This window comes from Pristis pectinata, chromosome 16 (assembly GCF_009764475.1).
Source record: "Pristis pectinata isolate sPriPec2 chromosome 16, sPriPec2.1.pri, whole genome shotgun sequence".
NCBI lineage: Eukaryota > Metazoa > Chordata > Chondrichthyes > Rhinopristiformes > Pristidae > Pristis > Pristis pectinata.
In genome coordinates, this window is record NC_067420.1 from 40,624,846 (window position 1) to 40,696,934 (window position 72,089).

At 45.1% G+C, this 72,089-nt stretch overlaps 1 protein-coding gene across 1 annotated transcript; it reads left to right on the top strand.

Moving 5' to 3' along the window:
- The first annotated feature begins 4,064 nt into the window (after positions 1-4,064).
- Positions 4,065-33,890, top strand: rem1 (RAS (RAD and GEM)-like GTP-binding 1). Its single transcript, XM_052031451.1, has 5 exons — positions 4,065-4,273; positions 12,172-12,548; positions 25,512-25,588; positions 27,569-27,773; positions 33,613-33,890. The coding sequence occupies exons 2-5, from the start codon at positions 12,182-12,184 to the stop codon at positions 33,888-33,890; spliced, it is 927 nt and encodes a 308-aa protein (XP_051887411.1). The 5' UTR covers positions 4,065-4,273; positions 12,172-12,181.
- Positions 33,891-72,089: the final 38,199 nt, after the last annotated feature.

Here is a 72,089-nt window from a genome sequence, read left to right on the forward strand (position 1 = left end):
GATTCCACTTTAATTTAGTGCCTTGAATTTAAATTCCACAGCGTCCATGGTGGGATTTGAATTCATGTCTCTGGTTCAGTGGTCCAGACCTTGAGATATTTAACCAGTAGCTTAACCATTAAGCTTCCATGCCCAGATTCAGATTTTCATCCCTGCTGCAAAGATAAGTTGAAGTTTATTTGAAGACTTAATTCACTGTCCTTCTGTTAAGGAAAAGCAGGGTAGCAACAGAAACACCACCAGGCTCAGGGACGGCTTCTCTCCCGCTGTTATAAGACTATTGAACGGTTCCCTGGTACGATAAGATGGATTCATTGTGGCTTGAAAATCATTGTTCCTTCATCGAAACAGAATCTTTACTGTCGAACTCCTGAACAAACCCTGGCCTGCCAGTGTTCAAAGAACAGAACAATCGCTTCTGCAGTGCAAACAGTGAGCAGCAATTTTATCGTTTTTATTTTTTATAGGTTTATTATTGTCACATGTGCCGAGGTACAGTGAAAAACTTTGTTTTGCATGCCATCTGTACAGATTATTTCAACATATCAGCGCATTGAGATTGTACAAGGGAAAACAATAACGGAATGCAGAATAAAATGTTACAGTTACAGAGAAAGTGTAGTACAGGCAGACAATAAGGTGCAAGGGCCATGGCGAGGTAGATTGTTGGGTCAAGAGTCCATCTTATCATACTAAGGGACTGTTCAATAGTCTTATAACAATGGGAGAGAAGCCATCCTTGAGCCTGGTGGTACGTGCTTTCAGGCTTTTGTATCTTCTGCCCATTGGGAGGGGGGAGAAGAGAGAATGTCCAGGGTGGGTGGGGTCTATGATTATGTTGGCTGCTTTACCGAGGCAGCGAGAAGTGTAGACAGAGTCCACGGAGGGGAGGCTGGTTTCCGTGATGTGCTGAGCTGTGTTTACACGCTGACCTCATCAACATCTCCTATATCACAAGATCAAATTTAAAAATATTAGATTTAACAGAAACAATGCAACACTCTTCCTTTTGTATACATTCATTCTAAAGTGAAGCCAAACACATAGTTAATTTAAGCACTGGTAAACATCTCCCTTTAATAATTGATAAACCTTTTAGATAATTTCCATTTAAGATAAAATAAAAGTATTTGAAAGAATAGTTCTATCAGAAAAGCAAGAAATCTTCATGGAAAGGAGTTTGGCAAAATTTGGCATTAAGATTGAGGCAGGTATTGAATGTATTTATACAGACCTCTTCTCCATCTTAAGACTCAAAAGGCAACTTGTAGCCAGTGAACTACTTTCGAATTGTAGTCACTGTTGTAATGTTGAAACCCAGGAGCCAATTTGTGCAGGGAGGTTCCGATAAGCAGCGTTGTGATACTGACTGGAGAAATGGCAATGTTGGCTGGGATAAATATTGAACCAAATGTCAAGGATAATCCCCTTGCATTGTTTCAGTGTACTGCCTGGAGGGAGCTGCTGTGTGAGAGGACAGATGGAACTTATTAAATAGCACATCTGAAAGATGTCATCTCCAACAGTATTGCTCCTGTTTAGCAATGTCACTGGCTTTTGATTCTGGGGTAGGACTTCACCCACAACCTTCTGATGTAGATTGGTGTGTGACCCTTGGAAGGACAATGGACACGATTCTCACAGAAGAACTCATCAGTGCCCCCAGCCCCTGTTACAGTGACTTATGGGATGTTTCTTCCCTGGTGGAGCAGAAAGTGTTGCAGCAAAGCAGATGAGGATAATGAAGATGGTTGGTGGGTTGGGTTCTGTTCCTGTGTCTCACTGGGTGGCAACTTTGGGCAATAGAACACAGAACAGTACAGCACCGGAATAGGCCCTTCGGCCCACCGTGTCTGTGCCGAACATGATACGGAATTAAACTAAATCTCCTCTGCCTGCACACAATCCATATCCCTCCATTCCCTGTGTACTCACGTGTCTCTCTAACAGCCTCTTAAACACCACTATCATATCTGCTTCCACCACCTCCCTTGGCAGCCTGTTCCAGGCACCCACCACTCCCTGTGTCAAAAAACTTGCCCCGCACATCTCCTTTAAACTTTCCCCCTCTCGTCTTAAATGCACGTCCTCTAGTGCTTGACATTTCTGCCTCTATCTCTGCCTCTCATAATTTTATAAACTTCTATCAGGTCTCCCCTCAGCCTCCAATGCTCCGGAGAAAACAACCCAAGTTTGTCCAAACTCTCTTTATAGCTAATATCCACCAATCCAGGCATCATCCTGGTGAACCTCTCCCACACCCTCTCCAAAGCCTCCACATCCTTCCTGGAATGGGGCGACCAGAATTGCACGCAATGTGGGTTCAAGTACCACCCCAGTGTTCTGGATGCGAAACTCTTGGTTGTCACTCCAGTGCAGTACCGAGGGGGTGCCGCACTGTCGGAATTACCATTGGTAATTGGTTTATTATTGGCACCTACCAAGATACAGTGAAAAACTTTGTTTTGCATGCCATCCATACAGATCATTCCAAAACATCAGTACATCGAGGTAGTACAAAGGGGAAAGTGACAACAGAATGCAGAATATAGTGTTACAGTTACCATTACAGAGCAAGTGCAGTTACAAGGTAGATTGAGAGATCAAGAGTCCACCTTTATCCTGCAAGGGGTCTATTCAAGAGTCTTATAACAGCAGGATAGAAGCTGCCTTCAGCCTGGTGGTACGTGTTCTCAAGCTTTAGCACCTTCTGCCAGATGGAAGGAGGGAGAAGAAAGAATGACTGGGTGGGAGGGGTCCTTGATTGTGATGGCTACTTTTCCCAGGTAGTGGGAAGTGTGGACAGAATCCAGGGAGGGGAGGCTAGTTTGGCATCTTTGGGAAGAGACATTAAATATTCGCTCTGGCTGCTCTCCCATACTAGTGAAAGATCCCACCACACAACTCTATAGAAGGGTAAAAAAAAATCAAAATCAAAAAAATACTGCAGACACTGGAAATCTGAAATAAAATAGACGTCATGGCCAAGAAAGCTCACCAGTGCCTCTACTTCCTCAGGACGCTAAAGAAATTTGGCATGTCCCCTTTGACCCTCACCAATTTTTATTGATGCACCATAGAAAGCATCCTATCTGGATGCATCACAGCTTGGTACAGCAACTGCTCTGCCCGGGACTGTAAGAAACTGCAGAGAGTTGTGGACACAGCCCAGTGCATCACGGACACCAGTCTCCCCTCCATGGACTCTGTCTTTACCTCTTGCTGCCTTAGTGAAGCAGCCAGCATAATCGAAGACCCCACCCACCCAGGTCATTCTCTCTTCTCCCCTCTCCCATCAGGCAGAAGATACAGGAGCCTGAGGGCACGTACCACCAGGCTCAAGGACAGCTTCTATCCCACTGTGATAAGACTATTGAACCGTTCTCTTATATGATGAGATAGACTCTTGACCTCACAATCTACCCTGTTATGACCTTGCACCTTATTGTCTACCTGCAATGCACTTCCCTGTAGCTGTGACACTTTACTCTGTATTCTGTTATTGTTTTGACCCTGTATTGCCTCAATGCACTGTGTAATGAATTGATCTGTACGAATGGTATGCAAGACAAGTTTTTCACTGTACCTTGGTACAGGTGACAATAATAAACCAATACCAATACCAAATCCTGGAAAAACTCAGCAGGCCAGGAAGCATGGGTGGGAAGAGAAATAGTCAAAGTTTCAGGTCGAAGACCTTCATGAGAATTGAGGAAGGTGATTAGCACTTTCCTGTTTGTGGGAGCTTGCTGTGCACAGATGAGGCTTTGGTGTTTCCAGCGTTACAAAGATGAGTACTCTTCAAAGGCACGTAATTGGCTGCAAAGCTTTTTGGGACGTCCTGAGCTCGTGAAAGGAGCTATACAAATGCAAGTGTCTTTGGCTCCATCTCATTTACACCTCCCCGTTCATTGCTGAGAGTGTGGCTCCACCTCCGGAGAGATTTGCATCGTTTGCATTGCAAACTAGCATTCCCTGGTCTCTCTGCTGCGTTGCCTGATCAAGTGAACACTTCCTGAACTGGGGAAATCGAGAGAGGGGGACCCTCGTTCTCTGGAGGAGGGGAACGGATGGACGGCTTACAACAAACACACGTGCCGGCCACTGACGTTCAGTCAACCCTGATGTCATGCACCGTACTGAGGGTATAAAACAGGCCAGCTGTGGTTGTGTGTAGAATCAGGATGTTTTGAGGTGTTCAGTGAAACAAGCAGCTTCAATAGTAGAACAAAACTCGTACAGAAACTTTGAAGCAAGTGGATTAACTCGGGCTGTAAGTAGACACACCTTAAGCATTCCTTGCAAAGTGTAAATGTTGTAAAACATTTAATCGCCGCTGTGTGTGGAAAGATTGGCTCTGGTTAGAACTGATCAGAAAACGTTGCTCTCCAGAGTTTTGACCGATTGAGTCATTTTTTCCGTCCTGAAACAAACTTCTGGTGCTGTTTAACATTTGTAGAGAGGAGGGGGCGGTGGATGGTGCGGTAGCTGTGTTGCCTCTGGGGATCAGAATAAAGTTTTTTTTTTAAAAAGCATTGCCTTTTGCACATTTGTCTAAGCACGTCTCGCCGGTAATGCAGTTTGAAAAGTGAGACTCGTTTTATGTTAAAGAAAAAATGTTTATCTTTTAATTTCCACAAAATGCTGGTAGGAGGCTTAACGGTATCTAAAGTAGGGGGGGGGGAGTTCTAAAAGGTTTTACGAGGTGGGGGGTATGGAAAATATTCCCACCCATTCACACAGACCGAAGCCCAAAGGTTTGGAGTTCAAGGTGAAAAGGGAGACCGGTAGGGAGTGGGGGCTCCCGAGTCGCTGGACGTCTCTGCAAACAGGGGAACTTTTTTAAAAAAAAATTGAGGCAAATCCTTCTCGTCATTAAACGCCAGGGTCCGAGCTTTGGCAGGTATCTCAGAATCTGTGAGAAGATCAGTGCTTACTCTAATTAATCTGTAGGGAATGGGGCCAAATTACCAGATAAAAGGGATCAAAGCAATTGGCATTTGACTGTATGAGGTCCTCCTGACTGGCTTTGGTAATATCACACTTGTTAGTGAGGAATGAATTATTAAAAGCTTGTTGCAATGTATTATTTGGTATTTTTTATTTAATAGTTCAGCCATGTGATAACTAATATAAAGACAAGCTCTAACTCTTGATTTAAATGGAACATCAACATTGAGCCATAGATTCATACAATGCTGTCATTGAAAAATTAAAAGGACTGGCCGTGATAAAGGAGTGCGATATATCAGATAATGTGATTTTTACAACCTCTCTCCGAGAGTTTCATTTCTTATGTGGCAGAGAGGGGGATACAACTGGATGATGGTGAGGGGCGAGTCGCCAAATTTAACGTTGACTGGAGATCTGCAGAATTTGTGCGCTGGGCAGCACAGATATATCAAGGTTCCGGCGTAAGAGAGTTTAAGAATGATAAGATATCAAATGGATGGTTGAGGAGGCATACCGCCTGGAAGGGGTACCAGGTGGTGAACGCGTTACTGTTAAGACGTGGCCAATACCCCACAAGATGTACACGTGGCAGGGATTTGTACTAATTCCATTCTATTCCCCCAGTACAGGGTTTCAACCCAAAACATCGACAATTCCTTTCCTCCCACAGATGCTGCTCGACCTGCTGAGTTCCTCCAGCAGATTGCTCCAGGTTTTCCAGCATCTGCAGTCTCCTGTGTCTCCTTATCCTCCCCACATTCCCATCAACTACCACTCACTCGCATGCTAAGGGTAATTTACGGAGGCTGTTTAACCTGCCAACCCGCACATCTTTTGGGATGTGGGAGGAAAACTGGAGGAGACCCACACGGTCACAAGGAGAGCGTGCAAACTCCACACAGACAGCAGCAGTGATCAGGATTGAACCCAGAACACTGGAGCTGTGAGGCAGTTGCTCCACTAATTGTGCTGCTGTCCGTACAGATGCCTTTGAAATGGAAGAGACAGCACTGCCTTTGACAAAATAGATCAGTAAACCTTGGGTGATTCAACAGGCCAGCAAGTACAGTATACTTGGGTTTTCAGTGAAGTTCCATATGCAAGTCTTTCAAAGATCAGAACCCAACCAAATAAATTTGTTGGCACCTGGGAATTGTAACAAGAAAAGTCGTGGTGTATTGGTATGAATAATGTTAAATGGAAGTGGGGATGGGTGAGGTCTTTCTAACCTCCTGTTCATTATCTCCTTGGTGGTTTTAAGAATGTTGCTTCCAATAAGGATTTTCTTTGGAAACACTGATTATTAACGATACTCTAGGATTCAAACCAAATTGGTATATTAGGGCATTGTATAGGCAGAAGGGATTAGTTTAGTTAGGTGTTTAAGTAGTTCAGCACAACATCATGGGCTGAGGAGCCTGTTCCTGTGCTGTATTGTTCTATATTGCCTGAATGGTAAATTAACTTGGTTTGGGCAGGCACAGTAGTGTAGCGATTAGCATAACGCCATTACAGCGCCAGTGACCCAAGTTCAATTCCCGCTGCTGTCTGTAAGGAGTTTGTACATCCTCCCCGTGTCTGCGTGGGTTTCCTCTGGCTGCTCCGGTTTCCTCCCACATTCCAAAGACGTACAGGTTAGGAAGCTGTGGGCATGCTATTTTGGCACTGGAAGTGTGGCGACACTTGCGGGCTGCCCCCAGAACACTCTACGCAAAAGATGCATTTCACTGTGTGTTGCGATGTACATGTGACTAATAAAGGTATCTTGTATTATTGTCACATGTACTGAGGTACATTGAAAAACTTGTCTTGCATGCTGACAACACAGATCATTTCATTATAACAGTGTGTTGAGGTAGTACAAGGGAAACAATAACAATGCAGAATAAAGTGTTATGGTTGCAGAGAAAGTGCAGGCAGACAATAAGATGCAAGGCCATAACGAGGTAGATTGTGAGGTCAAGAATCCATCCTATTGTACTAGGGGACCGTTCAATAGTGCAGCTTCAACAGCACTCTAGTAGTTTGACACCATCCAGGACATAGCAGCCTGCTTGATAGGCACCCCATCCACACCCATTCACTCACTCCCCCACCGACACACAGTAGCAGCAGTGTGTAACATCTACAGGATGCACTGCAGCAACTCACCAAGACTCCTCTGAGAGCACCTTCCAAACCCACCACCTCTACCAGCTAGAAGGACAAGGCAGCAAAAGCACAGGGAACACCACCCCCTGGGAGTTGCCCTCTGAGCCACACAACATCCCAATTTGGAAAGATATCTTCGTTCCTTCACCGTCATTGAGTCACAATCCTGGAACTCCCTCCCTACCAGCACTGTGGGTCCACCCACACCTCAAGGACTGCAGCGGTTGAAGAAGGCAGCTCACCGCCACCTTCTCAAGGGCAACTAGGGATGGGCAATTAAACACTGGCTCAGCCTGCAAAGCCCACATCCCCTGAATGGGGGGAAAAAAAGTCCAGTCCAATTATATTACAGGAGGTCAGATCTGTTTTACTAAGGTGGGAAAGGTTTGTTGATTTAATCACAGGAAGAGTACAATGCAAAAAGAGGTCATTTGGCTCATTATGTCTGTGTTGATTGATAATGAACTACCCAGCTAAAGCTTCTCCCAGCACAGGGTCTGTAGCCCTGTAGGTCCTGGCTCCCCAAATACCCACCCAGGTGCCTTTTAATCAGTTTCTGTCTCCGCTACCTTTTACAGCAGTGAGTTCCACTCCCACACCTTCTGGGTGAGGAAAAATATTTGTCTCATCTCCTTCTACCAACTACTTTAAATCTCTCCCCTCGCTTTTGACCCATTTGCTCGGGGAAATGGGACCTTCAGTGGAAGAGGAAGATATTCTGTTGCCAGTTTAATTCGTATCAAGCTGCCATCAATGTCCATCCATAAGAAGTGCTGCACAAACATGTCTGAAAGTGGTTGAGGAAACGAAGGACTGCGAATGCTGGAATCCAGATGGGAAAAAAACAAGAAGATACTGGAGGAATCTGAAAGTGGTTGTTTGAATCTTTTTAGCCCACTGGTGAGCCAATGTTTAGCATAGAGTGCAGTCTTGAGTACCTTTGTCCTGAATGTGAATGAAGGAAAGCAAGGTTTTTTATTTAAAAAGCAGCTTTCACAACCACAGGATATCCCAGCTTTGATTCAACACGTTGTGCTCTCACCTCTGAAAGTCATGGGTTCAACTCCCAGTCCAGACCTAGTGCAATACTGAGGGAATGCTGTACAGTCAGACATGCTGACTTTAAGGTGAAACATTAACTATTATTCTGATGTACTGAGGTACAGTGAAAAATTTTGTTTTGCATACCATCCATACAGATAATTTCACCATATCAGTGCATTGAGATGGGAAAAGCAGTAACAGAATGTAGTGTTAGTTACAGAGGCAGTGTAGGCAGACAATAAGGTGCAAGGCCATAATGAGGTAGCTTGTGAGGTCAAGAGTCCATCTTAAAAATCCAAAGGTAATATTTTTGAAGGATTGCTGAGAAGTTATTTTTGGAGTATTGGGCCATATTCCTCAATCAATGTCACAAAAACAGATTGGGCATTGAGATGTTGTGTATAAGTTGGTTGCTATGTTTCCTTTGTTATAATCGGTTGGGTGCAATGTGCATTGGGGTATCCTCACAGGTCACGAAGCCTCTGATAGGTGCAAATTTTTGAAGAGTGTTCAAGAAAATTGGCAGGGAAAATCCCAGATTGAGGACTATGGTATCTCAAAGCAGCAGTCCCTGTTGAGAAAACGAAGAACAGACGCAATTCAGCATCTTAGTGATGATGGGAATGGATAATCAACTGGATTATTTTATTTGGACTGTGAGAATAGAATTATGGAATTTTGGCCGGAGTAATCACCTTGCCAACTCGCATTGGCTCCTAGTCCAGCAAAGCACTAATTTTAAAATTCCCACACATTCTCAAGCCTGTTATATCTTTCTTCTCTCTGTGGCCTCTCCCTTCCTGCTCTCATCCACTTGCGGTCTCTTGATCATCATATTGTTCCACCATTGTTGCTTGTGCCCCAGACTCAAACTCCCCCTCTATATCGCACCAACCCCCCCCCCCCCCCCCCGCCCCCCAACCATCCCTCTTGCTCCTCTAAGATTCTCTCTTTACGATCTCTCACTTCCTACCCAAAACTTTTGGTCATCAATCCTAATACCTCCGACAGCTTGGAGTCAAACTTTGATTAATGGCACTCAAATGAGGTGATGGGGCATTTCCAGAATAAGTAAAAAAATTAAGTTATTGAATTACGTTTGAGTGCAGGGAAATAATGCAATGGCTGGTTGTTTATTTTAAAGTAGCTGGTTTGGTTATGTTGTGGAAGAGTGCAGACACATCAGGCCAGCGTTGCATGTTCCGCTTGACTGATAAGAGTTGGTTAACCATGTCCACGGACACTGCTCAGCCCACTGAGTTCCTCCAGCAGTTTTTTTAGCTCCAGTGCTTGTAGCCTTTGTGTCCTCGCTTCTCAACCTCCAGCCTCTGTCTCCACTTTCACCTTCCCCTGTCTGGCTCCATCTGCCTCCCTTTGTTTTTCCCCATGTCTGCTTCCACCCGTCTCCACCTTCAGCCCCCACCCCACCATCATCTTTCACCCCTCCTCAATCCACCAATCACCTACCAGCCCCTGGCTCGCCCTCCCCTCTTTACACTGGCTATCTTCCCTCTCCAATCTCAGTCCTGATGCAGGGTCTCAACCCTAAACATCGACAATTGCTTTCCCTTCCCACAGATGCTGCTCGACCTGCTGAGTTCCTCCAGCAGATTGTTTGTTGCTCCAGGTTCCAGCATCAGCCGCCTCTTGTATCTCCTGGGTAACCCAGCAATGGACCAGGCAGCCTTTTTTTGATGGATGTGATAATTAGCCTTGGGTTTACCTGAAATCTTTTGGTCTGCTACACTACACTGGCACAACACACTAGGTTAACACTCTAGTGCAACAGTGTGGGGGCTGGAGGGAGTGTTACACTCTTGAGGATGCTAATGCTTGAATGCAGATCCACCTGCTCTCAAGTGGATGCAACAGATCCCACTTTGAGCAAGATGAGGAAAGTCCTCCTCCAGAGTCACTGGCAAATTTATCACTCAACCAACATTAACACACCTGCTCCTTTACATCCAGTGTTTTGTGGGGGGGTTTGCTCTGAAAATCATCATACAATAGTAACTGTACTTTTTTGACAGTGAAAAGCCTTGCAGTGTCCTGAGATGATGAAAGGCCAATATTCTTTCTCTCTCTTGTCAAATGTTCTGCTGACCTTAGAGTGTGATACAATAGGGCTGGCCATCTATTAGCTGCCTATTAACAGGATTAAAGCTGCCTATTAACAGGACAGACTGCATGTGTAACAACCATAGCACAGTGCCTGACTTTGGCCAAAGCTCTCCAATAGTTTCCTCATCTCAGATCCGTTAAGTTAATTGGAAGACATTGATTACTGTGATTAATCAATAAGACGATTACAGTTGTAACATGTGACCCTCGTCCAGTGACTTTTTTTTTCTCTTCCCCTGTCAATTCCCTCGAGAGGGAGATGGGATATTTTTACACATCATGGTTCACGGTCTAATTGACAATCCAACCCCTGATTGTCCTTGGGGAAGGTAATGGTGACTCCTTGAACTAGTGAACCAAATGTGTGCTGGGCTGCTCCCAGGGACATTTAAGAGGCAACATTCTGCTGTGTGACAATAGGTTGACCCGGTGAACGACAGCAGATTTCTTCCCTTGACGGGCAGTGGTGATCCAGATGTTTTTATTTAAGACAATCTGGTAGTTTTATTGTTTATTGGTTTGGTTAGCCAAAATGGTGCTGTGGTGGGATTTTCTATGGCAATGGATCATTAACTTGGGTTACCATGCTTTAAACTGAAGACAGAAGCAATAGTCGATAATGTTACAACTGTACAAGATGTTGGTAAGACCACACTTGGCGTATTTATTGTGTGCAGTTCTGGTCGCCCAGCTGTAGGAAGGATGTCATTAAGATGAAAAGGGTGCAGGAAAGATTATCAATGATGATACTGAGATTGAAGGGCTTGAGTTATAAGGAGAGACTGGGTAGGCTGGGGCTTTATTCCCTGGAGTATGGATGACATTAGTTGTGTAACATCATGAGGGGCATAGATAAAGTGACTGCTCAGTCTCCTTTGTCAGGATAAGGGGTTATACAACTAGAGGGCATAGATTTAAGGTGAGATGGGAAAGATTTTTTTTCCACACAGGGTGGTGGGTATATGGAATGAGCTGCCAGAGGAAGTGGTAGAAGGTAGGTACAATTATAATGTTTCAAAGACATTTGGGCAGGTTCATGGATAGGAAAGGTTTAGAGGGACGTGGGCCAATTGCAGGCAAATGGGATTAGCTCTGGGAGGCAAATTGATCAGCATGGATGGGGTGGACCAAATGGCCTGTATCTGTGCTGTACAACTCTGACTCTAAAATACCAGTGGTTGTTGGGGAAGATGCCTTGCTTTAGTGTTCTTTTGTCTGGAACGGTGGAGGCTGAGGGGAGGCCTGATAGAAGCTCATAAGTTGATGAGAGACATAGATGGGGGTAGACCGTCAACATCTTTCTCCCAGGGTAGAAATGTCAAACAGTAGAGGGCAAAGCTTTAAGGTGAAAATTTAAAGGAGATGTGTGGGGCATGTTTTTGTTTATTCAAAGTGGTGGATGCCTGGAACAGGCTGCCAGGGGAGATGGTGGAAGCAGATGCGATAGTGACATTTAAGAGGCTTTTAGACAGGGACTGGAGGGATGTGGATCATGTGCAGGCAGAAGAGTTAGTTTAGTTTGGCACAGACATCATGGGCTGAAGAGCCTGTTGCTGTGCTGTACTGTTCTATGTGGGATCATTGATTCTGTGTGTGGAGGGGTGTTTGTTGTATCTCTAGGGATATTAATTTTCAGTGATTGGTGTACAATACCACTCAGTTTCCTTTGGGCACTAGTTGCGCTGGAGAGAGTGCAGAGGAGACTCACTACAATGTTCTCCATAGACGCTGCCTGACCTGTTGAATTCCTCCAGCGTTTTGTCTGCACTGTTCCAGATTTCCAGTATCTGCAGAATCACCAGGATGTTGCCTGGATTTGGAGGACTTTGGTTATGGGGCGAGGTTGGTTTGGCAGCCTTGTTTCTGGGCAAGCCACTTACTTTCCCCTCCTTCTTTCCGCAGTCTTGCTGAGATGACCCTCAACACCCAGAGAGGCAACGGCCACGCCACGCTGCAGAGACGTGCCAGCTCTCCCGTGCCCTCGGCTCACCAACACGCCCATCCTCGCGCCCACCCTGTCCGCAGCCTGACCACCGAGAGGGAGCTGGCAGCCCGCCCCGCCCAGCCGCGGAGACCCAAGCTCGGCTACTCTGTCTCGTGCCAGCCCGCAGAGGGGGAGTGCGGCGGCTGGTCGTCCGACTCGGCCGAATCTGACGCCTCCAGCGACTCCGGCTCTGGGATCTTCCGGGTGCTGCTCCTCGGCGACTCTGGAGTGGGCAAGTCCAGTCTGGCCAACATCTTTGCTGGGATCCAGGACACTCACGGCGAGCACACCGGAGGCAAGAGTGGGAACCTAGGGACGGAGGAGGCTGTTCAGCCCTTTAACCTGTCCTATCACTCTTCCATTTGGGCCAAGGCTTGTCTCTGTCCACTCAGTTTCCCACTAAGGTTCCAAATTCCTTGATATTCCACCTCAACGAAGATGTATCCATGTCTTCCTTTGGTGTCCAACATCCACACTTTTCCCTGACCCCACCCCCAGCTACTCTAGAAGATAGAACATAGAACAGTCCAGCATGGAACAGGCCATTCAGCCCACAATGTTGTGCCAATCTTACTGTCAATTTATACTAAACGTCCTCCTCCTGTGTATTATCTATATCCTTCCATTCCTTTCTTAACACCCTCTACGTAAAAACTTGCCCCTTGTGTCACCTTTAAACTGCTCCCCTCTAACCTCTAAAGCATGCATTACTCTGTATGAAGACATATTTCACAATCTAGACTCTTGGTCAGTCCAGCTCTATACTTAAGATCCCCTGCCCTTATTCTGATTTGCCCAACCAAGGGAAATAATATTCCTCTATGCATTCTATCAATTTTCCATTTATTTTTTTAACATGTCCTTTCCATAAGAACATAGCAGGAGTTGATTATTCATCCCCCTGCCACCTTTCAGTAAGATCATACTGATCTTCTACCTCATTCCACTTTCCTGCATTAACCCCATTGCCTTTGGTTCCCTTCATATCTTGTTTTAAAAAAAAACCTTAAGTCCCTACCATGAATATAATCCTGCATTGCTCACTTGGGTAAAGAGCTGCAAAGACTCACTCTGATCTGGATGAAGGAATTGCTTCTCATCTCTGTCCCTTTTCTAGTTTGGGATTAATCCCAGGAATCTATCTGATGAGCTATCAATGCACTCCCTTCAGTTGCAAACGTGTCCTTCCTTAGGAATTGGAATTGTTTTTATTTTATTGCCATGTGTACTGAGATTGGGGGGGGGAGACTTCTTGTTTGTGGACCATCTGGGCAGATCATTCCGTACATAATTACTTTGAGGTAGTAAAAAGAAGAACAGAATGTAGGATATTGTGTGGCAGCTACAAAGTGCAAGGGTCACAATGAGGTAGGTTGGAAGTTAAGAACTTATCTTTAGCAATGTGAAAGGTCCATTCAAGAGTCTGATAACATCAAGATAGAAGCTGTCCTTGAGTCTAGTGGTATGTGCTTTCAAGCTCTTGTATCCAGATACAAGAGCTTGAAAGCACGTACCACCAGCTTCGGACAAGGAGAGAGAACGACTGGGGTGGGAAGGGTCGTTGATTATGTTGGCTGCTTTCCCAAGGCAGCAGGAAGTGCAGACAGTCTATGGAGGGGATAGACTGAGCTGTGTTCACAACTCTTCAATTTCTTGCAGTCTTGGGCAGAGCAGTTGCCATACCAAGGTGTGATGGGAAGCTTTCTATGGTGTGTCTGTAAAATTTAAGAGTCAACAGGGTCATGCCAAATTTTTTTGAGCCTTCTGAGGAAGTAGAGGCATCAGTGTGCTTTCTTGGCTGTGATGTCAATGTACAACAATATTATAGACTCAATTTTACCAGGGCCCTCTTAATTGGAGCAAGGCATCTCTACACCTATACACAAATCCTCTTGCAATAAAGGCCAGTATAACATTTCCCTTCCTAATTGTTGCATCTCTAAGGATATTAATTTTCAGTGCAAAGGTGCTTGGGTTCCTTTGGTATGCGGTTGCACTGGAGAGAGTGCGGAGAAGACTCGTCAGGATGATAGAGAGATGGGGGGTTATGTGGGAGGGAAGGGTTAGATAGATCTTAGAGCAGGATAAAATGTTGGCACAACATTGTGGGCTGAAGGGCCTGTACTGTGCTGTAGTGTTGCCTGGAGGACTTTAGTTATGGAGAGAGATTGGATAGGCTGGGCTTGTTTTCCTTGGAGTAAAAGAGGCTGAGGGGTGACCTGATGGAGGTACATAAGATTGAGAGGCATGGATAAGGGTAGTCAAAATCTTTATCCCATAGGAAGGGTATCAAAAACAAGAGGGTGTAGGTTTAAGGTAAGTGGAAGGAGTTTTAAAGGGGATCTGAGGGGTAATTTTTCTTTACACAGATTGGTCGATATCTGGAACATGCCAAAGAAAGGGGTGGAATCAGATAAAACCACTATGCTTGAGAGGCAAGGCAGAGAAGGATATGGTCCAAATGGGATTCATGTAATGGGTGAAAAAGGACTATGGATGTGGTGAGCTGAAGGGCCCATTTCTGTGCTGTACAACTCACTGATGGCTTTCAATCTCTTGCTATTTACTAAACTCTCCCCCTTCTAGGTTATCTACCAATCTCTCACTATTTACTGAATGGTCCCCCTTTCTAGGTTATCTACCAAAGTGGGTTATTTCCATATTATTTCATCTGCTTAGTCCTTGCCTTTTGCTTAACCTGTCTATATACTCTTGAAACCACACCCCCCTCTCCTCCAGCCCACACTGCCACCTAGTGTCATCAGCAATTAAAATTGAGAGGCGTAGACAGGGTAGACAGTCGGTCTTTTTCCCAGCATGGAAGTGCCAAATACCAGAGGGCATAGCTTTAAGGTGAGAGGGAGAAGTTTAAAGGAGATTTATAAGGAAAGTTTCTTTACAGAGGTAGGTGCCTAGAACACACTGCCAGGGGTGGTGGTGGAAGCAGATCCAACAGCAACGTTAAGAGACATTAGACAGACACATGAACAGGCAGGGAACGGAGGGATGTGGATGGCGTGTAGGCAGATGGGATAAGTTAGGTTGGCATCATGGTCAGCACAGATATGGTGGTCTGAAGGGCCTGTTCCTATGCTGTACTGTTCTATGTTCTAGTTCACTTGATTCCCTCATCGAAATCCTTGCTGGGGTTTGTGACCAGCTGGGGCTCCAGCACTGATCTGTGGCACCCCCGCTGGTCACGGCTTTCCTAGCTGAAAATTACCCATTCACTCCAACTCCATTTTCTGTTCATTATTCAATCCTCAATTCACGTTGGTATTCCATGTACAGTACTTGGTCATTATAGAAGTCATTGGTGAGGCTGCACTTGGAGTACAGTGTATAGTTTTGGTCACCCTGTCATAGGAAAGATGTGGTTAAACTGGACAGAGTGCAGAGAAGATTTATGAGGATGTTGCCAGGACTCAAGGGCCTGAGTTATAGGGAGAGGTTGGCCAGGCTAGGGCTTTATTCCTTGGATTGTAGGAGAATGAGGGGTGACCTTATAGAAGTATTTAAATTATGAGAGGCATAGATAAGGTGGACGGTAACAGTCTTTTCCCCAGGGTAGGGGAGTCCAAAACTAGGGGGCAGATGTTTATTGTGAGGGGGAAGGATTTAAAAGGGACCTGAGGGACAACTTTTTCCACACAGCAGGTGATGAGTATATGGAACGAGCTCCCAGAGGAAGTGGTTGAGATGGGTACAATGGTATCATTCAAGAAGCACTTGGATAGGTACAGTAGTAAGGATGTGTATAGAAACACATATTCTGTTATGCTCCTGACTTGTGCTTTGTAGATGACAGGAAGGCCTTGGGATGTCATCCACTGCAGGATATCCTGCCTCACAGCTGCTCCTGTAGCCGTTGTAGTTGAATTCCTGGTCATTGGTGACTCCCAAAATATTGCTGGTGGGGGACTCAGTAACGGGATGTCAAGGGTAGGTCTTGTTGGAGATGATGGATGCCTGGCACTTTTGGGGTATGTTTCTGACTTTCCACTTAAATACTATTGAGAGCAGGAGACACAAAGCACCGTAGATGCTGGAATCTAGAACAACAAACAATCTGCTGAACGAACTCAGCAGGTTGAGCAGCATCTGTTTGGGGGGGGGGGGGGGGGGGGGGGGGGGGGGGGGGGGGGGGAAGCTGGAGGAGGGAGGGAGGAGGAATTGTCGACACTTTGGGTCAAAGCCCTGCATCAGGATTGGGCGTTTCACCAGGATGTTGCCTGATTATTGAGAACAACTGGGAACAAAATGTCTGGGATGTTAAAGGAAACCAGGGAATTTTACAATAGGAGGGAGAATCGGGTGGAATGGAAAAGCAAGAAACAAAGATGGTAAAACAAAGTTGTGAAGGATAAGGGTGGGGATGATGAAGTTTGCAGGGGTTTAAACAGCACTGGGTGGTGCTCAGCTGTTGGGGACTTTTCTGGACACAACATTTTCAGGAAAATGTAAGGTCCTCTGAAGTGATTGACCGGGATGCTCCCAGGAATGTGTCCAGTTTGTGTGGTGTGTATTGTGTACAGTTCTGGTCGCCCCATCACTGGAAGGATGTGGAGGCTTTGGAGAGGGTGCAGAAGAGGTTCACCAGGATGTTGCCTAGAGTGCAGGGTATTGGGTGTAAAGAGGTTGGACAAACTTGGATTGTTTTCTCTGGAGCATCAGAGGCTGAGGGGAGACCTGATAGTCAGAATCTTTTTCCTAAGATGGGAATGTCAGATACTAGAGGGCATAGGTTTATGGTGAGAGGGGGAAATAAAGGAGATTTGAGGCACTGTTTTCACAGAGTGGTAGGTGCCTGGAGCACACTGTTGGGGATGGTGGTAAAATTGGTTTATTATTGTTGCATGTACTGAGGTACAGTGAAAAACTGTTTTACATGCCATCCCTACAGATCACTTCATCACATCAGTACATTGAGGTAGTACAAGGGAAAACAATAACAGAATGTAGTGTTACAGTTACAGAGAAAGTGCAGTGCAGGCAGACAATAAGGTGCAAGGCCATAACAAGGTAGATTGTGAGGTCAAGAGCCCATCTTATTATAATGGGGGACCATTCGATAGTCTTATAACAGTGGGATAGAAACTGTCCTTGAGCCTGGTGGTACATGCTTTCAGGCTTTTGTATCTTCTGCCGGATGGGAGGGGGAGAAGAGAGAATGTCTGGAGTGGGCGGGGTCTTTGATCATGTTCACTGCTTTACCAAGGCAGCGAGAAGTTTAGTGAGTCCATGGAGGGCTCTGTAGGTGCAATAGCAACATTTATGCAGCACTTGGGCATACATGTGAACGATGGAAGGTCATGTGCAGGCAGGTGGGATTAGTTTAATTTGGCATCATGGTCAGCACAACACTGTGGGCCGAAGGGCCTGTGCTGTACTGTTCTGTGCTCGATGAATGAGGGACTTCAGCTATGAAGAAAGCTTGGAAGTTAGGAATAGTTTCACAAAAACAAAGGATTAAGAGGAGACTGACTTTAAGCTGAAAAGAAACTTTTAAAGTGTAAGGCTAGTTCTTCTGGGAAGAGGTGGCAACAGATGTGGTTGACCTTTAACTGTTTCGGGGGCAATTAGGGATGGACAATAAATGCTAGCATTGCCGCAAAGTCCACATTGGAAAAATATTAAAACAAAGTGCTGGAAGAACTCAGCCACTCAAGCAGCATCAATGGAAAGAGAAACCAGTCAATGTTTTGTGGTCAGGAATCCTCCTCGGGACTTGTCCCTGACCCAAACCATTGACTGGTTTCTCTTTCCACTGATGCTGCTTGACTGGTTGAGTTCTCCAGCACTTTGTTTTTGCTCCCAATTCCAGCATCTGCAGTTTTATTTCTTTTCCAAGTTTTTTTTTTAAAAAAAACAAAAGATAATCATCAATACACCAAGTCAGGAGACAGTTAATTACCCTGAGGGTGGCCAGAATGTGGAACCATGTGGACAAGTGGCCAAAGAGTATGACACTGGTTCTTTCCAAGGGGTCACTAGATGAACACAAGGGAAAGAAATAGAAGGGTATTCAGCAGGGATAGGCTGGTGTGGACCAAAGCCACTGACTCGGATCTGTTTCTATTGATGAAACTCCAGTCACATTACAAAAAAGGTTTGCAATTTCACTGGAAGATCACAGAAAGGCAACAGGATAGTGGAGGGAATGGCTAGACAGACAGAAATAGGGGCATCTAAACAAGCTGGAGATATGTATGCATGGTTTCTATAAATATATTGTGCTGATACAGCTGATGGCTGTGCAGGGTGCAGGACTGAAGAATTCAACCTTCAACATTCCTGGGGATAGGTTATAAATACGTAGACCCACTGCACAGGCCAAGATGCTTGTTGCAGGAGGGGAATCACAGCTGGGGTTGACCCTGGTCTGTCTAATCCCCAAGTGTGTATACATCAAGAATAAATGCACTGATCAGACTCTGTGATGACTCCTGTGGTCTGACAGCCCTATAGAAGTAGAACATGTACCAGGTAACCACATAAAAATGGAATACAGGAGTTGGGATGTCATGTTATAGCTGTACAAGACATTGGTGAGAGCACACTTGGAGTACTGTGTGCCTAGCTGTAGGAAGGATGTCATTAAGCTTGAAAGGGTGCAGGAAAGATTTAACAGCATGTTGCTGGGACTGGAGGGCTTGAGTTATAAGGAGAGACTGGATAGGCTGGGGTTTTTTCTCTGGAGTGTAGGAAGCTGAGAGGGGTCCTTGTAGAGGAAAATAAGATCATGAGGGGCATAGATAAGGTGGATGATCATGATCTTCTCCCCCAGAGCAGAAGAGTCTAAAAGAGGGGAAAGGGGACCTGAGGGGCAACTTTTTCCATGCAGAGGGTGGTACATACATGGAACAAGAGGAAGTGATAGTGGGTACAATTACAATGTTTATAAGACATTTGGACAGGTACATGGCTAGGAAGGGTTTTGAGGGATATGGGCCAAACACAGGCAAATGGGACTAGCTCAGGTAGTTAGGCTGAAGGGCCTGTTTCTGTGCTGTGTCATTCTATGAATGTATGATTAAGCCATTCTGTCCACTGAGCCTGCTCAATAAGCTTGTGGCTGATGTTGGACTTGTTCACTTTCAGCCTGATACCCATAACTCTCCACACACAAAAACATGTCAGTCTCGGCCTTGACTAACCTTCATGACTGACTCCGGGAGAATTCTAGAAATTCATGAGGAGGCTTTTCTGTTCATCGCAATAGCTGACCTCCTGCGACGGTGCCTGCTTGCTCTGGACTCTGGCAGGAAGGAACCCCTCTCCCCGCAGCCCCCCCCCTCCCCCCCCTGGCATCCACCCCACTAGCTGCATCACTGGCAATGGTGAGAGAAATGTCAAGGATTGTACACAGAACAGCACAGGAACAGGCCCTTTGGCCCACCATGTCTGTGCCAACTATGATGTCAGTCCAAACTAATCCCACCTTCTCACTCGTGGTCTATATCCCTGCCTGTTTGTGTGTCTGTCTAAATGCCTCTTAAATGTTGCCCTTGTATCTGCTTCTACCACCTCCCCGGCAGAATGTTCCAGACACCTACCACTTTTAGCATGTTTTATTCCTCATTAAACTTCTTTAAACTTTCTCCCCTCACCTTAAACCTATGCCCTCTAGTATTTGACAGTTCCACCCCAGGGAAATGACTCTGACCTTCCATACTATCTATGCCTCTCATAATTTGGGACACTCTTATCAAGTCTGCCCACAGCCTCTGCTGCTGGTGTGTAGATGAGTGGTAGAATCTGGGGCAGTTGATGGGAATGTAGAGTTTTTTTTAAAAAAAGGATTAGTGTAAAAGAGTGGTTGATGATCAGTGTGGACTCAGTGGGCCAAAGGGACTGTTTCTGTGGTGTCTCTCTTGGACTTCAAATTGACTAGAAGTTCAACAATAATAAGAGTACAGCACAGGAACAGGCTCTTTTGGCCCACGATGTTGTGCTGAAATAATTAAACATAATTAAAAGCCAACTAAATTCGTCCCTAGATAAGATATCTTTATTAGTCACACGTACATCAAAACACAGTGAAATGCATCTTTGCGTAGAGTGTTCTGGGGGGCAGCCTGCAAGTGTCGCCACGCTTCTGGTGCCAACCTAGCACACCCACAACTTCCTAACCCGCACATCTTTTGGAATGTGGGAGGAAACTGGAGCACCCGGAGGAAACCCACTCAGACATAGGGCAAACGTACAACCTCCTTACAGACAGTGGCTGGAATTGAGCCTGGGTCGCTGGTGCTGTAATAGTGTTACACCAACTGCTACACTACTGTGACTGCCCATTCTGCCTACACAATGGCCATATCCCCTGCACACACCCCCCCCCCCCCCCCCCCCCCCCAGTCTCTGCACATTCATCTGCCTATCTAAGAGCCTCTTAAACACCTCTATCGTATCTGCCTCCACCAACACCCCTGGCAGCACATTCCAGGCACCCACCACTGAGTGTGTGCATCCCTCACATCTCCTCTGAACTTGCTCCTTCTCACCTTAAATGCATGCCATCTGGTATTGGACATTCAAACCCCAGGGAAAAAGATACTGGCTGTCTACTCATATGCCTCTCAATCTTTTAAACTTCTATCGGGTCTCCCCTTGAGCATCCACTTGAGGATCAATTCTTCTATTATTATCATTATTAAAAAAACAGTAATCTCACTTGAGAGTGATGTCACCTTTGATACACCATGGAATTTTTTTTTAAACTTTAAAGAATGGACAGTGGATCCAGGAAAGAGTGAGCAAAAGCTTGAAGGGTTTTGGGGAGGGTCTTGTGGGGAAAGAAGTTGAGAGACATCAAGTGGAAGGAATGATAGAGTAGACTACCAATTCTGGGGCAAAGAAAGATGAAGAGTTTTTCTTTGTATTGTGAAGAAATCTGGGAGAATTAGAAGCATTTTGTTCAACTGCATTCTTTGTGAAGTCTGCTGTTATGCTTCAGTGAACAAAAGGTCAGGGTTTGCTTTAGTCTCAAGGCTACAGGAAACTGGGGTCTACAAGGCAATTAATAACTGCTGGGGCCTTCTCCAGCCTCGTTTCAGACTGTCGCTATGGAAAATGCTTAAATGTGTTAGCTTAACTTTTGATGGAGAGTGTATTCCAAATTAACGAGCTTTTCTACTGTACAGTCCACAGGGAAATCTAGAATTCTAGCAATGTGCCTCTTTGTGTTAACCACAAATAATTCCGCTGTTTGCAAAGTAAATTCTTTGGAGATTTGATTCCTGACGAGCCAAATAAAAATAGCTCCCTGCAGATATTGGAGATGTTTCCTTTCCACTCAATAAATTTTAAAAACCTGTAGCAGATTCCTGCTTTGAGTACTCTAAAGTCAGAGATGGAAGATTGGAAAAGCCAGCTCAAATAAGTCCTAAATTTTGAAGTTCTCTCCCTAAATTTCTCTGATCTTCTCATGGTCTTCTTTCTCCCCCCTTTTTAAGAACTTCAAACCATCCTCTTTAAACAAGCTTTTAGTCATGTGTCCAGTATATCTCCTTAGGGCCTGAAGTAAAGCTTTTTGATAATCATTCTTGTGAAATTTCTTGTGGTGTTTTACTATGGTAAACGGGCCATGCATTATAGCACATGATGGGACCATTCAGACCATTGCATTCCTACCACTTCTCTGAAAGCAATCTAATCAGTCTTATTCCCAGTTCTTTTCTGTTATTTTGTTTTCTCATTCAAGTTCCAATCAATTTTCCATTTGAATCTGCTTCTGGGAAGTGAATTCCTACTCTCGTGTGAAAAGGTGTCCCTCACATTACATTAAGTTTACTTCCTCTGTCTTGTCTCTTTTCCACCAATGGAGGCAGTTCCCCTTTATCTTTGTTGACTGGACCCTTGAAGATTTTGAACTCCACAGAATGCTTATAAACATCTGGAACAGAGAACATAGAACACTACAGCACAGTACAGGCCCTTCTGCCCACAATGTTGTGCCAACATTTTATCCTGCTCATATCTATCTAATCCTTCCCTCCCAAATGTTAACCCTTCCCTCCATTTCTCTATCATTCATGTGGCTATCTAACAGTCTCTTAAATGTCCCTAATGTATCTGCCCCCACAACCTCGGCTGGCAGTGCATTCCACACACTCACCACTGTGTGTATATTTTTTTAAAAAAAACTTACCTCTGACATCCCCCTTATCTTCCTCCAAGCACCTTAAAATTATGCCCCTTGTGTTAGCCATTTTCACCCTGGGGAGAAGGGTCTCTGACTGTCCACTCGATCTATGCCTCGTATCATCTTGTACCCCTCTATCAAGTCACCTTTCATCCTCCTTTGCTCCAAACAGAAAAGCCCTAACTCGCTCAACCTATTCTCATAAGACATGCTCCCCAATCCAGGCAGCATCCTGGTAAATCTCCTCTGCACCCTCTCCAAAGCTTCCACATCCTTCCTATAATGAGGTGACCAGAACGGAACACAATTCTCCAAGTACTCAATCTAAATGTAAGTTGTTGTTTAGCTTAGAATCCATGAGTCCTTGTCCACAGTTCAAAACCAGCCTGGATTCTCAAGTTCCTTCAGGGAGGCCACTGGTGTCCCTGGAATGGAGAGCCACATGGAAGATCTATCTCTGGAAACAGAATGCAGGGAGCCCTATCAGACCTGAGATAGCTCACAGTGGGTGCCAAAAATAGAAAACAAAATTCCATCCACAGCACTAGCACGGGCCCAGATGATGAGTTAAGAAGTATTTATAACAGAGCTAAAGATACCCTGAGGTTATCCCAGCCACCAGCCATGTTAAGCTTCGACTCACAGCCCAAGGCATGCAACTGAGTCATTTGTTGAAATTAAACCCGGGTTCAAGGCCAATTTAGCAGCAGCCTCCCCCACTGTTGCATCAGCAGTTGGCTTGGCCGTGGACGGTTTGAGCAATGCTCTCAAGTGCTGGTGGCTCAGCAACATTTGATTCGTGGCCCGCCGGCTTCAGCAGATCGAGATTCCTTGGCTATGGAGTTCCCAGGAGCAGGTCTCTCCTCAAACAGCAACGTCCTACGGTCAACTCTTGCCTTTCACACATAAAACAATGTTTCCCAGCAACAACACCAAGCAGAATTAAAATCTGAACCACTTTACGAGGTGTCTGGATAGGTTGCTCACATTCACATGTTTTAGACACAAATGTCTAAATCTAGAGGTCTTAAGTTTAAGGTCAGGGGGTAAGAGGTTTCCAGGGAATCTGAGGAAGAATTCTTTTCACCCGGAGTCTATTAGAACCTTTAATGTTCTTATAATACAGCAGAGAAAAGTCAAAGTCGAGTTGAGTTTATTGCCATGTGCACAAGTACATGTGTGCACAGGTGCAATGAAAAACTTCCTTGCAGCAGCATCACAGGCACATAGCATTAGAGACACAACTTTCATAAGAAAAACAAATTAAACAGGAAAACTGTGCTGGAGTGGCAGTCTAGATCTTTGCAGTTGAGCCTCTGGAGTGGGACTTGAACCTGCAACCTCCTGCCTCAGAGGCACAATTACTCCCCACTGAGCCAAGGCCAATTCTCTGACCCCCCCAGCACTGGAACAACCAGTGAACCAAACCATTAGGTTGAAATATGTTTTGGAGGTTTTGTTACCTGATGTGCTAAGTTTCCCACCCCTAACACCTCACATGGGACATCCCAAATTCCCTACCCACTTCCATGAGGAAAGAATTCCCAGTCATCATGCATTCACTGCTACCAGTGCCCATAGAATCATACAGCATGGAAACAGGGCCTTTGGCCCAACTGGTCCATGCCAACCAAGTTACCCATCCAAGCTAGTCCCATTTGCCTGCATATGGCCCATATCCCTCTAAACCTTTCCAATCCATCTACCTATCCAAGTATATTTTAAAAGTTGTTATTGTACCTGCCTCTACCACTTCCTCTGGCAGCTCGTTCCATATACTGGCCACCCTCTGTGTAAAATAAAAAGTTACCCCTCAAGTTCCTATTAAATCTCTCCCCTCTCACCTTAAACCTATGCCCTCTAGTTCTTGATTCCCCAATCCTGGGAAAAGACTGAGTGCATTCGCCCTATCTATGCCCCTCATGATTTTATACACCTCTAAAAAATCACCTCTCAGTCCCCTACACTCCAAGGAAAAAAGTCCCAGCCTATCCAACCTCTCCCTATAACTCAATCCCTCAAGTCCTGGCAACATCCTTATAAATCTTTTCTGCATTCTTTCTAGTTTAGTTGTATCTTTCCTATAGCGGGGGAACAAAACTGAACACCGTACGCCAAGTGTGGCCTCACCAGTGTCCTGTACAACTGCAACATAACCTCCCAACTTCTTTTCTCAATGCCCTGACTGATGAAGGCCAGAATGCCAAAAGCCTTCTTCACCACCCTGTCTACCTGTAACTCCAATTTCAGGGAACTATGTACTTGTATTCCAAGGTCCCTCTGTTCTACAACACTCCCCAGAGCGTTATCATTCACTGTGAAAATCCTACCTTGATTTGACTTTCCAAAATGCAACACCTTGCCTTTATCTGAATTAAACACCATAATACAGCCCATCCTTGGCTAAACCCTAGTTTCCTTGACCAAGTGGGTATGGATCCAAGATGTTGAGTGATGCACGCTACACAGAAAGGGAAAAAAGAGACTTGTATTTCATAACCTCTGTCCCAACTTTGTACGGCCATTGAAGTACATTTAATGTATGGTCACTGTTCCAATGTAGGCAGCCATTTTATATGCACAGCAAGCTCCCACAAACAATCATGTGATCATGGCCAATAATCTGTTTCAGAGATCTTTGTTGAGGAATATTGGTTACGGACAAGGGGGAGGAGGGGGTGGGGACTGAAATAAAACTAGAAAATGTCAGAAAAACTCAGCAGGTCAGATGGTGTCTGCGGAAGGAGAAACAGTTAACATTTCAAGTCTGTGACCCTTCATCAGAACAGAGAAAGAGGAAAACAAGTTGGTCAGGGTAACCGAGAAGGTGGGGAGGGCAAAGTAGAACAAAGGGAATTTCTGACTGGGTTAACAGAGGACCCCCTTGTTCTTTTTCAAGACAATACAACAGAACCATTTCAGCCCTCCCGAGACATTGGAGCCCTACTTTAATGCCGTATCCAAAAGACAGCAGTTAGGACAGTGCTCCCGAGGTCTTGTACTCAGTTTTACACGCAGGTCTCTGGAGCGGGATTTGAACTCGCAGCTGTCTGACTCTCCGGTCCCTCTTGCTGGATTTCACCTTGACTATTCTGTGTTGCTCCTTTCTTTCAGAAGACACATATGAACGAACTCTAACAGTTGATGGAGAGGACACAACGTTAATAGTGATGGATACATGGGGAACTGAGGTAACCATTTCATTATTTAATTCATTCAAGGAATATAGTCCTCACTGGCAAACATAGAACAGTACAGCACAGAACAGGCCCTTCGGCCACAATGTTGTGCCGACATAGCTAATCCCTCCTACCTACAGAGATGCCCATATCCCTCTATTTTCCTCTCATTCATGTGCCCATCCAAGCCCCTCTTAAAAGCCCCCAAAGAACTTGCCTCCACCACCCTATCAGGCAACGCATTCCAGGCATCCACCACTCTCTGAGTAAAAAAACGTACCCTCGTGTTTGTTCTGAACCTACCCCCTCTCACCTTAAATGCATGCCCTCTGGTATTGGATCACTCAATAATGGGCAAGACTAGCATTTATTGCCCTAATTGCCCTTATGAAGGTAATGGAGATTCACTTTCTTGAATTGTTGCAGTCTTTCTAATTAGGATGTTCCCAGGTACAATTGAGTGGGGAGTTCCAGGATTTATACCCAGTGGTGATGAAGGAACAATGATATATTTCCAAGTTAAGATTGTGTGTGACTTGGAGGGGAATCTGTGGGAATTGGTGTTCCCATGCACCCTGTCCTCCCTGGTGATCGTGGCCACACATTTATGAAGTGCTGACGGAGCAGCCTGGGTCAGTAACAGAGGTGTATTTTGTAGTTGGATAAGATAAGGTTTCTTTATTAGTCACACGTACATCGAAACACACAGTGAAATGCATCTTTTGCATAGAGTGTTCTGGGGGCAGCCCGCAAATGTCGCCATGCTTCTGGCGCCAACATAGCATGCCCATAATTTCCTAACCTGTACGTCTTTGGAATGTGGGAGGAAACTGGAGCACCCGGAGGAAACCCACGCAGACAGGGGGAGAACGTACAAACTCCTTAAGACAGCGGCCGGATTTGAACCCGGGTCGCTGGCGCTGTAAAGCGTTACACTAATCGCTACACTACCATGGTGCACACTGAAGCTGCCCCATGCCAGTGGTGGAGGGAATGAATGTTTAAGATGGGGTCCCAGTCAAGTGACCTGGCATGTCCTGAGTGTAAAACTTCCTGAGAGTTGTTAGAGCTGCATTCGTTCGGGCAAATGGAGATTATTCCATCACACTCCCGATCTGACGTAAGTCAGCTGGATTTTTCTCAACCTTGGGCTGCTCCTTTCTCATATCTCCAGTTTCCTCCATACCTTAGCTGCTACCTAAGAGGGGAGTCTTTCAAAGCTCTTTATCAAAGCCATTGAGACCTGTGGGCAGTTTTTGTTCAACAGGATGAGCCACGTTGAGTCACCCACACATTTTGCCCTTCACCTACCTGGCAAGCATGTTCCACCTCCCCTTGCACTTTCCACCAGTGTCCCAACTGAGGTCAGAACCTCCTGCTGTTACAAGCCTCTTGAATAGACCTCTTGTACAATAAAGATGCACTCTTGATCTCCCAGTCTACTTTGTCATGGCCCTTGCACCTCATTGTCTAGCTGCACTGCACTCTCTCTGTAACTGTAGCTATAGAGTCATGGAGCAATACAGCACAGATACAGGCCCTTTGGCCCAACCAGTCCATGCCGACCACAGTGCCCACCCAGCTAGTCCCAATTTCCTGCATTCAGCCCTGCCCCTCCATGTACCTATCCAAGTGCTTCTTAAATGATACTATTGTACCTGCCTCACCCACTTACCCTAGCAGCTCGTTCCATTTACTCACCACCCTCTGCGTGGAAAAAGTTGCCCCTCAGGTCCCTTTTAAACCTTTCCCCTCTCACCCTACACCTATGCCTCCTAGTTTTGGACTCCCCTGCCCTGGGGAAAAGACTGTTACCATCCACCTTATCTAGATATTCTGCATTCTGTTTTTTTCCCTTTGTACTGCCTCAGTGTACTTGCTAATGGAATGATCTGTCTAGAAGACATGCGAACAAAGCTTTTCCCTATATCTTGGTACATGTGACAATAATGAACCAACTACCAACTGCCAGGTGATCTCTTCCCTCTCCAGGGCGACGAGCCATGGGTTCAGGAGTACTGTATGCAAGTGGGCAATGCCTACATTATTGTCTACTCCATCACCGACCGTACCAGTTTCGAGAGCGCATCTGAGCTCCGCATTCAGCTGCGGAGGCTGAGGCAGGCAGAAAACATCCCGATCATCCTGGTGGGAAACAAGAGTGACCTGGTTCGGTGCCGTGATGTCTCAGTGGAAGGTCAGTTGCACGTTGATCTGTGTGTGTCCGGAAACAGTGATCACCAGAACGGAACGAACCCGTCCACCGTCTCCTATCCTAACCGTTTGAAATCTAAACACCTCTAGGATAACTCGAATGTGACTGGATTATTGCATTTACAGAGTTCCTTTCCCAATGAACATCAGTGAACTGGATGGGTTTTTGATGGCAATCTGAACATAGAACATAGAACAGTACAGCACAATACAGGCTCTTCGGCCCACAGTGTTGTGCCGACCTTTAAACATCGCCTAAGACTATCTAACCCCTTCCTCCCACATATCCCTCTATTTTAAATTCCTCTATTTTAAATTCCTCCAAATGCCCATCTAGTAATTTCTTGAATTTGACCAATGTACCTGCCTCCACCACCGCCTCAGGCAGTGCATTCCATGCCCCAACCACTCTCTGGGTAAAAAAGACCTTCCTCTGATATCTCCCTTGAACTTCCCCACCCATTACTTTAAAGCCATGCCCTCTTGTATTGAGCATTGGTACCCTGGGAAAGAGGCGCTGGCTGTCCACTTAATATTTTGTATATCTCTATATCATGTCTCCTCTCATCCTCCTCCTCTCCAAAGAGTAAAGCCCCAGCTCCCTTAGTCTCTCCTCATAATGCACACTCTCTAAACCAGGCAACATCCTGGTAAATCTCCTCTGCACCCTTTCCGATGCTTCCACATCCTTCCTATAATGAGGCGACCTGAACTAGACACAGTACTCTAAGTGTGGTCCAACCAGAATCTGACCATTACTGACACCAGCTTTTTATTCCAGGTTTACTTAATTTACTGAGTTTAAATTCCATAGATGTCGTGGTGGGATTTGAACTCACTTCTTTCAATTTTTTAGTCCAATAACCGTTAAGTTACTGTATACTGCAATATAGAATTTGATGAGCTGAACCTTCACTTTAAGGTGAGAGGGGAAAGATTTAAAGGGGGCCTGAGGGGCAAGTTTTTTCCACACAGAGGGTGGTAGGGAATATGGAATGAGCTGCCAGAGGAAGTGGTAGAGGCGAGTACAGTTGTAACGTTTAAAAGACATTTTGACAGGTCCGTAGATAGGAAAGGTTTCAGGGGATATGGACCAAATGCAGGCAATGGCAATAGCTCAGGAGGCACCTTGGTGGGCATGGACGAGTTGGGCCGAAAGGCTGTTTCTGTGCTGTATTGCTCTACGACTCGATCTAAACACTTCCTGTGAGTGGCATAGCTAATGGAGCCCTTCCCTCTCAGCTCCAGTGACCCCAGGTTCAATGGTGACCTCAGGAGCTGTCTGTGTGGAGTTTGCACGTTCTCCCTGTGACTCCGTGGGTTTCCTCCAGGTGCTCCGGTTTCCTCCCACATCCCAAAGATGTGCGGGTTGGTAGGTTAATTGGGCCGCTGTAAATTGCCCCTAGTGCGTAGGTGAATGGTGGACTCTGGCAGGAGTTGATGGGAATTAAATGGGTTAGAGTAGGATTAGTGTAGAAATGGGTCATCAATGGTCATCATGGACTTGTTGGGCTGAAGGGCCTGTTTCCATGCTATATCTCTCTGTCCCTAATCACACCCAATCCATTAAATCGAAGCAAACAGATTCTTATTGACCACCACAATTTGCATTTACATCCAATACAGTAAAACAACCCAAAGCACTTCACACAGCAGAAATAAAAATAGAAAATGCTGGAAACACTCAGCGGGTCAGTCAGCATCTGTGGAGAGAGAAACAGTTAATGTTTCAGGTCAAAGGGTCTGATGAAGGGTCTTCAACCTGCAATGTTAACTGCATCTCTTTTCACAGACGCTGCCTGACCTGCTGAGCTTTTCCAGAATTCTTTGTTTTTATTTCAGAATTCCAGCATCTGCAAATCTTTTTTGAACTTCACGCAGCAACATTGTCAGTTACAACTTAACCTCAAACCATGCCAAGAGATAATAGGACAGCTTGGTCCAAAGATAGATTTTCAGGAGCATCTTAAACGTAATCAGAGCTTGTGAACCGGGCTACAGAACGCCAAGATCAGGTGACCACATCCCACTGGATTGGTTTCCCAGAGGTTCCAACACTTCCATAAGTTACTTCCTTTATTTCGAATTTAAGGAGTAGAGGTATAATGACAGTGTGATCCAACCCACATACAGAGAACCAACCCTTAGATCCTAATATGAGTGTGTGGGCATTTGAATTCAGTCTTTAGGAAACTGGTTTTAGTAAACTGGACCATGAAACTGCTGGATTGTCCCAAAGACCCAGCAGGTTCACAAACATCATTTCAGTGAGGAAACTAGTCCAAGCGTCATTAACTCTTAGCTACGACTTGAAGTGGCCATCAAGGCTGTTGATTGGAGGGATGTCCAGCACATCCACAGCAAAACATGGGACTACCAATGAATGTTGACCTTGGCCGTGAAGCCAACATTCATTGGACTTGGTCTCCATCTCAACTTGTAGAACCCCAGTTGCCTGTCCATTGCCTATCACACAAATTATTCCTAATTAGGCACATAAATTACTCTGTTGCAGTCAACCAGACTGCATCCTTTAACATCACTGACATCTCAATGGCTGCATCACTGAGTAAGTGGATCAGAGTGAAAAGATTTGGAATTTTTTTTTTATCCCTCTTTAGTTTATAAGTCACTTGGTCCAAACCAAGCATTATTTGACAAGCTGATCTTCAGTTTGTAAATCTTTCTTCATAGCCTTTTCTCACGCTACCCAAGATCATATAGCTACATGTACATGGTCAGGCAGAAGTTCTATGGCACTAATTAAACCTCCAGAGTCTTGAACCTTTCCATTTATTGGTAACTTGGAAGCTTGCTGACAGATAAAAATAGTCTGATTCTCACTGGGAGGTTTCAGACTCTTGGCTGGAAACAAGCGTTTGCTCATCTATTGACATCATGAGCCAGGAATCTAAACAACAAACTTTAAGCTCAACTCTTGCTCAAAAGGGTTGGACATCTTGCAAACAATGACTACTGAACAAGGAAAATTTATCACCAGCATTGCATGGGATATGAACTTATGCAGACCAGTTTGCAAAATATTGCTGTTACTGGATATCTGAAACGAAACAAAGTTTTATTGTGTTAAATTCTGCCTGCCCCATTACAGGAAGGACGTGGAGGCTTTGGAAAGGGTGCAGAAGGGGTTTATCAGGATGCTGCTTGGATTAGAGGGTATGAGCTATCAGGAGAGGTCAGACAAACTTGGGTTGTTTTCTCTAGAGTGTCGGAGGTTGAAGGGAGACCTGATAGAAGTTCAGAAAGTTATGAGAGGCACAGATAGCGTAGACAGTCAGAATTTTTTTTCCCCCAAGGTCGAAATGGGAAGTACTGGAGGACATGCATTTAAGGTGAGAGGGGGGGTAAGTTTAAAGCAGGTGTGTGGGACAAGTTTTTTTACACAGAAAGTGGTAGATGCTTGGAATGCGTTGCCAGTTGTGGTGTTGGGAGCAGATATAATAGTGGCTGTTAGATAGACACATGAATACGCAGGGAATGGAGAGATATGGATCATGTACATGCAGAAGAGATTTAGTTTAATTCGGCATCGTGTTCAGCACAGACATTGTGGGCCGAAGGGCCTATTCCTGTGCTGTACTGTTCGATGTTCTGGAAATGTTCAGCAGGTCAGGCAGATTCTGTGGCAAGAGAAACAGGTAAAGCTTCAAATCCAATCTTAGCTCTGAACCCAGAACTCTGCATGGGAGGCCATTTGTTCACTTAATGAAGAAATGAATGTTCTATACCTCCATGTCTCAGATTTCTCTGATCCCCAATTCGGAGGCTGTCGGGAAACATCAGTACATTGAACTGAAGTAACTAATGACCACTTCCAAACCTCCAACGGAGGGTAACTCTACTCCCACGCTGCTCCCTACCTTTTTATCCTGGCTCTCCTGATTCAGAGGGTAGCTTCTTATTCGGACCCAGCAGATTGTGGGTTCAACTCCAGAAGCCTTGAGTGCCAGACCCTAGGTTGGACTTACCATGAAATGCCAAAGAAGTGCTGCACTGTTGAAGATGTCATCTTTTAAGGAAAGTGTGAAATACCTTGCATTTAACAAGCTTGTCTCTGTTATATGCATGCACTTGGAGGTAATTTTAAAATAAAACTAATGAATTTAAGGGAAGTAAACACTTAGAAGAGATGTATGGTTATCTGCCAATTTTCTGTACCTCTTTAACTAGCTCACAGCATCAGTTTGGCTTCCATTAAATGGTAGAGATGACTTTAACTTGGAGATTTCTGATTTTTTCAAAATGCTTTGATTTTATCACAGATTTAAATTTCTGGAATATGACATATAATTTAAAATAAGAATGTGATTTTGAGTGAAGCCTTCTTTCATATGGACCCACTTTCACAATTCCCAACAAGTTGGATTAAGGTATTATCATTAACACTGTAAAACATCCCAGAGTGCTTCATAGGAACCAACCTTTGAGTCAAGAGGCTCTGACCTCAAGTATCACTCCAGAGACTTGACCACAAGAATCAAAGCAGACCCTCCACTACAGTACCGAGGGAGTACGCCAGCGTCAGGTGGGACAATAAAGCACAGCTGTGTCTGTCTTCCCTTCTAGACAGAAAGAAGACAGGAAAATAGGAGCAGGAGTAGGCCACTCAGCCCCTCAAACCTGCCCTGCCATTCAATGTCATCATGGCTGACTGACCCAGGACTCCCTGCCTCTTCTATACCTGTTCCCCAATCGCCGGATCTTTCAAATTTTATCTCCCTCTTCTTTAGCTCCCTTGGCATTATTTTGTAAAAGAGCATCCCCGATATCCTGCATCACTAAGGACCCTCACCATGCCCTCTTCTCATTACTGGCATCAGGGAGGAGGTACAGATAAGAGAAGAGATCTTTATTAGTCACATGTACATCGAAACACACAGTGAAATGCACCTTTTGCGTAGAGTGTTCTGGGGGCAGCCCGCAAGCGTCACCACGCTTCCGGCGCCAACGTAGCATTGCACAACTTCCTAACCCGTACGTCTTTGGAATGTGGGAGGAAACCGGAGCACCCGGAGGAAACCCACACAAACATGGGGAGAACGTACAAACTCCTTACAGACAGCGGCCAGAATTGAACCCGGGTTGCTGGCGCTGTAATAGCGTTACGCTAACCGCTACACTACCGTGCCTGCCCTGGAGGGTATAGGAGCCTGAAGACCCACACTCAGCAATTCAGGAACAGTGTCTTCCCCTCCGCCATCAGATTTCCCAACGGTCCATGAACACCACCTTATTTTTCCTTTTTTATTGCACTATGTATTTATTTTTGTAATTTATAATTATTTTTTTAATTTAAATTTTTTAAATTTTATTTACAGCGTGGTAACAGGCCCTTTCAGCCCAACGAGTCCGCGCCGCCCATTTTAAACCCCCAAATTAACCTACCCGTACGTCTTTCGAATGTGGGAGGAAACCAGAGCACCCGGAGGAGACCCACGCAGACATGGGGAGAACGTACAAACTCCTTACAGACAGCGACGGGAATCGAACCCCGATCACTAGTGCTGTAATAGCATTATGCTAACCGCTACGCTACCATGTCTTACACGATACTGCTGCTGCAAAACAACAAATTTCACATCATATGTCAGTGATAATAACTCTGCTCCTGATCCTGACCAATACTTCCAACTTTTCCAAAAGCAATTCCTAGTCATTATCATGTTGCTGTTTGTGGGGCCTTCCACACTGCAACAAGGCAAACAATCCATTGACTGCAAAACACTTTGAGCCGTGCTGGAAGGGGTATGAAAGTCACCACAGGAATTCAATTCTCTCTCCCTCCCTGTTTCCTACTGCAGAGGGCCGTGCGTGTGCCGTGGTCTTTGACTGCAAGTTCATCGAGACCTCCGCCACCCTGCACCACAACGTGACCGAGCTCTTCGAAGGCATCGTGCGGCAGATCCGCCTTCGCAAGGACAGCAAGGAGGCCAACGAGCGGAGGATGGCCAACCACAAGAGGAGGGAAAGCATCACAAAAAAAGCCCGGCGGTTTCTGGACAAGTTTGTGGCAAAGAACAACAAAAAGATGGCCTTAAAAGTCCGGTCGAAGTCTTGTCACGACCTGTCGGTATTGTAACTGCACAGAAGTCCCAGCAAACCAGTCACCAGTGGGGAACAGTAACCACAGCCAGCAAGTTCAGTCAGGGCCAAGATCCATTCACTTGTATTCCTTTCCTGATAAGTCTCGTTGGTGGTTGTGGCCCCGTGACCAGGTGGTTGCTTAATCCCGTTCGAGAAAACTTGACTTGGTGAAGACGGGAGTCAACAAGATGGGATTCTACAGCATCTTTATGAAGCCCCTCCATATTCAAAAGGGGAAGAACTGACCAAAGTCTCACATGCAATGCATGAACCAAGCAAAAACGCTATAAGGTTGTGGAGAAAACACTGCTGGTTGGCACTTGGGCAGACGAGGCTTTTCTTTCTTCCGCTCTCCTCTGTGGAAGATACTTCCTTCAGCGGAGTAACCCCACCAGCTTCTGCTTAAGTCCCTTGCATCTCGGTACGTGTCCGAGTCCTGCAAGTAACCAAGACCCAAAGCCCACCTCCCACATAAGGTGACAGAGGTCCTTGCACTGACACTCAGTTCGAAAACCAAAGCTTGATACATGTCCACTACAGAGTTTACAGGAGGTCAGGTCTTTGAACTTTTCAAGAAGAGGCGGGGTTGGAGATGTTACACTGTCCATAATTTAGTTTCATCAGTATATCCAGTTTGGATAATACTTTAGGAGGTTACTTTTCGAATTTTGTTTCAGTTTAAACTAATGAAAGATCATGTTGAAGTAGATACCCAATAATTGGGTCTCAAATATTTTGCCTCACCACATGCAGGACTATAATCAAACACCGAATCCACTGTTAGAGTCATACAGCACGGAAACAGACCCTTCAGCCCAACTCATCCATGCCGACCAAGATGTTTATCTGAGCTAGCCCCATTTGTCTGCGTTTGGCCCATGTCCCTATAAACCTTTCCTATCCATGTACCTATTTAACTGTACCCACCTCTACCACTTCCTCTGGCAGCTCGTTCCATATACCCACCACCCTCTCTGTGGAAAAAGTTGCCCCTTGGGTACCATTTAAATCTTTCCCCTCTCACCTTAAACCTACGCCTTCCAGTTTTAGACTCCCCTACCCTGGGGGAAAAAAACTGTGACCATCCACTTTATTTAACCCCCTCATGATTTTATAAGGTCACCCCTCAGCCTCTGACACTCCAGGGAAAACAGTCCCAGCCTATCCAGCCTCGCCTTATAACTCAAGCCCTCCAGTCCTGGCAGCATCCTCATGAATTTTCCCTGCACCCCCTCCAGCTTAATGACTTCATGTTGTGACCACCTGAATGTCCCGTTGTTGCTGTGATTGATACCTCAGTGTCAATTCATCAGATGGAGCTTCGTTTGTATCTGCAGAACCCTGCCAGTGGTGCGGCCAGTGACGAAAGAAGGATTAGATCAATTGCCTCTCTCAATGAAGCCTCTGTTAATATGATCCCACCCATCTCTTCCTCCCCCCCACCCCCCAGCCCAATTGCTCCTGATACCCCCATCCATGCCTTTCTTTCCTTTAGACCTGATGCACCTCCTCACTCTTTCTACCGTCTGTGTTGGTTTATTCCTGTCACGTGTACCGAGATACAGTGAAAAGCTTCTGTTTTGCGTGCCATCCAGACAGATCATCCCGTACATAATTACATCAAGGTAGTAAAAAGATAAACAGAATGCAGAATATAGTGTTGCAGTCACGGAGAAAGTGCAGTGCAGTTAGAGAAATAAAGTGCAAGGGCCACGACGAGGTAGATTGGGAGATCAAGAGTTCATCTTTTAGCATAGGTCCATTCAAGAGTCTGATAACACTGGGATAGAAGCTGTCCTTGAGCCTGGTGGTACATGTTCTCAAGCTTTTGTATCTTCTTCCCAATGGGAGAGGGAAGAAGAGAGAATTTCCGGGGTGGGAGGGGTCATTGATTATGTTGGCTGCTTTCCTGAGACAGCGGGAAGCGTAGACAGAGTCCATGGAGGGGAGGCTGGTTTTCATGATGGACTGGGCTGTGTTCACAACTCCCTGCAATTCCTTGCAGTCTTAGGCAGAGCAGTTGCTGTGATGCATGTGTCTGTAAACCAGAGGCTCTTTGTTCTCTGCTTCCTCCTTCAAGATGCTGTTTGAAACGATCTCCTTGACCAGGTCACCTGTCCCAATATCTCGTGGTTCGATCTCAGATTTGGTCTGACAACACTTGTGCGAAACATCTTGAAACACTTATGGCTAAGGGGGCTACTTAATGCAAGTTGCTGTTATTTAGGAGAGAAAGAATGGTTGGAGGCTTGTTCCTTTAGCTTCCTTGACATGGTATGGTGATGTGCTGGTGGGATAAGTATCAGTGGAGATGGAGCTGGAGCTGGCCAAATTCAGCAAAGACATCTCAGCTGCAGATCAGTTACATGAATCTTACTTTTTGTTTTAAACATCCAGATACTGTAAAGGTAAATTGGTTTATTATTGTCACCTGCATCAAGGTGCAATGAAAAAAACTTGTTTCACATGCCATCCATACAGATCATTTCATTACACAGTGCATTGAGGTAGTACAACGGAAAACAATAACAGAATGCAGAATAAAGTGTTACAGTTACAGAAAAAGTGCAATAAGGCAGACAATAAGGTGCGAGGCCATAACAAGGTAGACTGCGAGGGCAAGACTCCATCTTATTGTACTAGGGGACCGTTCAATAGTCTTATAACAGCGGGATAGATGCTGTCCTTGAGCCCAGTGGTACGTGCTTTCAGGCTTTTGTATCTTCTGCCCAATGGGATAGAAGAGTGGTGGAGTTACTGGACTAGGATCGCAAAGCCTAGACCTTCATCAGGAGCCTTGAATTCATGTCCCTCCCACTCCAGCAGAGAATTTACAGTGCATTAAATGCAATAAATGATTGTCATAGCTCACCAGATTCACTTACTGTATGTCCTTTTGGGAAGGGTATCTGCTATCTGTGCCTGGTCTGGCCTGTATGTGATGCCAGGACCCTAAGATTGTGGGTGACTCTTAACTCTTCTCTGCTGAAGAAGCAATTAGGGATGGCCATAAACGCTGGCCTCATCAGCAATGCTCACATTCTGTGAATAGACGTGAAAGTGAGTGACGTAACCCCAATAGCACACTGCCGACACTGCACTGCCCCTTTAAGAGGCAAGTCATGGAGTCATAGTTAGAGTCATACAGCACAGAAATAGACCCTTCGGCCCAACTGGTTCATGCCATCCAAGCTAGTCCCACTTTCCAGTGTTTGGCCCATTACATAGAACATCGAGCACAGGAACAGGCCCTTCGGCCCACAATGTTGTGCCGAACCAATTACATTAGTAATAAAATGCCCAACTAAACTGATCCCTTCTGCCTACACAATGTCCATATCCTACCATTTCCCTCACGTCCATGTGCCTATCTAAGAGCCTCTTGAACACCTCTATCGTATCTGCCTCCACCACCACCCCTGGCAGCGCATTCCAGGCACCCACCGCTGTGTGTAAAAAAAAACTTGCCCCACACATCTCCTTTGAACTTGCCCCCAATCACCTTAAATGCATGCCCTCTGATATTAGACATCTCAACCCTGGGGGAAAGATACCAGCTGTCTACTCTATCTATGCCTCTCTTAATTTTATAAACCCCTATCAGATCTCCCCTCAGCCTCTGCCGCTCCAGAGAGAACAACTGAAGTTTGTCCAGCCTCTCCTCATAGCACATGTCCTCTAATCCAGGCAGCATCTTGCCTTCTATACCTTACCTATCCATGTACCTGTCCAAGTATCTTTTAAAGGTTGTTATTGTACCTGATTCAACCACTTCCTCTGGCAGCTCATTCCATATATGTACCTCCCTTTGTGTAAAGAAAGTTGCCCCTTCCAGTTCCTATTAAATCAGGGTTTAAGTTTCTATTTAGTCACCAGGATTAGTGTTTTTTTTCTTAAAAAGATACTAATTGTACCAAATAGAAAAATGTTTAACAGCTGTGTTTTCTGTCTCCAGTATTAACCAGACTCCGTAACAGTATGATTCAGTTTGGGCCAAAGAATGTCATACCATTCCAATGACAACTCTGTCCCTTACATTTATAGAATCATTGTCTGATACAGTACATTAAAGTGGCTGGCATATAGGTAGATCTCTCCAAATGTACTTTAAATTAAAACCCCCTGCTCTTTCCCCATACCCTTGCAAGTGTTTTTCCTTTATGTATTTATCTAGCCTTCTTGACAATGTTAACATTAAATCTGTCATTAGAACATAAGAAATAGGAGCAGGAGGAGGCCATCTGGCCCGTCGACCCTGCTCCGCCATTCAATAAGATCATGGCTGATCTGGCCATGGACTCAGACCCACCTACCTGCCTTTTCCTCACAACCCTTAATTCCACTACTCTGCAAAAATCTCTCTAACTGTGTCTTCAATATATTCAATGAGGTATCCTCTACTGCTTCCCTAGGCAGAGAATTCCACAGATTCACTACTTTCTGGGAAAAGCAGTTTCTCCTCATCTTCATCCTAAATCTATTCCCCTGAATCTTGAGGCTATGTCCCCTAGTTCTAGTCTCACCTACCAGTGGAAACAACCTTCCTGCCTCTATCTTGTCTACCCCTTTCATAATTTTATATGCTTCTATAAGATCCCCTCTCATTCTTCTGAATTCCAGCGAGTATAGTCCCAGGTGACTTAATCTCTCTGCATAGGCTAACCCCTCTGTCTCTGCCCTGTTTTCACGCAGCAGATTCTGGATCGCAGCAACTCCTGGTCCACAAGAACACAAGGAAATAGGAGCAGGAGTAGGCCATTCAGCCCCATCAAGTCTGTCCCACTGTTCAGTATGATCATGGCTGATCCGCACTAGCCTCAACTCCTCTTCTGTGCCACTTCCCTATCACCTCCAACTCCTCAATCATTCCAATATTTATCCATCTCCACATTAAATATATCTAGTGATCTGGCTCCACCACCCTCGGGCAGGGAAGTCCACTACCCTCTGAGAGAAGAAATTCCTACACAGCTCGGTTTTAAGTAACCGGCCACTTACTTTGTAACTTTGTCCCTTTGTTGGAGACTCTCCCACTTGTGAACAACATCTCAACTTCTACCCTGTCAAGCCCCCTTCACATATGATTGAATAAGGTCACCCCTTATTCTAAATTCCAAGGACTACAGACCAAAACTGTCCAGACTTTCTTGGTAGGACAACCCTCTCATTCCTGGAGTTGCCCTGGTGACTGCCTCCAATGCTACCATGTCCTTTATTTAGGTAAGGGGACCAAAACTGTGCAATACTCCAGGCCTCACCTGGAGGTCGCTGGTTCCCTTCCTGCCCACTTCTATATGGCCTCGGTTTACTGCCCCTTCTTTGCATTTATGTAGCATCGTACATTATCTTAGACTTTTACCAAAACATATTGTAGTTGAGGTTCTTTTTGATTGTTTAAAAAAAAAGGAAAGTTCTTTCTGTACACAGAGATTTGCTGTGCTCTGTCACAATGTTGTCTATAAGGGGGACAGAAGCTAATTAGATTGTTATTGGCAAAAGGAAATTTGACAAATAATTGAAGAGGGGAAATATTCCAGGGCTTTGGAAAAAGATATGCAGCCAGAAAACATTTTTATCCCAATTTTAAGTAGCTCCATCACTGTCAGCCCTGCCTTCAGATGCCAGGTCTTTGAGCTCTGGAATTCCCCACCCAAGCCTCTGAGCCTTTCCTTCCTCCATTAATACATTCTTTATAATTCTTTATAATTGCTTCTTTGACCAAACTTTTCTCATCTGCACTGAAACTGCCTTTCGTGGCTCAGTATCACATTTTTTCTACTCTGCTTCCTCTGAAATGTCCTGGGATGTTTTGGGTTGGGCCAGGGATTGGAAAGTGATCGGCTCAAGTTGGCCTTCGACCTGTGAACCAGGTTACCACACACAGCCTTCGTTTCACAACAGCTGAGCTGATTCCTTTACATGTCTTAAAGAGGAGGTAACAAAGTTTCACTGGCTTGATTTTGGGCTGAGAGGGCTATCCGCACAGAGGAATTGACTACCACGTGCCCACATTCTCTGATGTTTTGACGAACAGGAAGTGAACTAGCTGAACAGGCAGTAGGGTGTTGAGCTACTTCCTTGCAGCGCCAGAGACCTGGTTTCAATCCCAACCTCGGGCGCTGTCTGCGTGGAGTTTGCGCGTTCTCCCTGTGACCATGTTGGGTTTCTTCAGGGTGCTCCGGTTTCCCCCAACTCCCCAATGTCGTGTGGGTTGTAGGCTAATTGGCTGCTGTAAATTGCCCCTAGTGTATGGGTGAATGGTAGAATCTGGGGGAGTTGATGAGAATGTGAGGAGAATGTAAAAAAAATGAGATTAATGTAGGATTAGTGTAAATGGGTAATTCTTGGTCAGCATAGACTCAATGGGCCAAAGGGCCTGTTTCTGTGCTGTATCTCACTATGACTATGAAACATACAGCTTTTTAGAGGGTTTGGCAGAATCACTATTGCAAACGATCTGGAACTGGACAAGGAATCCTCGGGATACGTGAGTGGCCATTTAGGAGAGAGTTCACTGAGAGGGTGGTGAGGCCCTCACTACTGGCTACCCCCTTTCATGGATGTTGGGCCACAAGTTGCCCGATGTCCAACCATTGCTTCTTCTCAGCACAAGTCAGCCTCAGTTGGATCCTGGGCCTTGAACAAGTTCAGAAGATGTCCTTCCCTAATACAACAACATGCATTTATGTAGCTCCTTTATCAAAGTAAACGTTCCCAAGATGCTTTACAGCAGCATTCTCAAACCACATTTGGTACCAGGTCACATAAGGAGATAGGAGCAGTAGTGAAGGTCACTAAAAGAATGCCTTAAAGGAGGAGACTTGGGGTTGTGACCCAGGTGACCATAAAGTTCAAGGATTAGAATCATTCTGAATAAATCTCCACTTTGTGGTTTGATGATTTTATTTTAATATTGCACCACCTGCTAGTGGCCATTTCTCTTAGTTCAGTGCTAATCGACCTGACGGGATATTGAGCTGTGATCTAGGACATTGTATGAGGTTCTTTAGAATAGTGAATTGCAGAGAGCAATTCATAACAATTAAAACAATTCCCAGGGTGTGACATAACAATTCCATCCCCGACCGATGACTCAAGCCCACCTCCGCACCGTGTATGTACAACCCGTAATCTGTCTGTTTTCCCGTCACCTATTTCATTAGTTATTAAATCCATTAGTAGTGTCAACAGCAATCTCTGGTATCCCATTCCATAAAATGATTCCTATTCACATCTGAGCTTTGCCAGCTCTGGATTCCAAGAGGATTCATCACAAGACCAGCCCTCAATATCCTGCCATTGGTCTTCCAATGTATCCATCATCGTGGTATGCCTCGACTGATTGGAGAATGAGCAAGAGTCTTGCATTTCTAATTGGATGATGATTGTCAATGGAATGGACTACCTTTTCCCATCTGTGATAGGTTAGCAACGGATAAAGAAAAACATTCAAATAAAGTAAAATGGACACAATTGTGTTTAAGGATCTTGAGTAATCCATCCAAGTAGTGCTTAAAGATCAATCTCTACTTCCGAGAGACTCCAAGGCAAAATTGAATCTTATTTCTATACCTAACTTCCTATTATTTTTATATCTAAATCTCCAACTGTTTAAGGGTTCTTCTTATCATGGATTCACAAGAATGCTGCATGTATTCTGATAACAAGTGATGAGTCTATGTCAGGCTTAACATTGCCGTTCGCTGTGGACTGACTATATAATGTACAGCATTTTCTACCCGCTTTCTACATTGACTTTTGCAGGCAAATTTTGAACCTATTTCTGTAATATAGCACTTCGTGTATTGTAGACTTAACTTTTGCAATAAAAACGGTCTTTGTTTTCTAAACCAAACATAACTTCATTTGAATGGCACCAGGTCATTTTGTTACTCGAGACACACGAGACTGCAGATACTGGAATCTGGAGCAACAAACAAACTGCTGGAGGAACTCAGCGGCTCGTGCAGCATCTGCGGGAGGGGAGAGAAACTGTCGACATTTCAGGTCGAGACCCTACGTCAGTCCAACACTCACACTTGATTGTACTGAGCATGAGCTGTATTGTTGGAAGAACTATCTTTTAAGATGAGCTGCAGAACAAGATGCTGCCTGCTGTCTCAGCTGGGTTATCTGGAAGAAGAGTTATCTGGGCCAATACTTATCCCTCAATTAACATCACTATGACATCACTAGAATCCTCAGCACCAACTTTCTCTTCCCACTGTCTGATCTGATGAGTACCACTTTCCTCCCTCATATATCTATATTTATCGTCACATTGCTGTTCATGGGAGCTTGCTGTGTGCATACTTACAACCACGTTTCCTGCATTACCACTTGCTTTGTTTCCAAAGAGCTCGATTGGGTTATATTGAAAAATAAGCTCAGTATAAACTTGTTTGCTGAAAAGCACAATATAAATTTAAATTTTAATGCTTTCTCCCAGGATTTGAAATGAAACACATTTGTCACCACTGAACTAATTTTGTACCAAAGAATAAGCAAATAAAACTTAAAACATCAACAGAAGTATTTTTAGAAACTCCCTTTGCTACTGCAGGATTTGGGTCAGTGAGATGTAGTTATTCCATCTCTTTTGCTTGTTTGTTCTGTTGATTGAATCAGTACTTTGGATATACTCAGTAGCTACTCAGTTTAACTTAGCACCAGCTATAAGCAAATACCTCAGTGACCCTTCGAGTCATAGAGCAATACAGCACAGACCAACCAGTCCATGCCGACCACAGTGCCCACCCAACTAGTACCAATTTCCTGCGTTCGGCCCATATCCCTCTAAGCCCTGCCCCTCCATGTACCTATCCAAGTGCTTCTTAAATGACACTATTGTACCTGCCTCAACCACTTCCTCTGGCAGCTTGTTCCATATACTCAACACCCTCTGTGAGGAAAAGATGCCCCTTGGGTCCCTTTTAAATCTTTCCCCTCTCACCCTAGACCTATGCCCCCTAGTTTTGGACTCCCCAACCCTGGGAAAAAGACTGTTACCGTCCACCTTGTCTATGACTCTCATAATTTTAAACACTCCTAAAGAATGCTGAGGTCCAATGAATGGTCACCTCTTTGAAGCACATAGGTAACAGAGCTGAAGCCAAGGTGCTCTGGGTAAAGGGGGTGTCCTGACCGATTTGATGTCTCAGCAGCCAATCTCCATCAACCAGCTCCAGTCATTTGGGATCACGGCCAACAGAGGAAACGTTTCCTGATGTCCTTCACAGATGTCCTTCCAGCAGCACAGGGTCTGCTTCTGTACTGTTTGTTCTAGAGATGTGCAGGGTAAGTTTTTTTACACAGAGAGTGGTGGGTGCCTGGAACAGTCTGCCAGGGGAGTTGATAGATCAGACACAATTGTGGAATTTAAGAGGCATTTAAGTAAGCACATGAACCTACAGAGAATGGAGGGATATAGACCACGTGCAGGCAAGTGGGATTAATTTAATTTGCCATCAAGGATCGGCACAGACATTGTGGGCCGAAGGGCCTGTTCCTGTGCTGTACTGTTCTATGTTCCATGTTCTAAACACTGAAGCTGATGGAAATCTGAAATCAAAGTTGTGATTCCAACTGAAAAGCCTGGTTATCTGAACTCAGTGAAGAGTCCTGAGGCTGTACGGTGCATCTGGACTGATCCTCAGCTTCCGGGTCCCCTTCACTGTAATTCCCCATCCCATTCCCACTCTGACCTCTCTGCCTTTTGCACTGTTCCAACAAAGCCCAAAGGAAGTCCGAGGAAGGCAAGGAAGTGTTCACCTTCCACTGTCTCCCAACTCCACTCCTGCTCCCCTCCCCTACCTGACACCACCTGCCTGTCATCTTACACCCCTCCTCAGTCCACCAATCACCTCGGACTCCTTTCTCACCACTCCCCCTCTCCTCTTTATACCAGCCATCTCCCCTCTCCACTCTCAGTCCTGATGCGGGGTTTCAACCCGAAATGCCGACAATTCCTTTCCCCCCCCCACAGATGCTGCTCGACCCGCTGAGTTCCTCCAGCAGATTGTTTGTTGCTGCAGATTCCAGCATCTGCAGCCTCTTGAGTCTCCGAGGCAACTAAGTAAATGGATAAAGGCAGAGCAGTAGACATGGTTAACTTGGACCTTGGCAAGGCTTTTGACAAGGTCCCGCGTGGTAGGCTGTCTAGAAGGCATAAGGAATCGGAGGCATGTTGGCAAACTAGATCCAAAATTGGCTCAGTGATAGAAGGAAGAGGGTGGTGAGTGTTTTGCTGACTGGAAATCTCTAACAAGTGGTGTCCTGCAGGGATGGGGCTGGGACCCCTGTTGTTTGTCATGACTTTCATGAGAATGTAGGTGGACTGATTGGTAAGTTTTCAGACAACACAAAAATTGGTGAAGTCATGCAGAGTTTCGAAGGTTGTCTAAGGATCCAGCGGGACATGGACCAGCTGGAGCATTGAGTGAAGCAATGGAATTTAATCCAGACAAGTTCAGGGTAATGTACTTCGGGAGTGCAACTTCTGGTAGGATATATAGAGGAAATGGCAGGGACCTTAGGAGTGTTGGTGTACTGAGAGACATTGGAATGCAAGTCCACAGGTGGATAGGGTAGCAAAGAAGGCATTTGGTATGCTTGCCTTCATAGACTTGAGTACAAGAGATGGAATGTCATATCGCAGTTGTACAAAATATTTGTTGATGACCGCATTTGGAGTATTGTGCAGACTTCTGGTCGCCACACTACAGGAAGGATGTGGTAGCACTAGAGAGAGTGCAGAAGAGATTCACCAGGCTGTTGCCTGGAATGGAGGGATGTAGTTACAAGGAGAGATTGGGTAGACTGGGTTTATTCTCACTGGAGCATAGGATACAGAGGGATGACCTTATAAAGGTTTATAAAATTTTGAGGGGCATAGTTAGGACAGATAACCAGAATCTTTTTCCCAGGACAGGGGAGCCTAGAACTAGAGGGCACAGGGTTAATGTGAGAAGGGAGAAACTTAAAGGAGATCTGAGGGGTAAGCTTTTCACACAGAGGGTGGTGAATATCTGGAACGAGCTGCCAAGGGAGGTGGTGGAGGCAGATACAATCGCAATGTTTAAAAGGCGGTTGGACTGGTATTTGGAAAGGAAAGGAGTCGAGGGATACAGGCCTAATGCAGGTAAGTGGGCTTAGCATAAATAGGCATCAAGGACGGCATGGGTGAGGTGGGTTGAAAGGGCCCGTTTCTGTGCTGTCATTGTCGTCATGGCTAACCCTCGAGGTCGAGGATGATGGTCTTCATTCCATTGATCTATTTATGGGCTCTCAAGTGGCTTATGAGTCCAATCTTAGAGTAGCCCACAGAGCGAAGACATCGGTGCGTGTATTTGTTTAACGTGTACTTGATGTTGCACTACAAAAAGCACACAACACTTCACAAATCAACCAGCTAATTCCAATGGCATGGAAGCCACGACAATTGGAGCTGATGGATTTGTTGCAGCCTTCATCTGTGCTGTATGATTCTATGACTCCATGAAGACCACCTCACTTGTGACAAAGAGGAAGAAGAGAGTTCCAGCAACAGATGGGTCACACGTGAGGCCCAATAACTACCAGGCTTCTGCCATCACAACACAGACGCCTCATGAGGAAATTCTCTGAAGATACTGTTAACATGAATGCACTTAGAGAGATAAATCCTTTAGAATCCAGGCCACTTTACTGCAACGTTGTTCTTGGGCATTAGGACTTCAAGAGAACTCTGCAGAAAAAAAAACGACAAATAAAACCAACCATTGTCAATGCCATTCCGATATTTTCTGTGCATGGTGGTTGTCCTAAAAATGCTCTGAGCATTATCGGTGTTTATTTTTAGATGCAAGGACATGAAACACATGAGGAGAACCTGAAGAGATCCTGAAGGGCAAGCAACTAAAAATACCCCATGGCAACACATGTGACCAGGTGCCAGTGATACCGCACACCATTGCCACCTTCCCCTGACAGGCTGCATCAATCATGCTTCTTAAAGGGCTGTTCTACCTTAATCACCCGTCTTTCAGATAAGATATTAAACCAAGTCCTGGTCAATACCCATCACTCAACCATCAACTCAAACAATGACGGCAGTTCAGATGTACTTCAGGTGTGTTTTCCCCCTTTCCTCACTCCCCCCATCTCCTCATGATCCTCCTCCTGTCCTCCCATTTTTGTCCCCTTTCCCAGCACCCACGTCCTGTCGCCAATCACCCATCTTTGCCCCATCTCCCCCTCCCCCCCTGGTTCCATCCACCCACTACACAGTTCACACACAGGCTGCCCCCTTCAATATCTCATCCTGGTTCCACCTGCCGTACACCTCTCCCCTAATGGTTCCCATTCTCACCTCCTTTCCTATCACATTCCAACACTGGCTGCCCGTTGTGTTCCTGCTTATCTCCCTCCAGCAGCCGTCTCCAACCTTCACCCTCCCTTCCCCCCATCTCGCTCCATCTGCCTCTCTCCAGTTTTTTTGTCTACCTCCATCTATCATTCACCCACCTCTGTCTCCATACACCACCCCCTCCCCTTCCCTACCTGCCCATCATACTTCACCCCTCCTCAGTCCACCAATCAACTCTGGCCCCCATCTCAACACCTCCCCTCTCTTCTTTATACCGGCCACTTCCCCTCTCCGCTCTCAGTCCTGATGCAAGATTTCGACCCGAAATGTCGACAATTCCTTTCTTCCCACAGATGCTGCTCAACCTGCTAATTTCCTCCAGCAGATTGTTTGTTGCTCGCCGATTGTAAAGTGTTTTAGGCGTTTGTAAGATTGGAGCATGGGGTCTCAATCACCATTCCTCTCCCAACCAAAAGCCAAGGGGCATCATTCTCCTCACCGTGGTTCCCTCAGGATCAGAATCACTGACTTATATGACGTGAAATTTGTTGTTTTGCAGCAGCAGTACAGTGCAAAGATATGCAATTAAAATAAATTACAAAATAAGTAAATAACGCAAAAAAAAGGAATAACGAGGTAGTGTTCATGGGTTCATGGACCATTCAGAAATCTGATGGCGGAGGGGAGGAAGCTGTTCCTGAATCGTTAAGTATGAGTCTTCAGGCTCCTGTACCTCCTCCCCGATGGTAGTAACAAGAAAAGGTCATGTCCCAGATGGTGAGGGTCCTTAGTGATGGATGCCACCTTCTTGAGGCACCAACTCTTGAAGATGTCCTCGATGGTGGGGAGGGCTGTGCCCGTGATGGAGCTGGCTGAGCCTCTTGCAATCCTGTGCATTGGAGCCTCCATACCAGGCTGTGATGCAACCAGTTGGAATGCTGTCCACCATAAATCTATAGAATTCTGTAAGGGTCTTTGGTGATGTACCGAATCTCCTCAAACTCCTAATGAAGTAGGATCACTGGCGTGCATTCTTCATGATTGCATCAATGTGTTGGGCCCGGGATAGATACGCCAAGATGTTGATGCCCAGGAACTTGAAGCTGCTCACCCTTTTCACCGTTGATCCCTCAATGAGGACTGGTGTGTGTTCTCCCAACTTCCCCCTCCTGAAATCCACAATTAATTCCTCGGTCTTGCCGACGTTGAGTGTGAGGTTGTTGTTGCAACACCGCTCAACCAGTGAATTCAATTCAAGTGAAAGAGTTATTTTGTTATCAATCCAGATAGTACGGTCTCAACACTTTTCAGAATGTGCGCATTTGAATGAGATTACCCTCATTCTCCTAAACTGCAGTAAGTAAAAGCCCATCTGAGTCTGACAGGAATTTTCAGTACGTGAGTAAAGGTCTATTTGAGAATTTTCAGAGTAAAAAAATTGTTTTTTGTTTCAAAATTAGAAACCTAATTTATCCATTGAGTCATAATCAGTAGGTTTCCAAAATGTGTCACTGAGGGTTAGATCATCAGCTAACTGTGGCTTCCAACTCGTACTGGACTAAGCAATAAAGATTGTGTGCAATTCTGGTCACCTCCATTACATGAAGGATCTGGAAGCTTTGGAGAGGGTGCAGAAGAGGCTCACCAAGGTGCTGCCTGGATTAGAGGGTATGAGCTATAAGGAGAGTTTGGACAAACTTGGGTTGTTTCCTCTGGAGTGTCAGAGGCTGCAGGGAGATCTGATAGAAGTTTACAGAATTATGAGAGGTGTAGATAGGGTAGGCAGTCAGAATTTTTTTTCCCTAAGGTAGAAATGTAAACTACTGCAGGACATGCATTTAAGATGATACAGGGAAAGTTTAAGGGAGATGTGTGGTGCGAGTTTTTTTACACAGAGAGTAGTGGGTGCCTGGAACAGGCAGCCAGGGATGGTGGTGGAAGCAGATACAGTGGTAGCATTTAAGAGGCTTTTGCATAGACATGAATATTCAGGAATGGAGGGATATGGATCATGTGCAGGCAGAAGGGATTTAGTTTGATTTTATATCGTGTTTGGTGCAGACATCGTGTTCCGCAGGGCTTGTTCCTGTGCTGCACTGTTGTATGTTTCAGCATGGCTTCCAACCCTTGCTTTAATAAAGCATTAAAGATGTGGGCCAGCTCAAGGTGTCAGATACGAGTGAGGCTAACGGTCTCAAATGATGCAAATACAAAAGCAAGAGTAGCCATTCCCCTTCTGTCTGCATTCAAACTCCTGAACACCAAGAGGCACACTACCGCGCACTGTATCTCTCTTTCTCTCTCTCAACTCACACTAGTATCGTCATGTTTATTTTGTCATGTAAGTTATGTACAATTTATGTTAACTTAAGTTGATGTTAACTGATGTTTGTAATGTACTGTGCTGTTGTTGCAAAAAGTTAATATTCATGGCTTTTATACCCTGGGAATGTATACCCATGACAATAAACTTGAACTTGAAGTTATGAGAAGAAAATAACCCAGGTGTGGTGTATGTAATATTGGTTAAAAATTGCAGCAAGTGACCAATTTGTTTCAGCGATGTTTCAGTCAGAATTTCCAGAGACTGCCTGTCTCTGTAACAAATGCTGCTTTGCACCATGTAAGCTCTTCTATAAAGTACCCCGTTTGTTAGCTTCAATTATCAGCTATCCACCGTTATCTTATTAGGGAAGTGAGTGAAGAAGAGACCGAGTTGGGAAGGAAGGGAGGGAGGGAAGGAGGAAGGGAGGGAGGGAGGGGGGTGAGGGAGGAAGGAGCACTCAATAGCACCTCTCTAAACTTCAGCATGTCCCAAACCACTTTACAGAAATGGAGTATTTCTTTGAAACAGGACAATTTGTGCAGGGGAAGCTCCACAAAGAGTATTGCAAAAGATGACCAGATTAACTTTATCGGGTTTTGCATTAATTTTAAGCATTCGCAGCAAACCGAGGAGAACATTACTTCTTTGATGAACACTGTCAGATACTCAAAGCCTACCTGAGAGGGCAGATCTGAAAACAGGAGTTGTCATTTCACTTGCACAGCTGGAGAGTGCCTTCTGATCGTGCTGACCTTCCACCAGAAATGATGGTAAATAGCATGAAATGAGCCTGCCCTCACTCACATTATCAGCTTGACAAGCACAGCTAATATGTACCAAAAAACATTTTTCAGTGTAGAACCTCCTGGTCAAAGCTCTTGTGAAACATACAGCTTAATTAAGAGTATTGACTATGTAATCCACAAATTAACTCATTAGATGTGAAGTTCTTAACTCCTCCTCGCCATCTGTCTTACTGTAAACTGCAATACTCCTGGTCTCCAATTTATACTTTAATTATGAGGGCAAATCAACTTGTGACTCAGTGTGACCAGTTCAGACAAAGAGTCTTCAACCTGAAACATCAGCTGTGTTTCTCTTCCCACAGATACTGAGTAGTTCCTGCATTTACTGCTTTAATCTTGCAATGCAATCCCTTTAGCTTTGTTGGTTGTAAATTATGGAAAAGGTGCGAGACTAAAAAGAGAGGTAAACATTACAGCACAGTACAGGCCCTTCAGCCCACAATGTTGTGCCAACATTTTATCCTGCTCTAAGATCCATCTAACCCTTCCCTCCCACATAATCCTCCATTTCTCTATCATTCATGTGTCTATCTAAGAGTCTCTTAAATATCCCTAATGTATCTGCCCCACAACCTCTGCTGGCAGTGCGTTCCACGCACCCACCACTCTCTGTGTAAAAAACTTACCCCTGACATCCCCCTTATATCTTCCCCCTTATAATTATGCCCCCTCGTGTTAGCCATTTTCGCCCTGGGAAAAAGTCTCTGACTGTCCACTCGATCTATGCCTCTTATCATCTTGTACACCTCTATCAAGTCACCTCTCATTCTCCTTCTCTCCAAAGAGAAAAGCCCGAGCTCACTCACCCTATAGGGAAGGGAGGGAAGGGAGGGAAGGAATTATTCTTTTATTAATTATTCTTTTTTGAGATGTGGATGTTGTTGGTAAGGCTGCCACTTATAGTCCATCCATATTTGCCCCCACTGAACCAATTGTTTTCCGAGACTATTTCAGAGAGCCATTGTGGGTCGTGGGTTCACATGTAGACCAAGGTTGGTACGTGACACAGGTTTCCTTCACTGTAGGCCACCGGTGAACCAAACGGCTTTTCTTCAACAGTCCGGTGGTCACATGGTCACTCTTGCTTCCTATTCTGGAATTATTTAATTATTTGGACTTCCGTTCACTGGTTGCTGTGTCGGGATTTAATTCAGGATTTTGGATGAATATCACCTTCCAGCAAATCACCTTCCATGGAAAACCAAGTTTTGTGACATTGGTAATAACTCAATTATTGCCCTGATTGGAAAAAAAGACTTGAATTTCTATCACATCCTTCATAGCTTCTGGAGTGCCTCAAAATGATTCATTTTGTCTATGAAGTATGTTTAAGAACATAAGAAATGGAGTAGGCTATCTGGCCCTTCATGCTGCTCCACCATTCATCAAGATAGAGTCATGGAGTTATACAGCATGGAAGCAGGCCCTTTGGCCCAACTTGTCCATGCTGACCAAGGTACCTAGCAGAGCTAGCCCCATTTGCCTGTGTTTGGCCCATATCCCTCTAAACCTTTCCTATCCATGAACCTGTCCAAGTGACTTTTAAACCTCAGATGGTCTCTTCAGGTAGAAGATGTGTCATCGTCACCTCAGTACCATTTACCTGCCCTATCTCCATATCCCTTGATTACATGAATATCGATCAATCTCTATCAATGACTGAGCTTCCGCTGCCACCTGTGGGAGAGAGCGACAGAGGATCACAGCCCTCTAAATGATGAAATTTCTCCTCCTCATCAGTCCTAAATGACCTATCCCTTATCCTCAATTGTGCCCCATGGCCCTGGATTCCGTAGAGGCAACGTCCTTCCTGTATCCAGCCTGTGCATCTCCTTGAAGGCTGTTGTGAGAATGAAGTGCAGTTACTACTGTGGGTGTCATGGCACCAATCTACAGACAGAGCATTTCCTATGTTAACCACTGGGAAGAGCTCGGGCAGTGGAAACTGGGGAACACTCCCACCAGAAGGCTCCATCCCAAGTGACACATCATGCTGACTGGGAAATATACCCCTTCTCTTTCATTGTCATTGGGTCTAAACTCTGGAGCTTATCCACCCCGTGAGAACCATGGGGACGCCTTCTCCAATGTGAACTGCAGCAGTTCGAGAAGTTGTCTGACATCACTCTGAGGGGCAATTAGAGATGGAGAATAAATGTGTGTTTTGTCAGCAATCTTCACCTCTTACAAATTAATAAGAAGGCAAGGTATTAGCTGAAATGTCAACTGTCCATTTCCCTCCGTAGATGCTGCCTGACCCGCTGAGTTCCTCCAGCATTTTGTGTGTTGCTCCAGATTCCAGCATCTACAGTCTCTTGTGTCTCCTGGCTTTTAGCTGCCATGTTCTGCTTGAGGAGTAAAAGAAAAACTTGCATTTTTATAGCACTTTTCATGACCTAAGCACACTCCAAAGCAGTATACATCCAATGAACTGTAGACATGGTTATATGGTAGCCAATTTGTGCATAGCAAGCTCCCAGAGACTCAAACCCATCAGATAATCAGTGCTATTGATGTTAATTTTGGGATGACTATTGGCCAGGATACCTGGAAAATGCCCCAACTTCCACAAAATAGAATTCCATGGGATCTGTAATGTCAGCTAATGATGGAAGATGAAGCCTTGGTTTAATGGGGACACTAGAGACTGCAGATGCTGGAATCTGGAGCAATGGCCAATCTGCTGGAGGAACTCAGCGGGTTGTGTGACATCTGGGGGAGGAAAGGAATCGTCAACATTTCAGGTCGCAAACCTGATGCAGGGTTTCAGCCCGAAACGTCGACAAATCCTTTACCCCTACAGATGCTGCTCGACCCGCTGAGTCCCACTGGCAGATAGTTTGTTGGTTTAGTACTTCACCCGAAAGGCAGCTTCCCTGAAAATTCAGAAACTAGTGAATTATCAAATTAATATTTTCCTTGTGAGGGAGGGAAGAAGCTTCCTTACACACTTGTTGGAGCATGGAATGTATTGACACAGGCAACTGCTGAGATGGAGCACACTACCATATCAGACTGTTAATCAGGTTTGGCTCTTGACACAAGGAGGGGTGGCAATGAATATCTTCAGGATTAAGAAAGAAGTACAGACATAGAGGAGACGTTTCCACTTGGAGACCAGAACCTGGGAACATAGATATGAGGTGGTAACTAATAAATCTAGCTGGGCACTCAGGGATAGCCTCTTCATCTGGAGAATGATAAGAAGATAGAATTGGCTATCACATAGGGGCCAAATACATTGATTCATACAAAGGCAAATGAGGGAGAAAGGACCAGGTAAGCGTGGGAGGATGCTGGGGTACAGCATAGCATAGAGTAGTTGGGCAGAATGGCCATACTGAGATCTTGAAATAATTCATAATAATTTAATAGAATTTTATAAGTTATAAGATGAATAGATAGCGTAGACAGTCAGAATCCTTTTCCCGGGGTAGAAATGTTAAGTACCAGAAGACATGCATTTAAGGTGAGAGGGGGAGAGCTTAAAGGGAGTGTGCGGGGCAAGATTTTTACACAGAGAGTGGTGGGTGCACTCGGTCTCCTCGTCCAAGTCGTTAATGTATATCGTGAACAGTTGTGGGCCCAGCACCGACCCCTGCAGCACCCACTCACCACTGATTGCCACCAGAGAAACACCCATTTATCCCAACTCTCTGCCTTCTATTGGTTAACCAATCCTCTATCCATGTTAATACATTACCCCCAACTCCATGCATCCTTATCTTATGGATAAGTCTTTCATGCAGCACCTTATCAAATGCCTTCTAGAAATCCAAGTATACAACATCCACCCGTTCCCCTCAATCCACTGTGATCCACAGACAGGAGTTCGAATCTCACCATGGCAACTCAGGAATGAAAATCGAAGCAACGTTATCGAACTGGAATTTGAATATAAAGGCAGTCTCAATAAAAGTAACCTTGAAGGTACTGAATTGTGATTAAAAACTGATTTGGTTTACCATTGTTGTTCAGGGAAGGAAATTCGGATAGCACAGGGGCATGGTTAGTGAAGTTAAGTGTCCTACAGCTCCAGTGACCCCAGGTTTCGGTCTCGATGCTGTCTGTGTGGAGTTTGCACGTTCTCCCTGCGAATGGATGGATATCCCCCCAGGTGCTCCGGTTTCCTCCCACAACCCAGAGACGTGCGGGTTGGTAGGTTAATTGGCCGCTGTATGTTGCTCCTACTGTGTGGGTGAATGGTAGAATCTAGGGGATGGGGGGAGTTGATTAGACTGTGGGGAGAAACAGGGGAAGTTAATGGGGGAATAGGATAGCTCTGAGAGTTGGCATAGGCTTGATGGGCCAAATGGCCTCTTTCTATGTCATAAGAAAATTTGAAAAATATGGAAATCTGCCATCCTTACCTGGTCAAGCCTCTACCTGACTCCGGACATACCAGTATGTTTGACCATTAAATGCCCATCAAGGATCCAATGATGGATGGACAGACACATACAAATCCCATCAATGAAAAAACAGTTGGTCTTCAAGTGAACATGGTACAAACAATGTGATACAGCCTCCTAAGGTAGTAACAATCCACCAACCTAAAGATGGCACTTCACACACTCACAGAGATGAACTTTTGGTAAGAGCAGAATTTCTTATCACTCTGAGATATTCCTGCAAGTTACAGCTTCCTGATTAAGATGGTGTGAACATCTCCATATTTCCCACCCAGTGAAATGATAACAGGGATGGTAAAGTTATTTAAGACATATTGTACAAATTAATCCATTCTCACTTGAACTTCAGTTACAGTGATCTGTTCACGTGATCTTGATCAGTTAGGGAACGGGGTCGATAAGATAAGATTTCTTTATCAGCCACATGTACATCGAAACACACAGTGAAAGGCATCTTTTGCGTAGGGTGTTCTGGGGGCAGCCCGCAAGTGTCACCACGCTTCCGGCACCAACATAGCATGCCCACAACTTCCTAACCCGTACGCCTTTGGGAATGTGGGAGGAAACCGGAGCACCCAGAGGAAACCCATGCAGACATGGGGAGAACATACAAACTCCTTACAGACAGCGGCCAGAATTGAACCTGGTCGCTTGCGCTGTAACAGATAAATGGCGACTGATGCATTTTGGAAAGTCAAACCAGCATAGAACTTCCACTATGAATGGTAGGGTACTTACGGAGTATAATAGAACAGAGGGACCTAGCAATACAAGTGCAATGTTTGTTGAAAATGGTGTCACAGGTAGACAGGGTGGTGAAAAAAGCATTTAGTATACTAGCCTCATCTGTCAAGGCATTGAGTATAGGTGTTGGGACATTATACTGCAGTTGTATAAGTCGCTGGTGAGGCCACACTTGGAGAACTGTGTATGGTTTTGGTCACACTCTTATAGGAAAGATGCTATTAAACTGGAAAGAGTGCAGAGAACATTTACGAGGACGTTGCCAGGATTCACTGGCCTGAGTTATAGGGAGAGGTTGGCCAGGCTAGGTCTTTATTCCTTGGAACGTAAGAGAATGAGGAGCAACCTTATAAAAGTGCTTTAAATTGTGAGAGGCATAGATAAGGTGGACAGTAACAGTCTTTTCCCCAAGGTAGGGGAGTCCAAAACTTAGGGCCATAGATTTAGGATGAGAGGGGAAAGATTTAAAAGGGACCTGAGGGGCAACTTTTTCACACTGAGGGTGGTGAGTGTATGGAACGAGCTGCCAGAGGGAGTGGGTGAGGCAGGTACAACAGTATCATTTAAGAAGCACTTGGATAGGTACATGGAGGGGCAGGGCTTGGAGGGATATGGGCCGAATGCAAGAAATTGGGACTAGCTGGGTGGGCACCGTGGTCAGCATGGACTGGTTGGGCTGAAGGGCCTATATCTGTGCTGTATTGCTCTATGACTCTATGACATGGAACTGATTCTCATTCCCCTACCTAGTTTTATATTGCTATATTGATACCACAACTGTCAATACATTTCCAAGATTATCCCTTCTTATATATAAAAAAATCCATGAGAAGACCAGAGTTAGCCCAGGAATATTCTCACTCTCACTCTCATTCAGTTAAACAACACTTTATCTGCCTGGGATACACTCCATGCAGCCAAGCTGTCAATCATAAACATTGACTCAATCGGCAGTAGAGGGGAGCGTTCCTGAACAAGGTATGGTCTAGGGTCAGGATGAGAATCCTTTTCCCCCTGGGAGCTTTTGTGATCTGAAATTTGCTGCAAACTTATGTGCAAACACACACAGATGTTCAAACGAACATATACACACATGTAATCTCACATATGTGCATACACATGCAAAAAATTCATATGTGCAAATGCACACAGTCCACACACATGTACAAATTCTCACACACAAACATATACAATCTCTCTCCCTCTCTCTCTCTCCCTCCCTCCCTCTCTCCCCCCTCTCTCTATCTCTCTCACTCACTCACTCACTCACTCACTCACTCACTCACTCACTCACAGGCTGACTATGAGCTTTTACTGTTAGTCCTGAACCTTCTTCATTTAAGACACCCAGTACATCAGTCATGATTTTGTGATTCATGCATTGAATGTGAGTGTCACGGGCAAAGTTAGTTTTCATTCGGCATTCTCAGTGCCCGGTGAACTGAGTGGCTTGCTGAGCATTTTCACAGGTAACTAAAAGTTATATAATCAAACTTATGAGAACTCTGGGGCCACATACAGACCAAACTGGACAAAGGTAGTATTCCCGTCCCCACAGGAGAATTAGTGAACCATCTGGTGAAACTACCCAGTAATTACATGCTATTACTGACACAAGCTTCTTCTTCCAGAATTGAAATTAATTTACGATTTCAGCTGCCAGTTTGGGATTTGAATTCACGTCCCCAGGTCAATATTACAGGTTTGCAGGATTACAGTCCCTTGACAAAACTACTTTGCAAATTGTTAACATTTGACTACATTTATCTTTATTTACAACTCCACACGATGACATTTAACTAAGCTCTAGAAAGTTAGATTGATATCAAAGACAAATTGGCACCCAGCTCTGTGTCTGGAGTTGCCTTCTTCCCGTAATGTGCAGACACCCAAGAGATACAAAGTCACTCCTGCAGTCCTAAAGGTTTTCCATCCCCACATTACAACATTTACATAGAACATAGAACACTACAGCACAGTACAGGCCCTTCGGCCCACGATGTTGTGCCGACATTTTATCCTGCTCTAATATCTATCTAACCCTTCCCTCCCACATAGCCCTCCATTTCTCTATCATTCATGTGGCTATCTAAGAGTCTCTTAAATGTCCCTAATGTATCTGCCTCCACAACCTCTGCCGGCAGCGCGTTCCACGCACCCACCACTCTCTGTGTAAAAACTTACCTCTGACGTCCCCCTTATACCTTCCTCCAATCACCTTAAAATTATGCCCCCTCATGTTAGTCATTTTCACCCTGGGAAAAAGTCTCTGACTGTCCACTCGATCTATGCCTCTTATCATCTTGTACACCTCTATCAAGTCACCTCTCATCCTCCTCCTCTCCAAAGAGAAAAGCCCTAGCTCACTCAACCTATCCTCATAAGACATGCTCTCCAATCCAGGCAGCATCCTGGTAAATCTCCTCTGCACCCTCTCTAAAGCTTCCACATCCTTCCTACAATGAGGTGACTAGAACTGAACACAATACTCCAAGTGTTGTCTAACCAGAGTTCAAAAGACATCTGGACAAGAATGTGGACAGGAAAGGTTTAGAAGGATATGGGCCAAATGAAGGTAAATGGGACTAGCTCAGGAAGACATCCGAGTCGATATGGACAAGTTGGGAGAAAGGTCCTGATTCCATGTTGTATAAATCTATGACTTTATGACTACACTGTGGGAAAGGCCTCAAAGACTTTGAGTCATAGAGTCATACAGCATAGAAACAGGCCCTTTGGCTCAACTCATACAGGCCGACCAAGATGCCCATCCAAGCTAGTCCCATTTGGCCCATATCCCTCTAAACCTTTCCTATCCATGTTCCTGTCCAAGTGTCTTTTAAATGTTGTCATTGTAGCTGCCTCAACCACTTCCTCTGGCAGCTCATTCTATATATGGACCACCCTCTGTATGAAGAAATTGCCCCTCAGGTCTCTTTTAAATCTTTCCCCCCTCACCTTAAACCTGTGCCTCTAGTTTTTGATTCCCTTTCCCTGGGAAAAAGACTGTGTGCATTCACCTTATCTATGCCCCTTATGATTTTGCACTTAGCAAGCCATTTGGAAAAATCATTCTGGGCCTCAAATGTTGTGATCCAATTGTGTGAGATAGCAGTTAATGGTAATTAAATCTTTGTACTGGGCTGGGCCTCTTTCAGCTAACTTAAAGCCAAACAATTTATATCCCTGTGATGTTTATAAATGTTCCAACTAAAGTTTAATGCTTTTACAATAGCCACAGAAATATTACTTGTCTGGTTTCAATATTCTTTAAAGGCTGCAGAAGCAATAAGATGGGGTTGGTAAGATTTTGAAAGGATAAGTATTTCTAGAACCAGAGGTCAAAAATATAGTCACCAATAAATCCAGTGGGGAATGTGAGAAACTCCTTCTCCCAGAGGGTGGTTAGACATGGAATACACGACAACGAATTCCACAGACTCGCCACCCTCTGGCTGAAGAAATTCCTCCTCATCTCTGTTCTAAAGGGACGTCCCTTTATTCTGAGGCTGTGCCCTCGGATCTTAGACTCTCACACTGATGGAAACATCCTCTCCACATCCACTCTATCCAGGCCTTTCAGTATCCGATAGGTTTCAATGAGATATCCCCCTCATCCTTCTTAACTCCACTGAGTACAGGCCTAGAGACATCAAATGCTCCTCATATGTTAAAGCTTTTCATTCCCGGGATCATTCTTGTGAACCTCCTCTGGACCCTCTCCAATGCCAGTACATTCTTCCTTAGATACGGGGCCCAAAACTGCTCACAATATTCCAGATGCGGTCTGACCAATGCCTTATAAAGCCTCAGCATTACATCCTTGCTTTTGTATTCTAGCAGTCTTAAGACGAATGCTAACATTACATTTGCCTTCCTTACTACCAACTCAACCTGCAAGTTAACCTTGAGGGAATCCTGTACTAGGACTCCCAAGTCCCTCTGCACCTCCGATTTCTGAATTCTCTCTCCATTTATAAAATAGTCTATACCTTTATTCATCCTACCAAAGTGCATCACCCCACACTTCCCTACACTGTATTCCATCTGACACTTCTTTGCCCACTCTCTTGACCTGTCCAAGTCCTCCTGCAGACTCCCTGCCTCTGTGACACTACCTGTCCCTCCACCTGTCTTGGTACCATCTGCAAGGGGAATCCAGGTATGTTACTGAAGGAGAGAGGAAGAGGCGGATACAGTGATCCAGTTAAATAGAAAAGAAGGGAAGATGGTTTGTGTTACAGCACCATCTTGCTGGGCAGAATAGCCTGTTCTTGTGCTGTAAAAGCTTTGTAAGATGGGGAGTGGGAAACATGTTAATGAATTGTAGGAGATTCACAGCAAGGTTACTAGTGAGAGTCAGGAGTGTGACGGAATACTCCCCAGGATAAGTGGAACACTCAGGAAGCTTGCCTCCAGCCAGGACAAATCAACCTGCTTGACTGGCACCTCATTTACCCCTCTAAACATTCATTCCCTCCATCGCCAGCACACAGTGACTACCACAGCCTATTTACTCACCCAGGCTACTCCAACAGCAAATCCCAAACCTGTGACGTCTACCGCCAAGGACAAGGGCAGCAGATGCTGGGGAGCACCACCACCTGCAGATTCCCCTCCAAGTCCCACACCACCTTAACTTGGAAATCTATCACCAGTCCTTCGTCCTCACTGGATCTAAATGCTGGAACTCCCTCCTGTGGGAGCACCTTCAACAGAAGGACTGCAGTGGGTCAAGAAAGGAGCTCACCAGCACCTTCTAAGGGCAGCGAGAGATGGGTGTTAAACGCTGACCATGCCAGCTATGCCCAGATCCCATGGAGAGTAATGAATTCCTGCAATTCTTCCGCTACTTCAGAAGTACTTTACTGGTTCAAGAACAGCTACTTCCCTTCAACCATTCGGTTCTTGAACCAACTGGCAAAACCCTAATCACTACAGTTCAGCAACACTGTGACCACTTTGATCACTTTGCACTAAAATGGACTTTGTTTTTTTTTGTTTTTAATTGTGTTCTTTCTTGTAAAAATTGTGTATAATTTATATTTAATTTATATTCTTCTTGTGAATGCTGCTTATCTGATGCTCTGTGTCTGTGATGCTGCTGCAAGTAAGTTTTTCATTGCACCTGTGCACACATGGACTTGTGCATAAGACAATAAACTCTACTTTGACTTTGACTTTGACTATTGCATGTAAGGTAGATCAGGATATCCAGAGTTAGTCAAAAGCACAACAGAAATATGTGTTATTTTTATATATAATTAGTACAAATATTTATTACGATTTATCATTTGTTAATCTTGATTGGGCTCTTCAACTCTGAGGGTGTGCTCAGCCTTGTGAACTTACTGAGCTTCCAAAAAACTTTTAATTAAATTTCACTAAGGACTTTTCACCCTACACTGTGCTTATCAAGTCCTTGGTGATGTAGAGGAGGCTGCTCATGTCTTTGAATCAAAAATAAAACCCTGGAGTCACTTAAGGAAGAGTCGTTTTTTATAGAGGAGGGCTCATTGGGATCTCTCTGGACAGAACAACAAAGGTGAACTGAATGGCTTTCACCATTAACAATTCAAAATCAAAATGGAGTTTACCGTCAAATGCACAAGTCCATGTGTGCACAGGTGCAATGAAAAACTTACTAGCAGCAGCATCACAGGCACATAGCATTGTTTCAGCAGCATTCACAGGAAAAACATAAATTATACATAAAATATACACAATTTTTACAAGAAATACAATTAGAACAAAAAAAAACAAAGTCCATTGTAGTGCAAAGTGATCAAAGTGGTCACAGTGTTGCCATACTGAGGTAGTGATTAGGGTTGTGCCGATCGGTTCAAGAACCGAACGGTTGAAGGGAAGTAACTGTTCTTGAACCTGGTGGTGTGGGACTTCAGGCTTCTGTACCTCCTGCCCGATGGTAAGAGTGAGAAGATGGTATGGCCCAGATGGTGGGGATCTTGGATGATTGATGCTACCTTCCTGAGGCAGCACCTCATGTAGATACTACGGAGGGTGATGCACGAGGGCCCACATTATGGAGTCTGCCTTCCCCACACACCAGACACTTCTGTGGACAAGTATTAAGTATGTCAGTCCATGATCTCATCTAACAAGAGAGCAGACACCATCTACGTGCTACAAACAATGGCTTGAACTAGAAAGATTCCAAGTAGACCCACATGAACCATGACTAACTGGGAAAAGAAGATAAAGTTATTTTCTTCCCAATTATTTTACGTTAACTCATTCAAATGTAATTGGTGTCCTGTGTTGTTCCTCAGGTAGACAGCACCACTCAGGCCCTGTGTATCCTGGAGAATATGCAAGATTTGGGTCTATAATGGCTGGTGCACAACTAAAAGACAATTGCAATAACACATTTTAGGATGTCTCAAAGGTAATGAATTATTAATAAATTAACTCAGTTTTATAATGCTGAAGATACAAAAGCCAGTTTGCACACAGCAAGCTCCCACCAACAGCAATATGATATAAGATCAGTGAATCTCACTGTAGTGTTGGTCAAGGAATAAGTATTGAGGTGGGCATTGGGGGTGTCTCAGCTGTCCTTCAAAGTAACTCCATGGGGTCTTTTGCACCTATCTGAGAAAGCAGAGTCCAGCTCTTTCAAAAGGTCATGCCTCTGACAATTCAACTTTCCCCAGTTCTGGGTTATGTGCTCTGGATTCTGGAGTGAGACTTGAACCCAAGGCTTTCTGATTTTTAAAGACTTTCTCTAATTTATTCATTCATTGGATGTGGATGCCAGAATTTACAACTCCTGAACTGAGCAGTTTACTGAATCATTTCAGAGGCCAGTAAGACTGAACCATGTTGCCAGGGGATTTTGGTTACATAGAGCCACAGAGCACAGAAGCAGGCCCTTTGGCCCAACACATCCATGCTGAACTTTTTTGCCCATCTACACTAATCGTATTTGCCCACAATAGGACCATATACCTCTACACCTTGCCCATTTAACTGCTTGTCTAAATGACCCTTAAATATCGTAACTGTATCTGATTGCATCACCTCCTCAGGAAGCCCCTTCCAGATATTAACCACTCTCTGTGTGAAAGACATGCCCCTCAAATCCCCTGTAAAGGTCCTTCCTCTCACCTCAAACCTTTTGTTTTTGATAACCCTACCATGGGAAAAAGATTTTGACTATCTACCTTATCTATGCCTCTCATAGTCTTATATACTTCTATCAGGTCACCCCTCATCTGCCTTCTCTCCAGGAAAACAAGCCCAACCTATCCAATCTCTCCCCATAACTGAAGTCCTCCAATCCAGGGAACATCCTGGTGAATCTCCTCTGCACTCTCTCCAGCACAACCACATCCTTCCCATAGCATGGTGACCAGAACTGCACACAATATTCAGGGGTGGCCTAAACAATGTTTTGTGAAGTTGAGATATAACATCCCAACTCTATGTCCCGATCTATGAAGCCAAGCATGCCTTATGCCTTATTCACCACCCTATTCACCCATTTTGCTGCTTTCAGGGAAGTATGGACTCGGATCCCGTACTCTCTCTGTTCATACAGGCCCGCTAAACTAATATGGTTGACAGATCTCCTTCCATGAACTAGCTGGGGCTTTACAACAATCCACTAATTTCATGGTAATCATGTCTGAAGCTTGTTTTCCTGTATTCCTAGATTTATATGATTAAGTGAATTAAAATTCCCCAGTTGCCATGGTGAGATTTAAATCGCTTTCTCTCTCTCATTTGTCCAGATGACTAATTACTGATTTGGTAGCAACCACTATTCTGTAGTTCAAGGACCCAGACTTACCAAAGAGAAGTCAGTGAATTTTTAAAGACACAAATTATTGGAAATGCTCAGCAGGTCAGGCAGTATCCATGAAGAGAGAAGATAGATTAACACTTAAAGTCAATGATTCTTCATCAGAACCATTCTGATAAAAGATCATCAACCTAAAACATCAGCACAGTTTCCCTCTGCACAAATGCATTCCCCATTGAGTACTGCCAACAGTTTCTGTCTTTGTTTCAGAATTGCAGCAGCTGCAGCATTTTGCTTATTTTAAAAATAGTTTGTTAGACATTGGAAATGCTTCTGAGAGAAAAAACGCAAGAGCTTTCTCCATTCTTCGTGCCAAGTACACAAGCCAACTTCCAGCCCCTTGCAGGGATCTTGGACTGTGGGCCACCTCATGTTGTCTGATCATACAGGATCTCACTGTGATGACATTTTCATTGCACAGTTAAAGAGGTATCATTGTTAAGGGGTAAAATGCTTCAGGGGTTCTGTTTTGGCCATAAACACGCTAAGGAATGGTTTGAATCTCCCTTCAATCCCCAATTGCATTAGTTGACAGATATGCTTTCTCTTTCCAGATACATCGCTCAGTTTTGTTTTAAATGAAGCCAAGCCCCATTAAGTGAATGTTCAGAATCTTAAAGCAATTCAGCCAAATGTTTTTGTTTCTTCTTTGAAACTCGTGTTAAAGCTAACATTTTTCTCCCAATTTCCCTTTATTCTCAGTTCCTCTCCTCACCGCTGCCTCAAGGAATTCACTCTCGAGTGGGTCACAGATCTATGAATCCCTCTGGGTTTCCACATGTAACTGGTCCTCAGCAAGGGCTTTCAGCTGTGTGGGTCAGGCACGGATACTTCCACTGGGGTCTCCACTGAAAGTATCTGCTCAGATCAGGTCACTCAGCCTTCCTTAGAATGGGGAGTCAAAACATTGGGGGCCGGATAAAGATGTTGAGCTGTGGTTGGGAACGTTGGTCAGCTTGGTGCTTGATCCGTCCACTCCCAACCCCAGCCCACCCACCCCCCACCCCTGATTACTTCCCAAAACCTTTTGCTCTAAGTAACTACAAGCTAGTAAGCCTTATATCACTGATGGGGAAATTATTGGAAATGATTCAAAGGGATAGGATTTATTTGCAGAAAGGCAGGGGCTGACCAGGGGTAGTCTGCAGGGCTTTGTGCGGGGGAAATCCTGCCTCACTAATTTGATTGAGTTTTCTGAGGAGGTAACTCAAGAAAATTGATGAAGGCGGGGTGGTAAATGTTGTCAAAATGGACTTTAGGAAGGCATTTGACAAGGTCCCACACGGTCCAGAAGGTTATGGCACATGGGATTCGAGGTGAGCTGGCTAATTGGATCCAAAATTGCCTTGGTCATAGGAGGCAGGGAGTGGCGACGGAATGTTATCTTTCTGATTGGAGGCCTGTCACGAGTGGTGTACTGCAAGGATCAATGCTGGGACCCATGTTGTTTGTGATATATATTAACGACTTGGATGTGAACATAGGGAGTGTGATTAGTAAGTCTGCAGGTGACATGAAAGTGGTCATGTTATGGAAAGCAAGGAATGTCTAAGTTTACAGCAAGATATACATCAGATGGAAAATTGAACAAATGTAATTTAATCCTGACAAGTGCAATGTGATGCATTTTGAGAAGTCAAGTAGGGGAAGGACATATCGAGTAAATGGTGGGCCACGAAGGAACATTGATGAACAGAGGAATCTTGGGGTTCAAGTCCATAGTTCCCTGAAAGCAGTAGCACAGGTTGATAGGGTGGTGAAGAAGGCATATGGCACACTTGCCTTAATAGGTCGGGGCATAGAATATAAGAGTTGGGATGTTAACTTGCAACTGTCTGCACTTCTTGCTGCCTCGGTAAAGCAGCCAACATAATTCTCTCTTCTCCCCCTTCCCATCGAGCAGAAGATACAAAAACCTGAAAGCACGTACCACCAGGCTCAAGGACAGCTTCTATCCCGCTGTTATAAGACTATTGAACCCTAGTTTGATAAGATGTGCTCTTGACCTCACAAATACCTTGTTATGGCCTTACACCTTATTGTCTGCCTGCACTGCACTTTCTCTGTAACTGTAACACTATATTGTGCATTCTGTTATTGTTTTCCCTTGTACTACCTCAATGCACTGTTGTAATGAAATGATCTGTGTGTATGGCATGCAAAACAAAGTTTTTCACTGTACCTCGGTACCTGTGACAATAATAAACCAATTTACCAAACCAATTTACTGATTTAACTTTATAAAACACTGGTCAGGCCACACTTGGAGTATTGTGTGTAGTTCTGGTCGCCTCATTACAGGGAGGATGTGGTTGCACTGGAGACAGTGCAGAGGAGATTCACCTGGATTGGAGAACTTTAGATTGGGTTGGCTGGGTTTGTATTCCCTGGTGTAAGGAAGGCTGAGGTATATAAAATTATGTGAGCCATAAATAGGGTAGATAGTCTAAGTGTGGCCTCCTCTACATTGGTGAGACCAAACGCAGACTAGGTGACCATTTCGCAGAACACCTGCGCTCTGTCCGTAACTGCGACCTGCACCTCCCCGTTGCCGGTCACTTCAACTCCCCCTCCCACACTATCACTGATATGTCAGTCCTCGGCCTCCTCCACTACCAGGAGAATTCCAAGCGCAAACTGGAGGAACAGCACCTCATTTTCCGTCTTGGAACCTTGCAGCCTAACGGCATGAACATTGAATTCTCCCACTCTAGGTAACCCCCACCCCCTTCCCCACACACCACCCCCCAACCATGTTTCTTCTCTTCTTCCCTTTCCTAGCCTCCTTTCTTTTCTCTTTCTCTCCTTACCTTTGACCCATCCCCCGGTGGATCTGCTCTCCCCTCCTCCCCCGCACCTGCCTATCAGGATCTCTTACCTGCATCTACCTATCACCACCCTGTGCCCACCCCGCCTCCCCTCTTTTGTCCACCGATCACTGCTCTGCTTTTCCCTCCTATACATTGGGCTTCCCCTTTTCCTATCTTCAGTCCTGAAGAAGGGTCCTCACCCGAAACGTTGACCGCCTGCTTTTCTCCACGGATGCTGCCTGGCCTGCTGAGTTCCTCCAGCATCACAGTGTTTTTCATCTGGATTCCAGCATCTGCAGTCCTTTGTTTCTCTAGATAGTCAAAATCTTTTTCCCACGGCAGGGGTGAGAAGAAAGAGCTTTAAAGGGGACTTGAGGGGTAAGATCCAGCACAGACGCGGTGACTGAGGAGCCTGTTTCTGTGCTGTAAAACTCCACACCTCTGTGACTCCCCCACCTGGGGTTTGCCTCACCATGTCCCCCAAAACTGTCGACTGCGCGCTGGTGTGAGCTGTCAACACCGATAGGCACTCCAGATGGTTCACATGTTTAAGCAATCAAAATACTCTGGCAAAGTTTGACAGCCTTTTCCTGGCGGTTCTTGAGCTGGGAAGAGAGAACACTAATTGCTGGAAAGGGCAGCTGGTGAAACCAGTGGAAAGAATGAAATTAAACACATTCAAACAACGCAGGGCAGCAAATGCGAAGGGAGCTGGTGACTGTAGTCATTCAGTGCCTCTTTCCCATTAACCCTTTCCAGTCCCTGCTTCATTCTAGGCTTCTCTGAATCAATCGATCACCCTTTCTTCCTGCAACCACGCACAAATCGCTGGCAGAACTCAGCAGGTTAGACAGCATCGATAGAGGGAAATGGACATTTGATGTTTTGGGTCGAGATGCATCTTCTGTGTCTCATTTCTTCCTGAAGCCATTATCCATTGCTAGGCAACATTCAATCTCATCCCCATCTCCCATCTTTGTCCCCTCCCTCTCCTGGTTTCATCCACCCACAACACACATGGTCACCCAAAGGCTTTTCCCCCACCCCTTCCCTATCTGGTCCTGGTTCCATCTGCCAAACACCTCTCCCCTCTTGGTTCCCATTCTCACCCCCTTCACATATCAGAGTCCAGCACTGGGAGCCCTTTGTGTTCCTGCCTATCTCCCTCCAGCAGCCGTCTCTAACCTTCACCCTCCCCACTTCACACCATCTGCCTCCATCTATCATCCACTGCCTCTGTCCCCCAACTCCACCCCTACCTGGTGTAACCTCCCCGCCATTGGTCACCCCTCCTCAGTCCACCAATCACCTCTGGCCCCTGTCTCACCCCCTCCCCCTCATCTCTTTATATCCCGGCCACCTTCCCTCTCCACTCTCAGTCCTGATGCAGGGTTTTCAACCCAAAACGTCGACAATTCCTTTCCTCCCCACAGATGCTGCTCGACCGGCTGAGTTCCTCCAGCAGATTGCTTGTTGCTCCAGATTCCAACATCTGCAGTCTCTGGTGTCTCCACTCAGTCTCCGAGATCCTGCCCAAGTAACAGAAGGAAGACAGAACTTGCATTTACATAGCGCCTTTCACATCCCCAGGACTGGAAAGATCTCCTCCCACATTCCTTAATACAAACCAAGCTGATTCTTGGAATCCTCATGTGAATCATCACTATCAGGTATCGTTAGGTTTCCTGTGGAGAATGCTTGGGCAAAAGTAGTGCTTGCATTTTTATAGCTCCCTTCACATCCTCAGGACATTCCAAAGCATTCAAACCATTCTTGTAGGAAGAGCAGTGGCTAATTTAAACACAGCAAGTCCCTTAAACTGGAATACGATAGTTACCATATAATTACACCGGTGCAAACATAATCACCCAAGCACAGGGGATAACTTCTTCCAAATGTCATTGTTTCTTCTTCATGGATGACCACTGGAATCAAGGATGATTTCCTCCAGTTCTGAGGTCCATGTGGGACCTGCAGACAGCTGGAGGTGCCTGAAGGGGTGGGCAGGTGGGCAGTTTGGGAGGTGTGTTCCTTCGTTTGTTTACACTGGGCTTCCGTGTTCTCCTGAAGCCTGGGCTCAAGTTTCTCACTGCCATCCCAAATGCTCCACCTCCACTTTGAGCCGTTGTGGGCCTTGGGATTCCCAGGAACCAGTGGAGATGTTGCATCTGTTTCCTTAAATCGTTTCCTTTGCCTGATCTTTCCCCGTTACAGAGTTCAGAGTGTGTGTTTCAGGAATGTGATGTCAGGGGCATGAATGATGTGATTCACTGGAGCCATCTGAGTGTAATTAGGGCCTCAGTGCTTGGGTGATTATGTTTGCACTGGTGTGATTATATGGTAAATATCGTATTCCAGTTTAAGGGACTTGCTGTGTGTAAATTTATGGGAGCTTGCTGTGTATAAATTAGCTACTGCTTTTTCTACAAGGATGTGAGCCTGGGAGAGGGCTCTATGTTGGTTCACTTATCCTGGCGGCGGATTTGTGGGACCTTGCAGAGATGGCATGGGTGATATCTCTCCATGGTTTGAGATACCTGCAGTAGGTAGTCAAAGCCTCAGAGGCATACAGGAGGGAGGGATTACACTTCCTGGTAGCTTTGGAATTGGAATTGGAATGTTATTGTCACATGTACCGAGGTACAGTGAAAAGCTTTGTTTTGCATGCCATCCATACAGATTATTTCAAAACAGAAGTACATCGAGGTAGTACAAGGGAAAAGCAATAACAGAATGCAGAATCTAGTGTTACAGTCACAGAGAAAGTGCAGTGCAGGCAGACAATAAGGTGCAAGGTCCATGATGAGGTAAATCGCGAGGTTAAAAGTCCATCATGAATGTACAAGAAGTCCATTCAAAAGTCTTACAACAGTGGGATAGAAGCTGTCCTTGAGCCTGGTGGTACGTGTTTTCAAGCTTTTGTATCTTCTGCCTGATGGAAGGGGGAGAAGGGAGAATGTCCAGGATGGGAGGGGCCTTTGATTGTGCTGGCTGCTTTTCTGAGGCAGCGGAAAGTGTAGACAGAGTCCATGGGGGGGGAGGCTTTGTGCCAGGTTTAAGGTCCGTGCTGGTGCATTGTAGGTAATAATGTCTGCTTTCACTGTGAGGCTGCTCCTGAGACCGGTAGTTTGTGGCTTTATGTTCTACTGTGCAGCACTACTCACTGCTCTGCTGGAGTGTCTGTCTGATTTGGTTTTCTCACGTCTCCTTCATGGGACTTGAACCCATAACCTTCTGACTCAGAACGAGGAATTCTACCCAATGAATAAGTGTTCTCAGCTGCAACGGACTTTGTATGAAACAGCCTCACAATATCCCAACCTAGGATATCCCAACTACAGCCCCTTGAACAAGAGAAGGTGTCCCACACTCCGGTAAACCAAACAGCAAGAGTCAAACCTCTGAGAAGTCAAGTCGAGTTTATTGTCATGTGCACAAGTATGGTGAGGTACAGATACAATGAAAAATTTGCTTGCAGCAGCATGATAGATGCAACATAGAAGGCATTCTATCCAGATGCATCACAGCCTGGTATGGCAACTGCTCTGCCCAAGACCGCAAGAAATTGCAGAGTTGTCGACGCAGCTCAGTCCATCATGAAAACCAGCCTCCCCTCCATTGACGGTCTCTGCACTTCCCACTACCTCGGTAAAGCAGCCAGCATAATCAAAGACCCTACCCACCCCGGACATTCTCTCTTCTCTCCCCTTCCATCAGGCGAAAGATACAAAAGCTTGAAAACACACACCACCGGGCTCAAGGACAGCTTCTATCCTGCCTTTCTAAGACCTGTTGTATGATAAAGATGAACTCTCGATCTCTCAATCTACCTCGTCATGACCCTTGCACCTTATTGTGTGCTGCACTGCACTTTCTCTGTAAATATAACTGTAACACTACATTCTGCATGTTGTTACCGCTTTTCCTTTGTGCTACCTCAATGTACTTATGTTTTTGAAATGATTTGTATGGATAGCATGCAAAACTAGGTTTTTCACTGTACTTCAATACATGCACTCGGTCTTTTTCCCAGGATTGGAGAATCAAGAACCAGAGGGCATGGGTTTAAGGTGAGAGGGGAGAGATTTAATACGAACTTGAGAGGCAACTTTTTTTTTATACAAAGGGTGGTCAGTATGTGGAAAGAGCTGCCAGAGGAAGTGGTTGAGGCAGGTACAATAACAACTTTTAATAGACAGTTGGACAGGTACATGGATTGGAGAGGTTCAGAAGATTATGGGCCAAATGCTGGCAAATGGGACTAGCTTTGATGGGACATCTTGGTCTGCATGGACCAGTTGGGCCGAAGTGCCTGTTGCTGTGCTGTATAATGCTATGAACTCTATAAACATGTGAAAGTAATAAACCAATAATAAACCAATACCAATAACAAGCACGTGGATTCAGAAGAGAAGGTGGTAAATGGTCAGAAAAGGAACTTTGATCAGAGGACAATTAAAATGCTAATGGTCTCCCCTCCTCATCCTGGCGATTGGTATTACTTACCCTGCAGTCGATGTTTATACAGCAACCAGGCTGGCCCAAATGAGTTGCACACATCAAGAGGAATGCCATGCCTTGTCATTCTTGACCTGTGTCAACAGATTAATACCACTTCCAACCACAGTTGATTAAAGTGGAAAACATGTGAAATATGAAAAGTCACCCGGGTCAGTAAAGGGGATATTTCAGCCCTGTCCACAGCCTATTTTTAAATGTTCTAATTGGAGCTTGTCCACCAACATGCATTCTCAAGACTTTCCAGCAAGCATTATTGCTGTCCAGAAATATTGGATGTTTTGTTTAAGGAAAAGTTCATCCAGGCTTAGGCAATAACTTACAACCAAGAAACTAATATTTGCAAGTGACCTTTATCCCATTTATATGACTATAGTCTGCTTGTTACTGTTAACAGAGGCGTGAACACATTTAGTTTAAACTCATGTCATACAAATACATTAAACATTCTTACGTTAGCTCTGTACATTGCAACCAGCAGGCATTCAATAGCTCCTTGTCCCTAAGTCCCTGAGAACAATTATTCCAGTGAGATTACACCAGTACCTGCCAGAGTTGCAGTATTTAATTGTCCTTTACCTGAAGGCTGACATGAACCCATCACAGTAACATTTAATGGGACTTGGTGTGGTTTGACTTGTGTCTCAATAGCTAGCACTCTCGCCACTGATGCACAACGTTCTGGGGTCATTCCAGATACTTGAACACAAACGCTTATGCTGACACTCCATTGCAGCATTGAGGGAGAGCTGCACTGCTGGAGGTGATGTCTCTTGCATGAAATGTCAAACCACGGCCCTGACTGCTTTCTCAGGCAGCTGACGAATCCCACCATCCAATTGTGAAGAAGGACATTTAGAGTTATCCTTTGTTCCCTGGGCAACTTCTGTCCATCATTCAACATTATCAAAGCAGATTATCCAGACGATGTCACATTGTTGACGGTGGAGCTTGCTGGGTCCAGATTTACCACATTCAGAAGTACCTTGATGCCAGTAAAATGTTTTGGGACAATGTTAAAGGCACAACATGAACACGACACACAAATCGCTGGAGGAACTCAGCAGGTCAGGTAATATATGGAGGGAAATGGACAGTCAACGTTATTGGTCGAGACCCTTCATCTGGACTGAAAGAAAGAGGGGAGATAGCCTGTATAGAAAGGTGGAGAGAAGGGGGAGAGCAAGAGCTGGCAGGTGATAGGTGGATGCACTTGAGGGGGGTGGTAGGCAGATAATGGAGGGGGGGAAGTGGGAATGGTGTCAGAAGCTGGGCGGTGATAGGTGGAAGTGATAAGATAAGATTTCTTTATTAGTCACATGTACATCGAAACACACAGTGAAATGCATCTTTTGCGTAGAGTGTTCTGGGGGGCAGCCCGCAAGTGTCGCCACACTTCCGGTGCCAACATAGCAGGCCCACAAATTCCTAACCTGTACGGCTTTGGAACGTGGGAGGAAACCGGAGCACCCGGAGGAAACCCACACAGACACGGGGAGAACGTACAAACTCCTTACAGACGGCGGCCGGAATCGAACCCGGGTCGCTGGCGCTGTAAAGCGTTATGCTAACCGCTACACTACTGTACCTGCTGGAATCTGATAGGAGAGGAAGGTGGAGCTTGGAATAAAGGGAGGGGGGTGGGGAGGGGAACCAGTGGGAGGAGTGTGTGGGTGAGGGGCAGATGAAGAGGGTGGGGGAGGGGAAAGAGAGAGGGTGATGGGGGGGGGGGCAGGTGGATCAGGACGAGCGAGAAAAGAAAAAAAGGGGAAAAGAGACAGAGGGGGACCGGTGACCAGAATTTCGAGAATTCAGTGTTTATGCTGCCGGGTAGGAGACTGCCCAGGCAGAATATGAGAGGCTGTTCCTCTCATTTGCGTTTAGCCTCGACCTGGCAGTGGAGGAGGCTGTGGACAGACGTGTTGTTGTGGGAATGGGAAGTGGAAATAAAGTGGCTGGCCACCGGGAGATCCCAGCTGGCACGGTGGATGGACGCAAGCGTTTTTTAAACCTGCTTGAAGCATTGGTACACTAATATGGCAAGACACAGTTCCATCAGTTACAAAATACTACAGACAACTCACTGCCCTGGGACTGAAAAGCCAAGATAAATCAAAGAACTGGGTTAGTTGAAACTGCTTTAATCAGAATTCCTTACATCATCAGCATTAAATGCACATTTTGTACTCTTGACATCTATTAAATAATTAAGTGGAAGTTGGTTGAAGGAATGTCTCTCATCTACGAACAGAGAGACATGCATGTGTGAATGTGCATGAAGTAATGTAGAATTGCACCCTCCTGTACCAATGGATATTTGCATGCCCACAGTTAGATCCATCCTCTTGGATGGATCAAAAGATGCCTTGTGATGTTTTACCCAGCATTTATCCTTCAACCAACGTCA

What these genes read in the sequence shown, in the direction of transcription:
- rem1 (XM_052031451.1), top strand. Translation starts at nt 12,182, where the DNA reads ATGACCCTCAACACCCAGAGAGGCAACGGCCACGCCACGCTGCAGAGA. An exon ending in TCACGGCGAGCACACCGGAG is followed by an intron (nt 12,549 to 25,511) that starts GCAAGAGTGGGA and finishes CCTTTCTTTCAG; the next exon opens with AAGACACATATGAACGAACT. An exon ending in CCGTGATGTCTCAGTGGAAG is followed by an intron (nt 27,774 to 33,612) that starts GTCAGTTGCACG and finishes TTCCTACTGCAG; the next exon opens with AGGGCCGTGCGTGTGCCGTG.